Source organism: Pteropus medius, unplaced genomic scaffold, assembly GCF_902729225.1.
Source record: "Pteropus medius unplaced genomic scaffold, Ma_sr-lr_union100, whole genome shotgun sequence".
Taxonomy (NCBI): Eukaryota; Metazoa; Chordata; class Mammalia; order Chiroptera; family Pteropodidae; genus Pteropus; species Pteropus medius.
The window spans coordinates 27029795-27100771 of NW_024352787.1; the positions used below are offsets into that span (position 1 = coordinate 27029795).

At 48.9% G+C, this 70977-nt stretch overlaps 4 protein-coding genes and 1 pseudogene across 4 annotated transcripts; 2 read left to right on the forward strand and 3 right to left on the reverse strand.

The window, feature by feature from the left end:
* Positions 1-12731: 12731 nt before the first annotated feature.
* On the reverse strand, positions 12732-15046 carry TMEM270 (transmembrane protein 270). Its single transcript, XM_039848926.1, has 3 exons — positions 14975-15046; positions 13174-13608; positions 12732-13028 (listed from the first exon to the last, which is right to left on the reverse strand). The coding sequence occupies exons 1-3, from the start codon at positions 15044-15046 to the stop codon at positions 12732-12734; spliced, it is 804 nt and encodes a 267-aa protein (XP_039704860.1).
* A 14193-nt stretch (positions 15047-29239) lies between these two features.
* METTL27 (methyltransferase like 27) lies at positions 29240-33394 on the forward strand. The gene is given in 5 exon segments (XM_039848927.1): positions 29240-29541; positions 30124-30252; positions 30466-30601; positions 30953-31045; positions 33249-33394. Coding segments are annotated over 5 exon segments (621 nt in total). The 5' UTR covers positions 29240-29424.
* Positions 32857-35405, reverse strand: CLDN4 (claudin 4). The gene has a single exon (XM_039849132.1). The coding sequence runs from the start codon at positions 34350-34352 to the stop codon at positions 33723-33725; it is 630 nt and encodes a 209-aa protein (XP_039705066.1). The 5' UTR covers positions 34353-35405; the 3' UTR covers positions 32857-33722.
* Positions 35406-54524: 19119 nt separating this feature from the next.
* Positions 54525-54642, reverse strand: LOC120591942 (uncharacterized; annotated as a pseudogene).
* A 7133-nt stretch (positions 54643-61775) lies between these two features.
* Positions 61776-63197, forward strand: CLDN3 (claudin 3). Its single transcript, XM_039849143.1, has one exon. The coding sequence runs from the start codon at positions 62147-62149 to the stop codon at positions 62807-62809; it is 663 nt and encodes a 220-aa protein (XP_039705077.1). The 5' UTR covers positions 61776-62146; the 3' UTR covers positions 62810-63197.
* The last annotated feature ends 7780 nt before the right edge of the window (positions 63198-70977 follow it).

A 70977-nucleotide genomic window follows, 5' to 3' on the forward strand; every position in this document is an offset into this window, starting at 1 on the left:
TCGGGAGAGTGTCTCATTAAAAGGTCTTGAGACAGAACAGGGACTCTGGAGACCTACAAGGGCTCAGCATAGATATCCCTCTCTCAACCTCCAGGAGACCCCATTTCCAGAGCCACTGTCCCAGAAGCAAGTGTCATCCAGCAAATGCCTTAGAGGAGGGACAAACTTAGCTGAGAGGAGATTGGGTGCCTGCTGCTCATGGAAGAGAGACATGGACAGGCTGGAGTACCCGGCCAGCGAGGGAATGATGGGCATCTCCTGGCATCCCCTGATGCAGCAGGTACAGCCTCATCCTTTGGGCTGAACTTGAACCAAAGACCAATTCATGTCTCTGCCTGACTCCTCAACCCTGCACAGCTGGGCTCCCCATTCTGTCTTCGCCCAGCTCCTCTGTATCCCCCAAGGCCTGAAACGACCTCCCAACCCCCACTTTGAGGCTCCTGTCTTCTTTGGAGTGGAGGAGAGAAAAATCCTGCTACACCTCCCTCCCTCCTGCCTAGACTCTTGGCTGCCTTCTGAAGACAGACAATACAGGGAAATGTTTGCACCCAAACAACTCTGCTGCTTCAGGAACTGCCTGACCCTGCCCAGGAAAGCAAACTCCTGCAGCTCCACCCTGCTGCCCCCTCAGTCTGGGACCAGAGACCAAAGCTGGAGGGGCAATCCAGCAGAGAGGTCACCAGAGCAGAAGGGGTCTTAGGCCTCCCCAATGCGGTGAGAGGGGAAATCAGGGGTCTCTTCTCTCTAGGGTTGGGGGCTTTTCTTTCTACCTAAATCAGAAGGGAGCCCTGTCCCTGCCTGTGGGATATGCAAAAGCCAGATTGTCAATATTTTTCTGGAGAGTGTGGCTCTGATTAATCTGGCCTGAAGATAATGAAAATAGCACTTTGATGTGACTTGAAAAATGTATTAATTCATTCAACAAGCATCTGCTGCTCTTGGGTTCCGGGCCAATCCCCATGTCAGGCACTTGGGACCCAAGGGTAGATCAGCCCCTGCCCCACCCCAAAGAGGCCCCCAGTCTAGGGGGAGAGATGGACACCCAAAATGGAACAGGAGGGCAGGAAGTGGGGACTTGCTCTCCCCCAGCTGAAGTTCCTCCTGAGATACGCCAGCCTGGAGTCAGCTAAAGTGAAGGGTTTCTAGGATCAGTGCAGAAGTGGGTAGGATGGGCTGGGCGGCCCATCACCAAACACACCTGCAGCCAGGCCGCTGGGCTCAGGAAGTCACAGGGTCAGTGCAATTTGTAAAAACAGAGGTTCCCATCCCCACGTTTGATAAAAACTGACATGCCCTCTGGTGGCTCCCCTCCCAGCAGCCCTTCCCATCCGCTCTGATTCCGCCCTCGCTACCCCCGACACAGCCCTGAGGTGAAGAACACCAGGTGCCAGCCAACAAATGCTGCAAAAAGCAACAAAAAGAAAAAACAGACTGGCTTCTCCTTGCTCATTGGAACAGACTTGTCCACACGTGACACTGCCATGGGGTGACCTCCAGGCATTCCTACACAGACCTTCAGGACACATCAGCTTCCTGTTTCCTGCAGTATGGGTGGAAGGGAGAGAGTCAGTGACCCCAGGCCCCTAACTTGACCCCACTTGCTCAACGGCCCTTTCTTTCTACCTTTCAGGAAGCCAAGGCTGAGAGGAAAGGGGCAGGGAAGATGGAGGGGCAGGCTGTCAGGGGCAACTCAGGTCAAGGCAGCCAGCCTGCTTGTCACAGCCCCTCACCCCCACCTCGCCTGCATGCCAGAAACTGTGCGTTTTTGTCTTTCTTGGCGGGGAGGGGATGCGGCTCAGAGCCTTGAGTGATGAGTTAAGTGACAATGAATTTGAACCACATGGAGCCCGGGCTTAAGGGGAAAGTGTTTTGGTGAAATGCAGCTGGGATTTCATCAGTCCCCACCCCCGAGACAGTACAAAAATAGTCCAGGCCAGGCAGGCTCTGACCCACAGTCCTGGCCCAATTTCGACGCCCCCTGTCATGGAGAAGCTCAGAGTGGCCTCTTTCCCTGAATGTGAGTTTCGTAATCGTTCCTTGTTGTTTTGGTCGCCTGTTTGTTGACTGGCCTGGTTTGTCTGGGAGAAATTGCTCCCTAAGAAACTCCCGCTGCTTGGCCCTGAGGAGAGGGTAAGGCAGTAAGACCCTCTCTCACTGTTGGTGACAAGGCCCACAGAGGCCTGGGTGAGAGGCCAGAGCTGGCTAGCTGGGTCCTGCCCAGGAGGGACTGCCACAGTCACAGCCTGGGGGACTGGTCGGGAAGCCTCGTGACCTTGGGAGTGTGGGTGGATGATGGACACTGGACGCTAGAGCAAGAGGTAGGCTTCGCCCAAACAAGATCGGGAAGGTCCTATCAACATTGCAAGTCCAACCCTATTCTTTGAAGGGTGAAACTAAGGCCAGAGGCAGGAAGTGAGTGATCTAAGGCACCTGGTTAACAGCACGACCAGGAGTCACCCCAAGCAAGGCCTTCTGCTTCCCAGCTCAAGCCTGACACCAAGGAGACACCTAGAGTGTTTGTGGATTGAAAGAACAATTAAATCCCTTCACCCCCAATCCTCCACTCAGAGGAAGGAAACAGAAAGGGTAGCTGGGCCCCTGGACAGACCTAGAAGGTGGGTAGGCCCCGCCACCCTGAGTGCCTTTTAGTAATAATCTCCTTCTCCCAGATATGAGTGGTGAAAGCTGCTCCCGAGGGCCCTCCCAGGATTTGGGCAGGGGAGGGGATACAAGTGGACCCTCGTAGGCCCAGCAGCAGGGCCCATGGGACAGCAGCTCCCAGAGGGAACAAGATGTGCCAACAGTGAGGCCAGAGGCTACTGGCATGGAGAGCAAGATGGGGGCATCCCCGGTGAATGGCCCAAGGCACAGCATCCTTCGGACCAGCTGACGGAGCCACTGATCTCACAGTCCAGAGTCATAGCTGGACATCCTGGCTCACCCCAGATGCCTAGACCAGGGCCGGACCCTGCCATCCTGGGAGTTGGGGTAGTGAGTGATGGCCTTGAGTGAGCGCAGCTGCAGGGTCACAGGTGTTCAAAGGCCAGTTTGAGAACCAGTGTGCTATCCCAGGTTCTCAGGCAGGACACATCCTCCCAGGTTATTGGTCAGAGCACTGAGGCCCAGAGGAACCCAGTTCTGGGGACCAGGACGAACACAGAGCCAATGGTCTGGGCACTGGGACATTGCGGCAGCAGAGGCCTCTAGGCTCTCCTTCCAGCTACTCGCTGATCCATAGCTGCCTCATCTAACTCAGGCATTTTATGAAACCTAAATAACATAATGGACATCAAAAGACAGTTTCTGGGGTGTGAGAGGTGGGTGAAGGGCCAGGAAAGACCATAGGAAGTCAACCTGGGGAGATGGTTGGAGCAGCAAAGCCAGTTGGGGGTTAAGCCAGGGCCTCCTCTGCAGCCTGAGGCAGGGGCACTGAGCCCACCTCCCCTCTCCCAATACTCCCAGCCTGCCCAGGGCAGAGGGGGGGCTGTCAGGGCTGCACCAGCAGCCTCCTCCTCTTGCCAAACTCAGCAGTGTAGAGTCAAGTTGGTCTGGGTCTTATAAGAACCATCCTCCTCTGTCTCCTCAGGCTGGGGCCTCTCAGGGAGAACAAGACCCTTAAGACCACAGGACAAGACCTGTGTCAGTCCTTCCTGCTTCAGTCTCCCCATACAAGGCCATGCCAGAGCACCTCAAACTCACACAGGAAGTATAGCCTGGATACCCGCTACCCCCACCACTGCCCTCTGCCCCATGGACTCTGGGACCCAGCCTAATTAGAAACCCCTGCTGGCCTGGCCTCCCTCCCCCTCCCACTTCAGAGAGGGTTTCCGCTCCTTTCACTCCCATTGTTCTCCCCCTTCCTTGGCCTTGGGCCAGCCCCCAAAGGCCAGGCTGAACCCAGTTGAAGCTAATCAGCCAGGGAATGGGGGCGTCAGGCTGGAATTCTGGAAGCCTGGCCCTACCCCAGAAGTTAGGGGATTGGGTGTTTCTTCCCAGCCCTCTTTGTAGGGGTGGGAATTAGGGGCTCAGTGAGTGAGGGTCAGACAGACCTGGATTTGAATCACTTGTCAGCTGTGTGAACAAGTGATTTACCCTCTCTGAGCCTCAGTTTCTTCATAAAGTTAATATATGTCACGGTTGTGGGAATTAAGTGAGATATTGCATCATGGTGAAGTCCTCACTGTGGTGCCGGAATGAAGGAAGGGCCCACTGAGGTGGCTGCCCTGTTCATGCTGAGAGGGCTCTGGGTGGTGGGAAAGTTGTCAGAAGGTACCTGTGAGACAAGGATGAATAGTCCGAAAATGATGCCAGTGACCCCCAAATGCTCTCTCCTCTTTCTGTCCGCTTAGTCCGTCGGGCAGGTCAGATAGTGACAGAAGCAGACAGAGGGAAGCCCCCAACACACATATGCACACCCATGGAGACCCCCAGCCCCAGCCCTGGAATCTCCAAGTGACCCTCCAGACAGTGCCCATACCTCAGGGCCAGATATTCCCCAGGAGACTGAGCACAAAGCCCACGTGCCACACAGCCCCTAGCAGCCCCAGATTTCTGCCTTCTAGAAAAGCCAGGGGAACCAGCTCTGTCTCTGGCCAATGGGACTCAGATAATGCGAAGCCTGTCTCTGTTTGCTTTGGAACACTTGACAAGGCAAAAGACTGCCCTTTGATGCCTAGACACCTCATCTGAAAGCCTGAGATGACAAGACAGGGGTGGCCCCTGTAAATCAGCCAGTTCTGCTGTTCCTCCTGGGTTTAGGACAGCAGCATCACTTGTCTGGGCCTAAGACTCAATCCTTCTCTCTGCCTTGCTCTGTGCATCCGTCTCTCTGTTCTCCGTCTCCCGCACCCACCCTGCTTGCAGAGAGGCAATGAGGACCAGTGGTTAAGGACACAGATTTTGGAGGCAGACTCCCTGGTTTGAATTCCAGTTCTGCCACCCAGCGGCTGAGTGGACCTTAAGCCTCACATTCCACATCTGTAAAATGGGTTCATGATAACAATGGTACCTCCTTCACAGAGAGGCTGGAATGAGTTAATACAAGTAAAGCCCTAAGAAGGTATCTGGCTCATAATGAATACTCAATAAATGCTAGCCCTCGTTACTTTTTATTTGTGTCTCTGACAAGCATGTTTGTTGACTCATATTTTCCATGGGTAAAGAGGTGCAGAAGGAGGCATGAAACTCTGTGGTTTAAATTGTCTGTTGCTCCAGGGCCTGCAGGCTGGAGGCTACATCAATAAATGGTTCCTTTTAATCGGGGCCAGTGATGCTCTGATAAAGCTTGACCACAGGATGTAGAACAACCGGGCTCTGTGCTCATGCCCCAGGCCTTGGAGGCTGGGCCAGCACTAGAGCTGAGGCCATTCTGAGCAGGGAAGCAGTGAGGTCCTCAGTCACGGGCCACAGACTAGTGACACTTTTCTATGTTCCAAGTGCCCTTTTCCCCCTGCACCCTTCACTGTCTCACATGGCAAATATCCGGCCTCCATTCCACAGCTGTTTGTACCTCCTGTCGTAGGAGGCTCAGGGTCTGAGAAGGCAGCATCGCAGAATCCTCGAACCTTGGAATTATAGGGCTTGGGCATAATATGAGGAGGTTGTCTACACAACTTTGGGTTATTTGTGAAAATAGCCTCTGCTGTCTTCCTGGCAGTAAACAGCCCTGCCAGCTTAGGTCCTCCTGCAACGGGGAGCTCACTACCACAAAGACAGTGACTTAAGACTCCCATGTGCTTTCACTTGTTAGGGTCCCATGTCCCCAGGGAGGTCAGAAGGGCAGGATCCACAGCCACACTGAGGAGGAATCAGTCCAGGCCTCCACTGGGCAGTTGCCTCAGCTCAAAAGTTTCCTCCACCCCAGACCTGCCTCCTCCCCCAGCTGCCTCATGCTGTGCCTCTACTCCGATAGCCCCTAGCCCCAAGTGGTCTTTCCCACAGGCTAGCCCCAGTTCCGTTGGGCATCCTGCTTTTCCAGGCTCTCTTCTAGGAGTCTGGGGCCTCAAGGGAGACAGCAAGCCCCAATCATACCAAGCATGAGTACTGACAGAGAAGGGAGGAGAAGAGAAGTCACAGCTGGGCACATCATGCCAAGTGGGCTCCATGACGGGGACACAGAACAATCCCCCCACAGCTGGTAGCATGCCTGCAGCACCCTAGACACCTCAGGAGGGTGTGGGAAGGCAGACGATAATGAGGGCCCCCAGCAGCTCTTTCAAGCAATGCCAAGGGGCTGCCGGGTGAGTTGGTGCAGAGTGGCAGCTGTCACCACTCCTGGCAGGGTACTTGTGTCTACATTATGTCAAAACTAAGCTATTCCCAAGGCAGCCCCCAAGAGAAGCCCTATGAGCTGCATTAGACAGAAAGGAAGAGTGAGCCCTCCGCACCCAGGATCCCCTCCTCAGGATGGGAACCCTGAGCAGCACCAGCTCTGAACTCAGCCGGGCGCGGCGTGAGGCAGGTTGGCCGCAGAGCTCTAGCCATCCAGATGTGCAGCCAGGATTCTGCTGTGGAGACAGTTGGAGCAGCAGCCAGGGGCCCAGATGGGCTGCATTAACCTGGGAGCAGGCTCTTCAGGGCCCAGATGCTCCATGTTTAGTCGGCTAGCCGGCTTTGGGCTCCAGATGTGGGCTAGGGGTGGGGGCGGGACACAGCTCCAGATGTGTGCAGTCTGAGCAGGAGTGGCTGCAGCACTCAGCTGCAGCACCTGGGCGCGCAGAGGGCTTGGGGCTTTGGGGGCTGGTCCAAGGAGCCTCCCCATTCATGTCTTTTCCAGCACCCCAACCCAAGCCATGGGCCCTAGGGCCAAGAGGGATTCAGAGTTCACGAAAACTGACTCAGGAACCACAGCACCCAAGGACTTATGCTTCACTACATGAGCAGGGACAGAGCCCAGGAACCTGCCCAGGGTCACATAGCCAGAGACAGGGAGGACCTCCAACAGGAGCAGAAGGTCTGAGGTCCCTCAAATAACTGACAACTTCAGGGCTTTGGGACACTTTGGGGCAAATGTCTGCCTGTCCCCACCCCCACACGGGCACTCTCAGCCCCACACAATCAGGTGACCTGGACCTCTTTGGCCAAGCAGTAGAGGAGGCAGGACCCAAGGGGTGGGGGACAGCCCCAAGAGGATCTCAGAGGATGCAGCTTTGTCCTAGAGACTCTGCCACTCAGCCTCTCCCTAATACAGACAGTGTTGCTCCACTTGAGAAGTGGAGGGGCAAGAGCCCAGCTGGGCAGAGGACCCAGGCTGGCCACTGATTCCCTGACCCTAGGCACTCAGCTGCCAAGCTGAGGTGGTAAAAGAGGCAATCCTACTCACTGGGTACCCCTCATATGCCAGGCTCCTGTGTGGGGTGTGGTGTCCCCATCTCATAAGTGGACAGCTCCCAGAGGATCCAGCCCATCTAAGGCCATCTGGCCAGGCAGAACCAGGCAGGGCTAGAAGAACACTAGAGACCTTCCCCTGGCCCAGGCTTGGTCTGGGACTCTGCAGGCTGGTGGCTCAACATGGTGTCTGGAGAAAGCCTTCATAAGGGAACCCAGAGGAGGTGCCCTCCCAGGGGACTGGCCCTCCTCTCTCCATAGAGTACATCTGCCCCACATGGTGGGACAGATGAGAGAAGCCCAGAGACCCCTGCATTAGCCCCCAACAGAGTCCTGAAACTACAGCAGCCTCTCTTACTACCCAGGGGCCTCCAGCCCAGAGAACTGGAAATCTCTCAGCAGCCCCCTCCTCAATTTCAAGAGCTACCCCCACTCCCACCCACTTCCAACAGACCCTAGAAATATAGCTGAGAGGTCAGGGACGAGGGCAAAGGGAAAGCTCCTCATCCTCTAAGCTTCAGTTGCCATGTGTGCACAGTGACCCCAGCTCTAGACTCTGAGCCAGGAGGGCATGGTGGTTGCAGTGGGCAGAGGTTGGAGATCAGCCTGACCACAGAGCAGCTGCCAGGAGGCCGAGCCTAGAAGACATCTCTGGGTGGACAGCAGGCCCTGGGCCCCCACCGAGGGGAGGGGTAAACAGACACAGTTACCCCCTGAGGTGATTGGGCCTCCCGCAGCCTCCTTCTAACCCTGTCCTGGCAGAGCAGCCCGGGAGAGGGACAACAGGACTAGCACAGTCTGGCCTGGGTGGGGAGGCTGGCTGGGGGAGCGAGCTGAGGCGAGAAGCACTAATAGGTTATGTCAGGCTAGTGCTCTGGGGAGGGGGCCGCGCCTCTCAGCTCTGGCAGCCCCACCTGGGTCCCGCGCCCAAGAGCTGGGGCCTGGAGAAAGATACTGGCTTGTTTCTGAGCGCAGCATGAGGGCCAGGGAGGAGGCTGCTGGGCCCAGAGCAGAGAAGCCTCATTTAGCCATAATGGCCAGGAAGGTAGAGATGAAGGGACCCCCTGTCAGGTCCCTGTTGGGTGACAAACACAGAGACTTCTCCCCACATGGGCTAGGGGAGTCCTACAGGGAGGAAGCTGCAGGTTCTGTCCAAGCCCACATGTAGCTTGGCTTGGTGGGGAGCACAGCCCCAGGGACCACCCCTGAGCTTTAGGAGGCCCCTCTCACTTCCTCCTCTGCCCAGACCCTCACCCCGGGGCTCTAAGATCCCATCCTCAAGTCAGGAGACTGATTTCTTATCCCTGTGTTCTCACTACTCTGCCCAGGGTGTTTCCAGCATCCCTCCATCCTGCAAGCTGCACAGTGATAGCCCCTAAAACTGCTGTCTCTCCTAGGGTCGGGATAGGGTCAGGAGCTGGGGGACAGGAAGAGACCTGAAAATGAGCCCCTCTCTCAGGGCTGTGGGATGAACGAGAGCTTAAGGAATTAGAGGGGGACTCAGTGCAAAGGGGGTGGGGGGAGTCAGTGAAAGGCCAGGGTCTCAAGCCTGGGACTGAGGAGGGGGCCCCTTGCAGTCATGGCAGGGCGGCCAGGGCCCTGTGTGTCTTGGCCCAGTGGGACCCCTGGGCCGCCAGGTATGTAACAATTCCAGCCATTTCCTGCCCTATTAATGAGAAAGGGGCTGATATAAATATACGCTCAGCATAAATAAATACAGGCCAGGCCCCGGACTGCATAGCAGACAGATTGCGTGGAGCTGCTGGCCAGCCCTTCAGCCAGTTCCCCCCACCCTGCCTGAGGCCCCCACCACCCCCATCTTGTTTTCCCCCAGCAGGCCAAGGCCCCTCCACACACGCAGGCCTGAAACAGACAGACTGCCTTCCTTCACCCTTGACCTCAGAAAAGGGTCCCCGTAGCTCCTAGGGAGGCAGTTGGCCCCAGAGAGGGAGCTGGGGTTCCCAGCACCTCCTGCACCAGGCCCGGAGCAGATAGTGCTCATGCACAGACTCAGCAATAGCCCTATGAGACCCAAGGTACTATGACTGTGCCTGTTTTCAGGTGGGGAGACTGAGGCTCGCAGGGTTAAGGAATCAGCCCAGGGTCACACAGCCAGGAGGTTTCAGGTCCAGGATTCAAACCCTGTGGCTTTCTAACACCAAGGCCTCTGATCTGCCCACTGTGTGTAGGGGTAGCCAAGGGCCAATTCTCACTCCTCTTCCCTTTCTCCCAAGCACCAGCCCCGGGATGCCAGGGCCCTTGGGAGACCTGGGAGGACTTACATTCAGGACCCAGAGAAATAAGTTTTGTGGAGCCAGATCTCAGCTCAAGTAAGGGCCCTGTCCCACAGATCTGCACACACAGGCCTGGCTCCTCACCAGCCTAAGACCACCTCCCAGCTGGGGGGGTCCAGGACATTGTGGTCCCCCGAATGCTAACTGTCTCATCAGGGATCATCTGGTCACCCCACATGGCAACTGAAGCCCAGAGTGGGCAGAGTCTCATCTAAGGTCACAGAGTCAGACCGGGCAGACCTATGGAGCCCAAGCATCTGCCCCCAGCCCGGGCCTTGTCTTTGGGTCTCAGGCTCAGTGTGGGAAGGGCTGTGTTCTCTCACTTGCCTCTCCTACTCAGTGCTGCCCCAGCTCCTCAGCATGCACATTTCCCAGGGCAAACTCAGGTGTCAGCCTGCATCCCAGAACCTAGCCTGGGGCCCTGCCCTGGGCATATATCAGCAGCAGCAGCTAGGGAAACCAGGGCCAAAGAGGGTAGGAGCCTGACAAAGCTCACACAACAAAGGGCAGATCTAGGCAACCAAGGTCTTGCCCTCTTGCTGCAGTATATTCCTCTCTTGCAGGCCCAATTCAAATGCCTCCTCTTTCGAGAAGCCTTCCCAGCCACCCCAGCCCAAAGGAAAGGCTCCCTATCTGCTCCCAGCTCTACTCTGCCTTCAAGCCTGGTGTGTCTGGTAAGTGGGCATTTAGCCCCAGGCACAGCCACACTAGAGAGCTCTCTGCAAGCCCAGGGTGGAAGGTAGGGGCTAGGCCTTTACAAGATGCAGTCTTATTGCCACCAGCAGCCAACAATTTGGGAGCCAACTGTCCCAAAAGGCAAGTTGAACAGGTGGGCATGTGCAGGGCAGCAGGATCCTAAGCCCTGGCTGGTCCCCAGGGCCCGGGTTAAGCCTTCTCCCTCTGGCAGGCTGGGCCTGTGGCCTCTTTGCTTCCAGCCCCTACCCCAGACCCTTCTGCTCAGTTGTGGGAGGTCTCAGCCCCAGGCCTCAGTGGATGTGTGGCAGGAGGGGCGGGAGTATAGCATGTGGAGGGTTAGAGAGGAGCTCCCAGGGTAAAGGCCACCTTCCAAACTATGCCCTTCCATCCCCTCCCCAGGCAGTTCCTCTGAGGCCCAACCCTTCCCGTGCTTCAGAGCAACACTGTGGGAAAAAGCTGAACCGGAAGCTGACCTGAGGGCCTCAATGCAGCCATTACAAAGGATAAGACATACATGTGGATTGACTTGGAAATGGGTGGGTGGTATATTGTCAAATGCGAAAAAGCAATTTGCCTAAAGATATGTGTGATATGATAGGATCTCCATCAGCACAATCTACAGATGTATTATTTGAACAGGCATGCAGATTGGCATATATGCAAAAGATAATATATATCTTCCTTAAGATATACAGCACGCAATTGACTCTGTTTCTCTCAAGTTTAGAACCAGAGAAGAAGAAAACATTTTTACCTTAACATTCCTATTAGGGGCAATTTTTTGTTAATTTCGTGGAAGGAAAAGACACCAGTATCACATATACAGCCTGGCCTCTAACTCCACTGCACAGAGCCTCCCCACTGGTCCTGGCCTCCAGCCCATCCCCCAGCTCCATCCTGTCTCCAGTGCTCTCCATGCACAGGCATTTGCCACCACCCTTCGTCTATCCTCTTGGCCTTTAAGGCCCCTCTCCACCTACCCTCCCTCTCTCCTAGTACCCCAGGCCCCACAGGCCCCACCCTTGTTAAGCACCAGCTTGGTCTCTTGCAGCTCAAGGCCCATCCGGCTCCACATGCTGCTCTGGGCCTCCTTCCCATCCCCCAGGTCCCACCTTCAGCAGTGGGCCAACTTCATACTCCTGCACTTAGCTTTCCCTGCAAGTTGGGTGTGTGTTCTGGAATCCCAGTTGCATCTACCCTTCACTAGGGCCTTGAAGGTCATTCCTAGCAGGTGTTCTGCCTCACTGGCCAGATGGGAGCCTTTCACAAGCCTCCCCCGAGGGACAGGCTTGGCCTGCTCCTCAAACTTGGAGGAAGGGCCTAGAAGTTTACTCCACACCCTCCCTGGGCCATCTCCAGTTCCATATGGGAGGCAGGGCAGGAATCTGGCCCTAAACTCCCTGGGAACCACAATGGAGAAGGGGAAAGCAGGGCAGAGCTCTCTGGAACATCGGCTCACACCATCTTCTGGCTTGGGAATGAGTGGGGGGTGATTGCAAGAAGCCATCCCTCCCCCCCACTCGCAGTATCACTCACCTGAGAGCAGTGTCTGGGGGAATCTGACTCACAGTAGCTACATCAACACTCCTCAGCAGGACTGGGCAGCTAGGGGTGAGTGCTGAGATATTGGGTATTTCCCTCTCTCTGGAGGAGAATGATGGATGGATGGATTTGTGGATGGATTTGTGCATGGGTGGATGGGTAGACATGCTAAGGGATGGGTAGATGGGTGAATGGATGAGTGGATGGATGGATGGATGGATGGATGGATGGATGGATACAATAAGTAGATAAATGGATGAGAAGATGGATGAGCGAGAAAGTGAGTGGCTAAGTATGTAAAGGAAAGAATGATCTAGCCACAGACTGGCTCAGGAGTAACTACTTAAAGAAATTTTCTAAACTTCTGAAATATGAGGGCCTGGCACCCCCCAGAGGCCAGAGTCTCTAACTACCCGTCTTCTCTAAAGTACTGGACACAAACAATCCTGAGAACCAGGAGCCTGGACCTAGAGAAAATTAAGTGTTCTGGAAAACGAAAATCTTGGGTCCAGAGCTAGCTCTTCCCCTAACTTACTCTGGGACCTTGGGATTGTTCAACCTTCTGAGACTCAATTTTCCCAACTAGAAATGGAGCTAATCAAATCTAAGGCCTATGTTGTTATGAGATTTAAACAAAATTGCATGTGTAGCGTGTCTGGGATAGTTATCTGGCAGGTATCAGGTGCTCGCAGAATGTAATTTCCTTCCCAGAGGCAGCTTCTAAGGCACACATTCATGTACACACGTACACACATATACATGCACACATGTATGCATAGACACACACATACACATAACATATCGCTCCAGGACAGTAGAAAAGAGGGATAGTGAGACCTTAGGCCAGACCAGGAGGATGGCAGATGGGGACTTTTATTCTCCAGGAGTTCCATGCTCTGATAAGACTGGCACAGCCTCAGGGGCCAAAGGCTCAAGGAATGAGGACTCGCACAAAGGCCCTGAGGTCTCCTTTGGCTCAGTCTCCTGGGCCTGGGCCAACTGGGCTGTGTGCTCAAAGGCAGCCTGCAGCAGGTAAGAAGCAAGGCAGGTGGTCCAAGTGACAAGATAGACCAGGTGCCAAGAAGTGAGTGCCGTCGTGCTCTCCAGCCACCAGTATAGACGCTTCAGCAGTGCCAGTAGCTCCAGCACCACACGGTTCTCCAGCAGAGCCTAGAGGGAGCTAAAGGCTAGGCAGGTGGCCACTGCGAGCTCAACTAGCTGCACTGTCTGGCTGCTAGCCCCTCAGCCCAGCCTGGGCCATGCCCAGTGCCCCAGGCCTGCCCTCGATAGCCTGTCCTGCACCTTGCCTACCCACCTTGTTGGGCAACCAGCCCAAGCTGCAGCGGTGGGCCTTCCAGCACAGCCTCCAGGTCAGCAGAAGCAGTAGCAAGGCTGCCAGCATCAGGCTGTGCAGACATGACAGAAGCAGGTCCGTCCAGGTAGTCACAGATAGTCCCAGCCGCTCCCAGGTACCTAGTTGCTTCGGGACCAGACCCAAGACCCGGGCACAGCCCAGCATGCCCGCCCACACTAGCCTGGGCACCCTCAGCACCAAGTATACATGGACTTCAATCAGCGCCAGCCCAGCCCGTAGAACCCGGCCCACAGGGCAGGCTGCAAGGCCAGCTGGTGAGTGGTCCTGCTGGCCCCAGGACCCCTGAGCCTCCTGGACCAGCCCTGACAGCCAGTGGTTGAAGAAGATGATCTTAAGGAGCAGAAAATTGTAGAGGTGGACCCGGTTCTGGACAAGCTGCAGGAAGAGGAAGAGAAAATCATCACCCATTGTCACTCTACCTGTCCCAAGTTTTATTGTAGGGGTGGAGCTGCCAGATCACCTTGGGTCCAGCCCTCCTCCTCGAGAGGCCTCAGTTTCCCCACACAAGAATGATCTGTCTACTTCTAAGGACTCCATTCTCAGGAGAGACCTATAGAAGGTATCTCATATTTAGTTTTCTTTCCTTTGGATTTACATGATTATTTTTAATACTCCAGACTGAAGGAGGTTGACATTATTATTATTATTATTATTATTATTATTATTATTACTTAAGGAGTGACCTTCCCCCCCATCCCAGGATTTGAACCCAGGTCAGTTTCTCCTCCCAAGCACCTGGGCTTTCCTGTGCATCACTTGCTTCTTGGTGTCATGAAGGCAGCTGGGAGCAAAGGGCAGTGTCATTAGGGGTAGAGAGATGTGAGGCATGGGAGGCGTTGACAAAATTAATGACTGACCTACTGAGAGGGATGAAGGAGAAGGAGGGGCCCAAGAAGATGTCCAGATTTCTGTCCTGGGTAACAGGATGGATATGATGTCTCCCATTCACTGGGAGGAAGAGTGGGGTTGGGTGGGGAAAGAGTCTGTAAATGAGAAACCTTCATTTGACTCCTGGAGTTGAACAGCCCCTCCTCAGACCCTTAAAGCCCCCAGCTCCTGGAGTAATACCAGCCCACCAATCTGGACCCCATGTGTCCCTGTCCACAGGACCATCTGGAGCCCTAAAGGACCACACTAGAGGCAGCCATCTGGGATTGGCTGTGTGCCCACCACAGGGGGCATCAGTTGGAGCTATTGATGGGAAAGGAAGGGAATTCAGGGATCCAGCTAGGGGAGGAATTAATACGAAGATAGAAAATGGCAGCTGCCCCCCACCCCCAGTTCATAGTGTTGAGACCAAGGAGGAAAACAGCCTATTATGTCAGAGAAATGGAGTAATTTGCCCAAAGTCACATAGCTAAAAAGTGGAACAGCCAAGATATGAATCCAATTGTCTGTCTCTTTCTACTACACCATGTAATCTCCCCTTTCTATGCACAGAAGCAAACCCAGTTCTGATAACTCGGCCCACTGATTCAGAGATGTGGCCCCAAACATCAGCGTTTGCATATTTTAAAAACATGGGTGGGAAGGGGCAATGCTTAACCCACAGGAGTGATCCACTATAGAGAAAATTCCAGCCTGTGGCCTGAGGTGGGGCTTCTAGAAGCTGTCAGATTACGTCAGGAGGCAGGCAGTCAGCTAACTCCACTGGTAAGGACAGGTTTCCAGGTCCAACAACTGTAAGGTAGCTGTGAAGAGCTGGGTTTGTGCCCCAACTCTGCCCTCCACCCCTACTCACCAGCACTGAGAGTTTCATTACCAACAGCAGAATCCCCAAGAGGCTGGACCTGACTGGAGGGACAGCCTCCATATCTGGCCTCCTACCCCTCATCCAGCTGGAAGAGGCAGGGTGACCTCACAGATACCACAGGGTGGGGGCTGAGTTACCACGGGGACCCAGTTGCCACAAGAGACTTCCCTTTACCTGCCCCTCACCCCTTCACTGCACAAAAATTGGGATGTTTGCCTTCCACATCCTGTCCACCTCCTGGTTGGAGACTACCCCTAGGAACATCAACTCCACGAACCCCTGGCCTGCCCGGCAACAGCACCAGAGAAAGTCCTCAGGGCCTGCAACAGGCAGCTGGAGCAGTCAGTGCAAACAAAGTCAGGCTGCACCTCCCCACATCCTTTCAACTCCTCAAGTATCCAAGGCCCAGGAAATAAAAATCTTTATCCCCAGAGCCACAGGTGACAAAATGTTTGGAGGCTGAGGAAAGCCTTAGCGGCCCAAACCTGAAGGCCTGTACCTACGCCTTTTCCCCAAATTCATTCTCACATTTACTAAAGGTTGGTCCCAGTCACAAAGCAGAGGAATAAGGTTCTGATATTTATTCTCAGATATGAGTGACACCTCAGTGGGTTCTGAGACTCGGTTAGAGCAGGGCAAATAAGAAAATGTGCCTCAGCGTGTCCTGGAGAGGTGCAGGTCCTGGGGAAAAGAGGACAATCTGCTGAGCCAGCCCCCTCAGGGATACGAGAGGCAACAGGAGGCCACAAGCTGCCTGGAGCATCTTGGAGAAATTGCCGGAGCCATGAATGATGATCAAAGGCTTAGAATCTGTGAGAATCCAGAACCTTGGTCATCACGTTTCTCACATTGCTTCCCTGTTGGGTCCCGGCAAATGCCTCAGGAGGCTACAGGACAAGGTTCTTATACCTTTTAGAAATTTTTTAAAGCACGCCTCTAGTGCCCAGGCCACTGTGAGTGCAGGGCTCTGTGAGAAGAGGGCTCTTCTGTGCAGATTGGAAGAGTGGGTGCCACCCAGTGCTTGCACACAGTGATTTCAGTCCTTACTTGCTCCCTAGGACCAGGCACCCTTGTGCAGGACACAATTTGGCCAACTGTGCATGGTAGCCTGCCATAATGGGTCCCCAGAATGTCAATGATGACCTTTGCCCAGGCAGTCCTGTTCACCCACTTGTTTCCTCCCCTAGAGGTTGAGGGTGGAGTGTGCAAAGTCCCTCCACTCTGTCCTCTGCCCTTGCCCCTCCCTAACCCACCTCCTGTGTCTCCAACACTACGGCACTGAGAGGTCACTGGAAAGACCTCATTTAGCTAAGTTTTGAAGGATGGGTACGAGTTTTCCAGAGGAGAGAGTACGAAGGATGGTCTAGGCAGAGGGAACAGAATGATTCAAACAATTCATCATTACTAGAGCATAAAGTAGGACGTGGAGAAAAGCACAAAGTACGCAGTAAGGTCAGCAAGGGCCACATGGGTAGCGGTTATTCTATAAAACAATAGGAGTCTTTGAAGAGCTAAGGCAGCAAGGCAACTGGAGATCACTGTGAGCTTTAGAACGGTCCCTCCAACTGCAAGAGGAGGCTAGATTAGGGGTGGCAAAGGGTGGGGGGGATCAGATTGGAATCCACAACAATAAACCCTCCAGGCACAAGATGATGGAAGCCTGGACTAGCGTTGTGGCGCTGGGAATGGAGAGAAGTGAACGGATGCCAGAAATGTGTAGAAGATGAAACTGACAGGGTTGGAAGCTACCAAGAATGGTGAAAGGTCCAAGATTGTACTCTACTTCAGGGGTACCCAATCCCCAGGCCACAGACGGGTACCGGTCAGTGGCCTGTTAGGAACCAGTCTGCAAAGCAGGAGGAGAGTGGCAAGTGAGTGAGCAAATCTTCATCTGTATTTGCGGCCACCCCGCCTGCCCCCCACGCTAGCATAACCGCCTCAGCTCCACCTCAGATCATCAGGCATTAGATTCTCATAGGAGCACCAATTCCTGTTGCCAAAAAGGTTGGGAACCGCTGCCCTACTTGCAAGCTAACCAATCAGCCTGCCAGAGTTTCCGGGATGCTAGTAGAAGGCACAAAACTGGTTCAGAGAAGAGGACAATTACTTGCAGCACTAGCAGTAAACTAGGAGTATAAATATTATTTTGCATTGGTTCTTTGAGTCCCAAATCCCACAGGGTGACACGAACAGGACCAGATGACACCTGAACACCCAGCCAGTATATTACTGAAGGGAAACCCTGAGCTTAGGGAATCCAAGTCTTTTATAATAAGCAGAAAGCAAGCCTGCCCCTTGCTCCTGAGAGAGGTATTATCATGCTCATGCTGAAGAATGCCTGTTCTTCATTCCGGAAGGAGACACCATATAGTCCAAGTTGTTTGCTACACAGACATCCTGGAAAAGATGATAAAGAACAAAGAGCAATCGGTTTCTTGGCAGAAACATGAAAAGCCTACAGAAAAATTGCCTCCCAACAGAGAACTGAATAAGAAGAGAGGTAATTCAAGGCAGGGGTCAGGATCCCCCTCAGAAGCTTTATGAAGGTGGATGGTGGTGCTTCCCACTGAGGTGAGCGGCAAGGAGGGAGTTTGGGGGAGAGCCTGAAAGGTTGCTGGGAGTCAGTGGTGGGGCCTGAAACTATAATTTGCAACTTGTTTCTCCTCTCCTCTTTGGCTTGGCCACACCAGCATCCGGCATCACCATACCCAGAATTTGTCACTAAGGCTTTGAGTTGATGGTACTCAACCTCATATTGACCAAATTTCCTGGACTATGTGACCCTGGCAGGAGCTGGAGTTGAAGAGACCTCGCTCTGCCCCACTGCCCCCAGGGCTGCTCCTCGGGGTACCTCTATCAAGTCCCCTTGGGATGCCAGGGCCAAGTCTCAGTTTCAGCTCCAGCAGGAGCTGCTACGGTGGAGCTCCCGCAACTTGAATCCTTCATCAGGAAGTCCTCCACCCCCTTCTCTTTCCTACTCAATACCCGGGTTCAAGGCCATACCAGTACTGTATAGCTGTGTGGCCTTGGACAATATCTCTCCTCCTGACCCTGTCTTCACCTTGCAGGGTAAGGGAAGACCAGGTGGGATAACAGTTACCAATTGCCGCTGCCTCGCCCGACGCCAGGGGGCGCCATTCCCCCGTCCCTGACCCGCACCGCGGAGATTCCCCTCCCCTGCTCGGGACCGAGGGCGTCAGGAGTGACAGGAAGCCCGCCTCGACTCCTCCCATATCCAGGGCCTATAAACTCTCAGGTGGGCTCCCCTGCAGGTGCAGGACCGCAGCACGGCCGCAAGGGGACAGAAGACGCTGGGGGCACGGGGTCCGGCGCATCTGGAAGCGCTGAGCAAATTGGTGGAAAGTTTTCGGTTTCTAATTTGTCCTTTCTCCGCCTGCAAGGTTGATTTGCCTGTGACAACAACGTGTGTCATCTAGGAAGCTCGCCCTGTGCAGGTCCCATCATGGCTGGATTGCTGAGGACGAAACCATCGAGAAATGATCAGGACCGGTGTTCTCCCTTCTTTCACATTCTGATGTTAAAACATCACTTCATTTCAAAACTTCATTTTTTTCCCCCCAGAAGTACACAAGAATGATAAGAAAACCTTCGTACTTATTGGAACCTGTATTTTTTCTTTCTAAAGACGGCTTTATCAAAGCCAGTTTAAATGCAAGAATGATTAAAAACTGATGAAAGCATGAGAAACTATCCTAGTTAAGGGAACAGAGGAGTTTGAACGGACCTCTGCGGCTTAATTACAAGTCTATGCTCCCGTCCTTAGTTTCCTTATTTGTAAAACTGGGATATACTTCGCAGAACCTACCAGGTGAGGTTGTGGGGAGCAGTCACTGAAATAGGGTCTGAAGTGCTTTGAACAGTGCCCGGCTGCACACCAGTGCTTGGTGGCTAGTGGGTAAGTGAAGTCAGCATCTCTGGCTGAAAAGGAACTCAAGAATTTTTAAAAGCAAAATTAACTACAAAATTACTTTAAATATGTGCAAATTCGTACAAAGGAATAACTTCCAGGGTGTATAAATTTTATTAAATGCGGAAATATTTATTTCAACCAAATTAGTTTCAGGCAATTCACTGGGAGTCTAAAACTAGATTTTGAAATTAAAAAAAAAAATTACCTGCCAAATATAAACAAAAGTCATTGCTATTGTAAAATTAATTCAAAATTTTCAAGTCTTTGCTGAGGGTCACATTGAGCTGTGAGCTGCTTGAGGAGTGTCTTTAGGAGTCAGCAACACAGCAGGAGACATCAAGACCAAAATCAAGAACTACCAGACTGCCCCTTTGGACAGCCACTTTCCCAACCAGGAACTGCTGGCAGAACTACCTGGACTTCCACCACTATAAGAAAGCAATGACCACTAAAGGGGGTGTTGTCTATGTGTGCAAATGGTGCCAGCATGTATACAAGTCCCTCTGCCTGGGTGTCAGCCTGGGTAAATACTTGTAGGAAAAGAAGAAATTTTTTTTAAACACAAAAGTGAATGAAATGCTTTAAAAGTGTTCTTTGAAAGGTTATACAGTTGCCAAACCACTCCGTTGTTCAAAAACACTCACCCCCAAAGTAAAAGTTCTGATAAATGGATGAAACACATAAATGCCAGCAACAGATTGCCAAGTTACACCTGTGAGGTAGAAAAATCAATATATGAAAAAAACAGCAATAACAAATACAATTTTCACCAATTTATTTATTGATCAGTTTGATCAGAACCAATGTGTTTAGCACACTTGTTTTCTGCCAGCTCACCTAGACCTCTCTCTGAGAGCTTCTCTCACCCACAAGCCACCCATCTGCAACCACAACCACCCCCTTTTTCTCTGCTTGCTTTTTTCTTTACAGACCTCTTGAGTCCTAAAGATGGGTGTTCCACCATCCATCGAAGGACATTTAGGTTGTTTTTATGTCTTGGTTATTGTGAATAACGCTACAATGACAGGTGGGTGCAGATATCTCTCTACGATCCTGATTTCAATATCTTTGGATAAATACCCAGAAGTGGGATTACTGGATCATAAGATAATTTGATTTTTATATTTTGAGGAACCGCCATACTGTTTTTTATAATGGCAATACTCATTTACAGTCTTACATTATGTATGTGTATGTGTGTTTCAGCTTTTAAAAGGAAATCTTGCTGTTTGTGGCAACATGCATGGAGCTGGAGGACGTTATGCTAAGTCAGTGAGAAGCACTAGGAGGCAGCTGCAAAGTTCACTTGCCCACCGCTCACCTCCTGCTGAGCAGCCCTGTTCCTAACAGGCCACAGACCCATACCGGTCCACAGCTCGACTGTGCTAAATGAAATCAGCAAGACGCAGAAAGAGAAATACTGATCTCGTATACGTAAAATCCCAAAAAGCTGAACTGCTAAAAACAGAAAGTGGAATGGTGGTTGCCAGAGGCTGGGGTTAAGGGAAATGGGGTGTTGTTGGTCCAAGAGTACAAAGTTTCAGTTATACAAGATGAATAGATCTAGAGATCTAATGAGCAGCATGGTGATGATAGCTAAGAGGATAGATTTTATTAAATCTTCTCGACACGTACTCACAAATGGTAACTATGTAGAGGTGACAGATGTGTTAATTAGCTGGATGGTAATGATCATTTCACAACGTATATGTATATCAAAAGATCAAGTTGTACATCTTAAATATATACGATTTTCATTAAAAGGAAAAAAAGAAAACGTTTCTCAGTGCCCTCTCACCTGACCGTTGAAACCGTGTTGTTGAAAGGAGTCCTGCAGCCACCTTATCACCCCTGGCAGCCACCAACCATCTAGTTTTGGCCCTTCTTACCCCTGCCCCTACACTGGCCTAAGTCATTGATAAATTCTTTGTTGCTGAACCTGATATAGAGACATCATGAGCAAAGTTGAAAGGTAGTGACAGTCTGGGAGAAATGTTGGCAACCCAGGAAACAGTCCCAGAATATCCAGACTAGTATCCAGAATATCCAGAACATCTAAGGAACTCCTGTAAATATAAAGATAAATATAATAAAATCAAGTGACTCAAAAGAACATGGGCAATGGCAATTCACAGAAGAGGAAACCGAAAGAGCCAATAAACTTATGAAAAGATGTTCAACTACATTAGTAATCGCGGGAAATGCAAATTAAAACCACAATGAGATACTATCTCATACTCACTTGCAAAAACAAAAAAGTCTGACAGTATGCTGTACATTGATAAATCCGTGGGGAAACCAGAGCATCTGACAGGCTCATGCCTTGAGCCAGCAGTTCCATGATGGTTTTCTGATCTTGAGAGTCACCCAAGGTAGCAGATCTGTTGTACAAAACCACCCATTACACACACGTGAAACTGAAGCAAGGAGTTAGCAAAACAATAATTACCCTTACTACTTGCAGTGCACTCTTTTATTTTCTATTCATTCTATTTCACAACCAGTTGAATTGTTTTCGCTACTCCCTAATGCATTACAAACCCCAGTCTAAAAAGCGCTCCTTTGAGAAACATCTATTTATGAACAAAGAAACACGTGCAAAGCTATTTATGGCAGCATTTTTTTCCCATCGGTAGAGAAATGGATAAATGAACTAGGTGTAGTTGTCTAAGGGATGACTAAGCAGTGTTTGAAACGAATGAGATCTATGTGCCTCAAAGCGGAAAGATCTCAAAAACATAGTGTTACCTGAAAAAGAAAAGTTACAAAGTAACAGCTATAAAATTATTGCATTTATATAAATTTTTTCAAACCCATTAAGCAGTATTATACATTGTAGTAAAAATATAAAAACAAGTCTATGGCCATGCCCCCGTGAACACGTCTGATCTCATCTGATCTCGGAAGCTAAGCAGGGTCCGGCCAAGTACCCGGGTTGGTACTTGGATGGGAGACCACCTAGGAAGACCAGGTTTTGTAGGCATTATATATACACACACACACACATACATACATCCATGTAAATGAGTCCTAGAAGGTCCCCACCCATTCATGGTGGCTGCTGGTTCCGTGAAGCAACAGACAGAGGAAGTCAGAGGGAAGGTCAACTTCATCTTCTTTTTCTACTTTCGAGTAACCTGAAGAATTAATGACAAAATGCTAACATTTGTTTATTTGGAGTGGTAGATACCTGAAGATTGAGAACCTGAGCCAGTCAAGCAAAGATCTGAAGGAAGTGTGATCCAGGCCCCCGAACAGCTGGGCAAAGGCCCTGAGGTAAGCGTGGCATGTTCCAGGAACAGCAGAGGCCTGATAGCGGAAGAGGAGGAATGAGGTTGGTAAGGAATTGTAGATATTACAAAGGCAAGTAGTATGACAGATTTTGGAAATGGATGGACATGAGCTGGGAGAAGAGGGACAATGAAGGGCTAACGAGGCCCTGAAACCAGCTCAGAACAAGAAAATACACAACCAGTTATCAGGCAGGCTTGCGAAGCCTCCCTCATTCCCCCAAGGTCAGAAGCTGGACAGATAGGCAAACAAACGAACAAAAATCTCCTTGTGCCTGGTACCTTCCTTATCCTCTCCCCGCCGTTCCTCACTTCTCCTGGTCAGTTAACTGCAAATGACCATTATATGACTGTACTCTGGGGGCACTGAACTGGTATAGGCAAAATTAGTTAACTGGGCATGCACCTACCCTCAAAATTTCCAGGGTACAGGCCCCAGCTTGGAGTAGGAGGGTGTAAGGGAGGGGCAGAAAATTCATGCCATTTGAGATTGGAGGAACAGAGGGTAAAAAAAGGAACCCTATGGCCCATATAAACTCTGACCCTCAGCTTCTCAGGGCCCTCGATCCTCTACTGAGGTGCCTGCTTGGACTTCTCCCAAGTGTACTCTGCTTGCTTGCTTTACTTAATGAAATCGCGTCTGCTTCTGCTTGCTACTCTTTGCCTGCTGTCTTTCTTCTCCAAGCATCAGACCTCCACATAAATATTTCGTGGGGGATCCAAGGACTGAGCCCATGACCCCCACAATGCAGACACTTCATTGCTGGTAACAAGTTTATCAAATTTATACTGTAAAACATCATTCCAGTTGGGCACATTTTTATTAACTGTTAGAGCTGGGTGATTAACAGATACATGGGGGGCGGTACTGTATTAATCTCTTCTTTTGTGTGTGTTTGAAATTTTCCAGAAAGACTTTGAAAATAGTTATCAACACTACCTCTGACTTCTGTGAGGAAAATGGACTGTGGGTGGGGGCAAACAGGGAGGCAGGGAGGCCAATGAGAAGGCTGCTGCAGGGTGAGAGGAAACGGTGGGTGGGACCAGAGTGGCAGAGGTGGAGGAAAGAGGCCACAAGTTTTGCTGATAGACAGAATGTGGAAGAGGAAAAACATGGTTTCGGCTGAGCTCCCAGGTGCACAGTGGCTCAGAGGTATTTGCCTAGATGGGAGGCCAAGGGATTTGGGAATGTGGGAAAAGGGAGCTGTGTTTCGGCATGTCGCCAGAGACCTGGGGCCTCCAAGGGAAGATGTCAGGTGCATAAGTCCAGAGTTCACAGGAGAGACAGGGCTAGGAGTCACTTCTTTAGGAATGACTGGTATATAAATAGTATTTAAAACCTCGGGACTAGATGAGATCACCTAGAAAGTGGGTGTTGATAGAGAAGAAAGGGCCCAGGACTGAGCCTGATGGATCTCCTACCTTGAGGTGGAGGAGAGAGGGGAGGGGAGAGGAGAGGAGAGGAGAGACGGAAGGAGCAGCTTCTAGGGTAAGAGGAACCAGAAGAAAAGGAAATTTCTTTCTCTCTTGTCCCCTCTTATCCCCTAAAATCCCACAACTTATCAACCCAGATCAGCCCTTTCATGGCAGCCCTTGACCCTGATCAAGACTCCAGCTCTCGCCTAAATAATTGCAACAGCCTCGGAACCTGCGGTCTGTCCACTCTTCCCACCGCCTTCTGGAGCCATCTTCATAAAATGCAGATCAGATGCCGTAACTCCCCATGGTTCATTCAGTGTTAGAAACCAAGTCCCAGCCTAGTGACCACACTCCTTGTGGCCTGGGTCCTGCACACCTGTGTATAAGACAGGCACACGCATTCACATATACCGAGGAGCAGGAGCTGTGGCTTGCACCAATAGCCATTCCCCTCCCCCCTTCCTTAAGGCAGCCTTCCCTTTCCACACAGGAGCCTGGAAGTACCAGACCACACTTTCCCAGTCTCTGGGGCTTCTGGAAAAATACCACCACCATCCCCCAAATAAAAAGGGAGAGACCAGGAGACAGGGCCCATCCCTAGCCTGCTTTGGGGCTTTATATGTGGAGCACACACGAATGCTTGAGGGGTTGCCACCATCTTGTGACCAGAAGTTACTGACAGAGCAAACACAGCATGGCACACGAGAGAATGGAACTTGGGTCCTTGGTAAAATCAGTGGGCCACTGGGCCAGCCTTGGTACTTCCAGTGGCCAACCATTGGATTTCTTGTAAGAAGAAATGGCAAACCCTTAATATTTAAACCACCCTAGGGTGGGTTTTCCATTCTTGCACTCAGAAGTATCCACCTGACACCACGTCCTCGCATAAGCACACGCCTCTCCTCAGCCACCCGGAGCCCTTGGGCATTGGCTTGGACGTCTGTGAGACTGTAAAAGACAATAGCTTTGAAACATGAACTGATGCTTTTGCTACCACTCCTCACCCCAAAACTATTTTCTGTTACCCAATCTTTCCCCTATTTTGGCAACAGCTTGACGGGGTGGTATCCACTGCTCTCAAGGAGGATCATTTTCAGTAAAAGACATAGAAAAGCTTTTGATTTCCAAAGCTTAGGACTTGAGTGGACTGAGGATTAGAGGAAACAAAAACACTTGATGAGTCAGAGAAAAGCTTCTTGCCCCAAAGCTAGCACCGGTTCCTGGGCTCTGGAGGGAAAGGAATCGAGTGGGCTGTGGAAAGAGAAGTTGGTCGGGTCTGCTCTGTCGGAGCAGAACAGCACAGGAAGCCACCAGCCCCCACTAGTGTTCCCCCAGCAAGTCTCATCCTCCATAAGGCCCAGGAGCCATCACTGTAGGAGCCACGTTGGTGCCCACAAACTGTGTATATAGCCCCTGTTGCTGAGCTGGACATCACTGAGGGGCTATGAGGACAGATACGCAGGCCTCCAAGGACCCCCACCAGGTCCTCTCCTGGTGTAACCCACGCCACTTTCTGATAGTTCAACAGGGCTATCCACCTTATTTGAAGGGTTATTCCTCACTGTGAACATCTCCACAGCACCCACCCAGGCCTACCCCAAACAAAGGAGTGGTCCTGGACACCCAGAGGAAGGATGGTGGCTTAGAACGCAAAGCCTGCACATGGATACTGAAGAGATAGTGAACAGAGCTTAAACAGGAGAACACACCCCTCCTTCACCTCCCCTACTAGCCCAGGTCAGAGTGGGGGCTGTTTCTGACTCATCTCTGTGACTCCAGTGCCCAACCCAGGGCCTGGCAAACAGTAAATGCACAATAAATATTTATTGGCCTAAATGGAATATGACACTGCAGAGATGGGGCCCACACAGTCAGCTGGCGGAGCTAGTCACCATCCCCAGTCTTCCTCTGCCCACTCACCTTCCAGTGATGACTCAGGAGTGGCCATTTGACCCATTCTGGTCAATAGGATGAAAAAGAAGTCATGGGGCGGGGCTTCTAATAAAGCTTTTGTGATGATGAATAGACTCCCTAGCTTTTTGCCCTTTCCCTTTAGTCCTGTCCAGAGGGTACGGTCTATGAAAAGGTGACAGCCATGAGGACAAAGGCCTCCATGCAAAAGGTGGCAGAGAGGGAAGATGACCAGAATCTGGGATCCTTGGTGGCATAACTGAGCCCCAGACCATACTGACCAGTTTCAGCTTCCTTTATTAAACCAGTAAATCTCTCTTAGTCACTGCTATGCAGGTGTTATTTGCAGCTGAATACACATATTCACCATACATCTTTGGACTAAGACAGATTTGGGTTTAGATCTTGGCCGCTGACAGCTGAAATCTAGGTCTCCTCCACTCCCTCAAAACTGCTCTTGCCAAAGTCATTGTATTAAGGGAAATGACAAAGCTATTACAATAGACAAATTCTGAAATCACAGTGGCTTAGCACAATGAAAGTTTCTCTTTTTCATGTTGTTAACCTACAAATAAAAGGCCAAAGCGAGAAGCAACAAGCATTTGAGATCCAAAAGAATAGCTATGCAAGAAGCTGTCACTACATGAAACATCTACAAGAATTTTTTTGAGTGTATTTGATTCAAACTGGTAATATATGCCAGGGAGCAAGATCTCAAATGATTCCCACAATGGCAATTTGCAGGATTTTTTATGCATTTGAGATTCAGGAGGGAACTAAGGCAGATTACATCTAGGTGGGAGAGAGCAAGATGAGTGAGGACTGAATTATAGGTTAGTTAAGATTATGTGCCCTCTTGAGGGTGGTCACACTTTAGAAGGAGGAGTCTGAAAGGGGGCATTTCAAAGGTATGTTAACCTACCAACATGAACAGGACTTGCTTAAGGCAAAGGTAAGCCTTTTACTGAAAAAAATTATATGCCGGGTGTGACTACCTACCATGACCTACCCAGTTAGGAATTTATGCTCAGATCACTCTGTGAGGTTATTTTCCATAGAAACGCCCCCTTTTTTATGTCCACAAAGCTATTATACACTGATTTAGACAGACACTCAGTGTTCCAAATAGGAAGTGAAGGCAAGGTATATTTATGAGAAAGTAAAAGGGAATAATTATACGAACAGAAGGAAGGAACTTCTATAGGTGCAGATAAGCTAACATAACGATGCTAATTCTAAAGAATGTCTTTAATTATCAGCCCAGTAGTTATAATGTCTGCTTTGCTGTTAGCTTCGCAAACAGTTGTTTGGAATGCAATGTTGCTTTAGGCCCAGTACAAAGATTATTTTGCCTAGTTTTAACATTCCAAAAGTTTGAGAACTAAGACATGCAAGGCAATTCCTCTGGGATGGCAGGTCCAACTTCAAAAAGTAGCTCCATTTATGTTAGTTTTCACAATGTTACAGTCCAATGCAGATTGGTGGGTAGGGCACGGCTCCACACAATCATTTAGGGTCCCAGACTCCTTCATCTTATAGCCCCACTGTCCTCTGGGTGCCTGGACCCCAGTTCCACAGAGGTCATACAGGAGATGTTTATGGTCCAGGTCTGGAAATGGAACACTTCACCCCTTTTAAAAAAACGACATTCGACCAAGTAAATTTGAAGATCTAATTGGTTTTTTAAAGTGCTTCATGAATTGGGCAGCATTCTATCTAGCAACTAAAGGAGCACTTTGAGGAGTTGTACAAAAGGGAAAATTTTTGTAGGCGGAAAGAGGATGGAACCAAGAAGTTAAAAGAGTGGATTATTTCAGGCAGGACACCTTTCCTTAGGGGAAGGCAGGGGGTTTTATCAGGCAGATTACTAGTGTCCATCAGGAAATTTCAGACTGATTGGTTTCAAATTCTACTCTTGAAAGAGGCTGAACCTGCAGTTAGGTTAGTTGTTAAGTTTTGGGTTGGTGACGTGAGTTAGCAAAAGCAACTCCATTTTGGCCTGCTGTTTCTTTTTTCAACACCCTCGTACACATTCTATAGGCGAGAATTCAGCCAGATGGCCACATCTACATGCAAAGGAGGCAGGAATACACAGTCTAACTTGGGAAGAAGAGGCAAACTTGGCAACTGGTGTATAGTAGCGGGGTCCATCTAGGCCACCAAAGACCTCCACATCTCTATATCCAATGCTTACTTCTTAAGCTTCATTTTATACCACCTGTCAGCAATATTGGGCAATGTTGGCCATCCTCCATCTTTTAGAAATTTTCTGTTCTTGGCATCCTTACTAACTTTTTCTGGGTTTTCTCCAACACTCTTAGACACTCCTCTTTCACACTGAGCCCTCTCATCTTCTCTCCCTGCACAATCTCACCTTTACAAGCTGCCTCAATCACCACCAGCTATACTCATGACCCTGAATCTGTCTGCAGCCAGACCTCTCCTGAGCTCAAGACTCTGCATCAAACAGCCTCCTGGACATCTTCATGTAGATACCTCAAACTCAACACCCCCAAACTGTTAATATCCTCTTAGCCCCAAACCTGCTCTGCCTCCTGGGTTCCCCTGCTGTGAATGGCACCACCATCAACTCAGTGGCTCAAGCAGAAATCTGGCACCACTCCTAACATCTTGGTTCCCCATGCCACACTACTTCAGACATCACAGCCCTGTCACTTCTACCTCCTAAACATCTCTGAACTTCATCGACTCTTCTCCATGGCCATGACCTCTACCCAAGTTCATGCTGTGAAAAGAATATAGTCATGCACCACTTAATGACAGGGATATGCTCTGAGAAATGTGTCCTTAGCCAATTTTGTCATTGTGTGAACATCATAGAATGTATTATACAAACCTAGATGATATAGCTTACTACACACCTAGTCTATATGGTATACCACAATAGTATATGGGGTCCATTGTTGATGAAAATGTCATTATGTGGCACATGGCTATAAATAGGGCCCCTTCAAAATGGAGTTGAAGCTGCCATCCCAGAGGAACTGCTTTGCACATCTTATGCCTCAAACCTTTGGAATGTTAAAACTGGGCAAAATAACCTTTGTACTGGATCTAAAGCAGCATTGCAAACCAAACAACTGTTTGCAAAGCTAACAAGAAAGCAGACATCATGACTACCAGAATGAAAATTGAAGCTGTTCTTTAGAATTAGCATCACTACATTAGCTTCCTTGTACCTATAGAAATTCCTCCCCTCTGTTCAAGTAATTATTCCCCTTTCCTTTCTCATAAATACCCTGTGTCTTCACCTCCCAATCGGAACACTATTTGAGTTTCTGCCAGACTTTTATACACTTTGATACTATTATGAAAACAGCTCCAAAGAGCCCAGGAAGAGGAGGGCCAAGGATTTTGCGGCTCGGTGGCTGGTGGTGGAGGGGCAGACTGCCAGCGCTTTCCTTTGATTGGGTATCTTTTTTTTTTCTTTTTCTTTTTTTTAAGCCGGTCTTCGAGTGGTGGAGGCGGTGTCATTGCCGTACAGGCCCGCCCGAGTTCCAGCGCCCACCCCCCACCACCACACACCCCCACCCGGCTCGTGGCGGTGAGTCCCTAGCCTCCTCCCCACCACAATAGAGATCTTTCCTATCTGGAAGCCCGATCATCGATCACCGATCACCGCAGCTGGGGATGAGGAAGTCGGGACCGGCCCGCCCCCCGCAGGAACATCCCTTCCCCACGGCTGAACTCCAGGTGTCCAGTCTCTCCCTTTTTGTGCTAAGTGTCTCCGCTGGTGAAATGGGATTGCGCTGGTGGCCTAGAGAGGCCGCATCCTGACAACCTATGCTGGGCATGGCAGGTGGCGGGGAAGGGGGTGGAATGGAGATTAAAATGAGTTTCAGGACAAGGAAGCCTGTTACCGCAGGATGATGGCTCAGGAGGAGGGCCGGAGCCTGTCCGAGGTGCGGGTGAGGGTCGGAGCCTCACATGGCATCACCGACCTGGCCCACTTCTGTGACTGCTGGGCTCCGGACTATGACAAGGTAAACCAGCTGGAGTCCTCACCTCTGCCTTCCTTGCTTGCCCAGCCTCAATTTTCCTATCTATACCATGGAAATAGATAGCCTTGTATCCTAGGGCAGCTTCTGAGAATGAAGTGAATGAAGCCTGGGCACAACCTTCCAGTTCTGACTCCTCTTAGATGAGCTCCTCTTCTGCCTACCCACAGCAGCCTTGCCCTCTGACGAGCCTCATCTCTCCACAGTGGAAGCCCCTAGAGATCAGGCGCCAAGACCTCTCCACTCTGGGACTGCAGTCCACACAGAAGGGCTGCCTGGAGGAGGTGCCATTGAGGGATTACTGTAGACTAAGCAGAGAGCCCTGCCTTGGCCAGCAGAGCATATCCTAGCATCTGGCTGGTGGCTGATTCTCCAGTCCTTGGCCCCTTGGCAGAGGACAGCACCTCACGTCTGGGTCTCGTTTCGCTGCAGTCTCGGCAGGTCCCAGACTGCCAGCTCCCCCCCACACACACATAGCTTCGCCTGACTGACTCCTAAGCCACCCACAGGGAGGTCCCCCAAACACTGGGGCACTGGGTAGCGGTTGGCTTAGCACTCTGTCCCTAGGGTGTGGCCGTCCTGCGGTACCGTGCCCCTCGCCTTGCAGTGGACTGCCTTACACAAGCCCTTTCAGGCCCACCCCACACCGCCCTGATCCTAGACGCGGCCTGTGGCACTGGCCTGGTGGCTGCCGAGGTGAGGCCTCTCTAGATCCCCTGCCCTCTCTTCGGTCCCTCACTGGCTCAAATTTCCTGCCGCTCCTGGCCCTAGAAATCTGCCTCTCCCCTCAGACTCACTAGTTCCAAATACTTGGGGTATATCCACTGCAGGGCCCACTGCCCTCCCTGAGGTGCAAGGACCCAGCTGGGAGGTGGCAGATGTGAACCGTGACTGTGTCCTCCACCCCAGCTGCAGGCTCAGGGCTTCCTCCAGCTACATGGGGTGGATGGGAGCCCAGGGATGCTGGAACAGGCCCAGGCCCATGGCCTCTACCAGCGCCTCAGCCTCTGCACCCTGGGCCAGGAGCCTCTGCCTAGCCCCGAAGGTACTTCCCCTCCCACTCCGACACCCCAAGGCCCACCCTCTAACCAAGTGCACCTTGACAGAACCCCTTTGTCTTGCCAGAGTCTCCATCCCTTGGATCCCTCCACAAGCCCCTCCCACTGAGCCCCATTCCTTCTGGCACCCCAATGCCTCTGTGAGTCCTCTATCCCATGATCTGACTTCAGTCCAGGACTAGGCCAGACCTGCCGCATCCCCCACGGGATCTGGGTGCTGCAGACACTAGCGGCTGGCCCGGTCCCTCCCCAGGGCCCACCATGGGCGCTGTCCTCCAGGGTGGTCTGAGGCCACGCTGGAGACAAACTACCACACCACATCCACACACCCCACGCAGGGACCTTTGATGCGGTGCTAACGGTGGGTGCCCTCAGTGATGGCCAAGTGCCCTGCAGTGCGATACCTGAGCTCCTCTGAGTTACCAAGTCAGGTGAGAAGCAGCCCGCCCAACCCCACACACATCTTCCCTTCTCCACACCCACAGACACAAGCCTCAGAACCCCTGAGGCCAAGCAAGGGACAGGGTCCTGCCCAGGGTCACATAGCCTAGCCTAGGATCCCAGGCACCAGCTGCTGACCCAGGCAAACAGGCAGGGAAGACAGGTGGCCCCTTGCCTGTTATCTGTTAAGCAATCTGAAGCAACTCCACTCTCTGTCCTCTGTTCCACACCTGTAAGCAGAATGACATAGTCCCTTCTGAATAGGATTGCAGTGAGAATTGGGTGAAATGATGTCTCTAAGTTCTCTAATGTCTATTAGTCCTGGCACATAGTAGGGGCTCAGTTCAGTTGCCCTATCCTCTATCTTCCTCACAAATTCATGGATGGCTATTAGGTGAGTCTTTCTTTTTCCTGGTCTTGGTTTTCTCATCTGTGAAATGGGATTGATTATTGAACTCCTACTGTGTGCCTTGCCTGTCCCTGCCTCTGCTCTGGGGAGAAAGTACACACTCTGCTTGCTGGGCTCTCGATTACCAGCCCACCACATCCCAGGAAAGGACCAGATGAAAAAGACTGGCCCGAGATGGGCCCACAAGGGCTGCGAGTGCTCAATGCTCCAATATTTCAGAGAAGAGAGTCATTTCCCAGGGCTGGGATGGGCAGTGAGGGCAGTGCACACAGGGTCACAGCCTAAGTGAAGTCACAGGCAGAAAGGAGAGTGGTGGAGCCTGAGGATCATGAGGCACTGACCTAGCTAGAGGATAGGATCAGGAAGCCCGAAGTTGCCCCTATCCCAGCAAGATCATATCTTCTCCCTTTCCCCCTCACCCCCACTGGGCCCAGCAGGGGCCTTCTACTCTTCATCTGTAAAATGGGGCTACTGTGCCAACCCTGCCCCTCAGGAGAGCTCTGCCTATTAAATGAGTCCCAGAAGAGGTGACACGACTTTGGCTCTGCAGTTCTCTCACCTCAGGAAAGAGTGACATTGTCCCTGTGGAGGACAGAAATAAGAAGAAACAGGACAGAAAGGGCCCCGGGGCACTCTGAGTTGTCCCTGAGCCAGGCATAATAGGGCTATAGATGTGACTTTATGACTCCTCCCAGGGTGGTGGCCCTCTCACCTCTAACTCACCTATCAGAAGACTCACATTCCCAAATCTGGGCCTTAGCCAAATACTGACATGTCCAGGACTCAATGTCCTCATCTCTAAAGGGATTGAAACACAGAGCTCAGGGCGTGGGCTGGAGGCTGCCCATGAACAGAGGTGGCGATAATTCCTCCAGATGGGGCCGTGGGAAGAAATCTTCATGGAAGAGGAGGTTCGGAGCTGGGCCTTCAGGATAAACAGGATTCGGAGGGGTGGAGAATGGAAAAAGGACATTCCAGGCCAAGGGCAGGGATAGCCTGAGCAAAGGACAGGAGGTGGGACCCGAAAGGTGAGCAAACCAACCTGGCTGCCCAGACAAAGCTGGGACAGAGATGGGGAGATGGCAGGTGGCCCATTCCCCAAGGCTGGGTGTTCTCATCTGTCCTCCCTCCTAGAATCCCCAACACTTCACCAGGGTTCTGGGCACATACTGTTTCCTGTGTGCGGGCTTCAGCCTCTAACAAATGAAAGGCTTGAACAAGGTGTTTCCAAAGGTTAGGCCAGTTCTAATTTTTTCATAATTTCCTGAAACCAGTTTTTAAAGTGTTCCTGTTCCTGCCACAACACAGTGGTCCTGCCCCTCAACGACGCACTGCCCAGGCCTCTAGCCCTGCCCTGCCCACCTCCGCAGCGGAAATCAGAAACGTACAGTCTTCCTGTGCACAAGTCCCATTTATTGTAGAAAATAACAGTAATTACTGTGACAAATAGATCTTAATTACAAAACAGAAACCGCAAAGTTCGCAGGAAAAAGCCTCAAGGCTTTCTGGGATGAAGGCCAGAGAAAGACCGTCCCAGTCCCCGACCCCCCTGTTTGCCTCAGGCTGACCAATGACCTTCACAGGGACAGCAGATCCAGAAGTGGCCATGAGAGGCCCAGGGTACTTCTGCTGAGGCTTCTGTCTCAGAGCCCTGGGAAGGGGTACAGGTAGCCAAGGCCACCTCTATAGCTGCCTCCCCCACAACTACCCAAACCAGTTTGTAGCAGCTTCACCCTCCCTTCTAAACCTGTCTGTCAACTCTGTGTCAACTCTGTGCTCCACAGGCAGGTGGATGAGAGAGGCCCCAGCCTTTCTCATGGTCACAGGTTTCCACAGGATCCAGGCAAAGGGGGTGGGGAAGATCAAAGAAGGGAACAGTGGCCAACGAGGGTATGGGCTGGGCATCCACTCAGAGGCAGAGCCCAAGTAGAGTCAGGGCTGAGCTGTCCTGGCCAGCAAGAGCCAGCTCCCCACTCCACTGCCACACCCTACTGCTGCCACAGGCCTGTATCCGCCGGCCATTCAGAGGAGGGTGCCTCGGAAGTCTCTTTCAGTTCATCCTTGCTGGTGTAGAGAAGGCCTTGGGAAGGTGTCCGAGAGGGCCAGTAAGGGCTAAGGGCTGCCGGCCAACTGCCTGGCTCAGTTCCTGCTTGCCCAGCCCCCAGCAGCCTGTGGCAGGGCCATCCTGGGGTCACAGGCCGAGCTGAGCTCAGTCCCAGGAAAAACAAAGCCGACAGGGAGAGCTGAAGGGCGGTACCTTACACGTAGTTGCTGGTGGGGGCCGAGCGAGCGGCAGAGTACTTGGCCGAGTAGGGCTTGTCAGTGCGGGGTGGGCAATTGCAGCAAAGCAAGGCGCCACCGAGCATCATCAGGCCCGCGGCTGCCCAGCCCACGTAGAGCGAGGCGCCCATCTCCCTCTTCTGGCCAGAGGCCACCAGCGGGTTGTAGAAGTCGCGGATTATGGTGTTGGCCGTCCAGGACACGGGCACCATCACCAGCAAGCCAGCCAGCAGGAACACCACGCCCGCCACGATCATGGTCTTGGCTTTGGCGCTCTCGTCCTCCACGCAGTTGGTGCACTTGCCGCCCACCACAGACAGCAGCACACCCAGCACAGCCAAGATGATGCAGACAACCATGAGGGCCCGGGCCGCCTGCAGGTCCTGCGGCAGCGCCAGCAACGAATCGTATACCTTGCACTGCATCTGGCCAGTGCTCTGCACCACGCAGTTCATCCACAGGCCCTCCCAGATGGTCTGGGATGTGACGATGTTGCTGCCGATGAAGGCTGTCACCCGCCACATGGGCAGCGCACAGCTCAGTATGGCTCCCAGCCAGCCCAGCACGGCCAGAGCAATGCCCATCACCTGTAGCCCCATGGAGGCCATGGCTCAGCGTCTGCTGGGGTCTAGAACCTGGAAGTCTGTGGAGATCCGACCCTGGGGGCTATAGAAATCCGAGTGCTGAGGATGGACACTCAGTGTCCGCAGGGAGGCCTTTCACTACAAGTCCGGAGGCAAAGCCAGTTGGAACAGCCACTGAGTGTCTCTCCCAACGATCAGAAGCACAAGCCCAGTGAGTGTGACTGGACCTGTTCCTTCCTGATGACAGCTACCACTTGCTCTCAAGCTAGAGCTTGGGGCGGTTATAAGTCTCTTCAGAGGGGCGGGAGCAGAGGGAGGTGTTTCAGTCCCTGAGGCCTGCCCCTGACCAGTTTCTCTGGATTCCTGAGCCCAGGCCAACAAAGACACTTTAAGGCCCCAGCCCTGGGCCCCTTAGTCACAATCTCAAAGGAAACTGCCCTCTCTCCCTGCCCCCAGGCCCATGCTGAGGTCAGCCGGGAGACAGACACTGAGTCACAGCCCATGGACATGCACGGGGCAGGGGGACAGCCAGGCCCGGCCAGGTTCAGGGCCTGAAAACCAGGGTCCCTACGCCCTAGGGCTCCCTCATTCCAGGCTTGGGTGGGTGGACAGGGGTGGGGATTCTCAGAAAGACCATCTCAGGATGAAGTCCTAGGAAGGTCAAAGAGTAGCCCCACCTTGATTACTGTTGTTGTGTCTTTATCAACCTCATCACTGGCCCAATCACTACTATTAAGATTTTCATCATCCATACATTTGCCTTACCAGCAGTGGTGGCATTAGCCTGATGAAGTCCAGTTTGAGGGAACAAGGAGCAGGGAGCTGGGAGTCCTGGGTCCCTCATCTGCCCTTCCCATCTCTCACCACCACCAGTTTCCAGACCTGCCAGAGGAGGGGAACCTGGAGGTGATGCCCGTCTGGCCAAACAAAGAAGGAAGCCTGTCCTCCATCACGGGAGTTTCAGCCAATGAGCCCCGTTCCTGCCCCGTTCCTGCCGGGACTGAGCCTGCTTGGCCAGAACTGGGTGGGGAAGGTCACCAAGAGCAAGCCATGGGCCAGTCCCTGGGGACATCAGCCCAGCAAACAGATGTTTACTCTGTGAAGACACACAGAGAGGGAGTCAATAAAGCCAGGATGGGTGCAAAGTCTCATGAGACTTCGAAGGGGCAAGAGAACTCAGCCTGGGGGGAGGAGGAGTGCTGGATAGGGGGCTTGACCGGGAAGAGACACTGCCTTCTTGGGTTATACTGCAGAGAGCACGGATGACAGAAATCTCCGCGAATGGGTCCTCCTGAAGTTGTGCAAGGTGGCAGGACTGGGTGAAGGAAGATATCCGAGGAGAGAACATTGAGGGCAAAGGTACCTCGAGATGGGGAAACGCAGCTCTCTGGGAACCAGAGGAATCCAGTCTGATGAGAGACTGTGGTAATGGGGGAGGGGCTGGAGTGACAGAGCCAGAAATTTCTGTACCAGTTGTCACAGAACCCAAGCCTGGGGTTGTGCTCAGAGGCACTGGGATGAGCAAGGGTACTGGATGCGAGGCTGAGAGGTGTCCACACACCATTTAGAAAGGTGCCACTGGAAACAGGGTAGAAGTGAAAGCAGGGCTGAGGTGCCAGAATCTAGAAGGACCTGGTTCAGGGCAGGGAGCGAAGGGGACCTAGAGGGAAGGGGCATTACAGGGGTGAGAGAAAGTGGCTGGAGCTCATCCCAGCTGGATCAAGGGAACTCCTCTCCTTCCATATGGCCACTAAGTGTCTCTCTCCCTGCCACCGTGGAGAGAGGGGGTACTCAGGGGCCAGGACTCCAAAAAGTTCCTGAGCCCCCAGCATTTTTCAGCACTGCCCTTAGCACCATGGGGTGGCTGTGTGTCTGATTCCAACCAAGACGTGATCTTCCTGCAAGAGAACCATCAAGCATTTGCGATTTAGGTTGAAGCCATCTGTGAGCCCTCGGCACATGAGAGGTGTTTGAGACAGGTGTGTTGACTGCCTAATGAAGCGCGGGCTGGCTGGGACACTCTAGCATACTGGAGAAGTCGAGTAAACACATATCTGTCTCCTCTGCTAGGCTGGGGCTCCTGGAAGACAGAAACAATGTCTTATTCGACCTCAGAACTCCATGCAGGGGTTGACACATAGTAGGTGCTCAATTAATGCTCAAGGGGCCCAATAACACAGGAGGCATTCTCCAGGTTTCCTGTGCCTTCCTGTATTCCTTCATGCCTTGCCCTGCCACAGGTACTCACACCAATGCAAACAGGGATGGTTTCTGCCTGGACCACACCTCCTTGGGGTTTACCTTACAAGGCTATGAGGAACAGCACACAGGGAGGCCTGTGGGCTGAATAGCAGAGATAACTACCCTTTGAGATTGACAGTAAGTGCTTTCCTTCAATGACTTCATCACAGTCTGTCAGTATCAGAGCAGGAACTCTTACTGCCTTTGCACAAATGGGTAAACTGAAGCCCAGGGAGGATGAGGGCTTGCCCAGGACTGGGTGGGCACTCCACCACTGGAGCCTCCTTACCCAGGTGCCCTTTACCCATGTCCCAGCCCTTCGGCAAGCTTTCTGAATATAGAAGTGAGTTAGCTAAGTGGCCAGCTCCCTACTCCCAATCTGCCCCCAACCCCCAACCCTGCCAACTTCCTGTCCTTGTTCTCCTGGGACACAGCCAACTGGCACTTGGAGAAGCAGAAGTGGGGGGAAAGAGAGTACACAGGCCCTAGAACTTTCCAACAGTGACCTAACAGAAGTGACTAAGAAGCTGTCCTTCCCAGCCCGGCCAAGTACAGCAGAGGTGGGTGAGGGCAGGTGCAGGAGGGGCCCAGACAAAGGGCAGGCTCAGGACAGGGGAAGTCTTCAAGGGAGCTCAGGTGTGAAGGAGGAGCAGGAGAGGGATCTTGGGGGACCTGTGAGCAGCTCTGCACTTGAGTGGAGCTGGAGAGATATTTGTTGATGCTGGATTTATCCCAGAAGCCACTGGCTGAGTCACACCCACCTGCTGTAGGAAAAACACCAGTGAAGCCAAGGCCCTTTTCCTGTACCCACTCTGGCTCCCTGAGCCCAGCCCTCCCAACAGCTCAGACAGCCTTTTACTGCGACACTTTATAATGTGTCTGCCATTCATCGACTTTTGGGGGGGAGCAGAGAGGGCAGGGTTAGCATTTATTTCTTTTTCTTTATCCCAATATACACTGTATAATCTGATGTATATAAAATTATATTATACATGCTGGGTTTTATGAAGAACAGCCCTCTCCCCAACCAGACCAGTGTGCCCATCCCTTCCTACCTCATAACCTACCTCATGACCTTGGGGAGTCTGGTTCCATCTCAGCCTCAACTTCCCTCTATAAAATGAGGATGTGACTGTCCCTCCCCTATCTAAGACAGATATGAAATGAGGCTGAGATGTGAAAAGGCTTTGAGCTGAAAAAGTCAGCACTATGAGGAGTGAGGAGTTCATGGCACAAAGAAGCTACCCTTTGGCTCTGGTCCTGCTCATATCAAGTACACCAGGAGGGAACTAGGACTTCTCAGACTCCTGTCCTCAGCCAAGTCCTTAATCACAACACACATATCTCACACACACACACACACACACACACACACACACACACTCAAAGTGCCCTCCACCCAGCTCCCTGCACATCCCTAGGAAAGGAGCAAATAAAGTCTCAAATCTAATCCTGAGCTGTTCTGCTGTGTTCTGAGCACAGGGCCCGTACCTGGCCTGCCAGAGCCCTGCCAGGGCAGCCAGAAGAATCTCAAGTAGGCCAAGCAGATGTGGGTCCCTGGACCTTCACTCCTTATCATCTGCGAATGAGAAGACTAAACCCAGGGGAGCTGGTGCCAACTTAAAGTTACTTCTCTCCACTAAATATAATATTTTGATCCTTACAAAATCAGAATAAAATATTATAAATATATTTAAGAGTATAATAAATATCCTTATAAAACTGAAGAAAAAAAGGAAGCAGCCTCACTCTCAGCTCAAAAAATAGTCTCGCTGGATATTGGCTGAAAACTATTTTTGCAGGAGTTCACTAACTTCTCGGCCCACAGACAAGTTAAGATCCTGTTCATTTTTAACCAGAGACGATGTCATTACATTATACAACTTTTAAATTTTAGAAACTAATCTGCAACGGGATATCATAATCTTCTGTAAGTATAAAGATTGTGTCACCATTTCACTTCAGAGCCATGTCCCTGGGTTGTTCCAGAAGGAGGATCTCCTGGAATCCTAACAGGAAACAAGCGGACGGTCCCAGACCTGGGCCGGCGTGAACTGGCTACCTCCTACATGGCTCTGGCAGCCATGGGGATTTCCCCAGTGTGGACCCAGCACCAGCTGGGAGGGCTGGGCCCTGGAATGGGACTTTCAGAATCTATGGAAAGATGTGGTAGCCCCTTTGTAGCTCTCATCTGAAATGACCCCAGCGCTTAGCGGGTCTAGTCTCAGCTCTGCCACTACCAGTTCTGTGACATTGGGCAATAGAATTAAAGTCTCTCAATTACTTTACTCATCTGAGTAAGGAGGAGGACAACACCTACTGCCCAGGCACTGGGAGGCTCAGTGACGACGTGAAGTAAAAGCCCCGAAGCTGGCCCGCTCGGCCCCCTGAGATTCTTCTGGTCACCCTGACAGGGGGTCCAGCGGCCCCAACACAAGCCCTAGAAAACCACAAGCCTTGGGCTCAGAAGTGGGGGCCCAGCCCCAGGCTGAGCTGGTAGCTCCCAGGCCTCAGCCCGACAGCTAGCACCAATGGCCATTTTCTCATTTGTCTGGGGACAGGGTAATGACAGACCTGATTGCACAGAAGGCCTGGCTGCCCAGCTGGCCAGACTGGCTGAGCAGGTGCTGCCCCCAGGCTGGGCCCTGTGTGGGCTGAGGGAGAAGGTGGCAGTGGGGGAGAGCTTGTCTGGGGAGTCTCCAAGGAAGAGAAGCAAGGCCACACTGCTGGAGTCCCACAGTCCAGGCACAGAGGGCAAGTCTGGGGACAGGATGGAAGGATGGGAGCTGGGTTCAGAGAGAGGGGCTGAGTGAAGGGATGAGGCTCAGTGAATGGGCTTAGAAGGATGGAATCGAATAGGGGGAAGGAGAGAAGGCTTAACGAGAGGATGGGGCTGAGTTTTTTAATTACTTTCCAATAAATCAGCACATCCGATTCCAGCTTGTTTGATCGTTTCAAAAGCCCCATATTCATGCGTGACCTTGGCCTTCCTCACCATCCCACTCGGCTGTCCAGTCTTTCCCAGGCTACTTCCCTACTTCTCAGAGAGGTCCATCCCAAACCCCAGACATGAGATCTCCTTCCTACCCACTCCGCCCCTCCCTCCTGCTCCCCCTACCTCACTTCAGGGCAGCCCTCTTCTCTGCTGTGTCTTCAACTTTCCAGAAGCGGTGGAAGGAGAGCCTCTGAAGGCCAGGGGATCCCTGAGACCCCTCTAATCTGATGGAGTAGTCAATCCTGCCCAGCCCCCCCACCTCCCCAGTTAGGTAAGCCTCCTTCCAATCTCTCTCAGTCAGTTGATTAGCAAACATTTTTTGAGCACCTGCTATGGGCCAGACCCTTGGCCAGGTGCCTTAACATTAAGAGAATTCGTTTTATCTTACTACAAAACAATGCAGGGTATTATCATTCCCATTTTACAGATGAAAACACTAAGGCTCTGATTGCTAATGTGACATTCCAGGGCCACCAGAATAAAGACAAGCCCAGGATTCTCACCCAACCTTGTCTGACTCTGGGGCTTATCCTCTACACCCACCCTCTCATTTATTACTCTTCAATTGTTCCTTCATTTATCCTTTCATGAAATATATACTGAGTACTTACACTGGGCCAGAGTTGAGCATGAATCTCAGCAGGGAATCTGGCCAGTGCTTGTCTTCAAGCACATCCCACCCCATCTAAACAGATAGCTCCTGGCACCCAAGAAGCCAGCTCTGCGTGAACTCTGGAGAGGAAATGGTCAGCTTCGCCTGAGGCCCAGAGCAGGCTCCCTGGAGGAGGTGGCATGTGGGGAGGAGACCTGAAGGGTAAGTAAAAGCTTAAAAGTTTATGAAGAGAGAGTTCTCCAAAAAGGGGAGTGGCAAGGAGAAGAGACAGGGGTCTTGGGGTCGGGGTGGGGGCGGACTTGCAGAGTCTGGAGCAGGGCACGTGATGGAGCCAAACTGGAAAGCAAATTGGGCACATCAGGAAGGTCTCGAGTGCCCAGGCCAGCTTGGGAGCACAGTGGAGCCATGGACAGGCTTTGAACAAGGACAGGCCTGGCCAGCTGTGACTTGTGGGGGGGGCGGGGTTACCTGGACCAGTGTGGCAGGTCGATTGGAGGGGAAGAGACAGGAGGGCTACCCTGCTTTTGGATGGAAGATGGAGCCTCAGGACAGAAGAGGTGGGGCTTCGTTGAGGGGACATCATGACCCAGGACCATCCCAGAGCCCAAGAGCAGCCACTGGCCCCAGAGCCAGAACAGGCCTTGTCTCTAGTGGGTAGAACCAGGGGATAGGGGGTGTTTCCCAAACTGCTTCCTCTCTACCCCACAGGAGATAGCCTCAGAGGATCCTGGAACCCCGCACCTTTTTCTGTGAAGAAGCCTGGGCAGGGCATACACCTGATGACGACAGCTTACAAGGAAGCCATCTCTGCTTCCATAACACACCGAGAAGGCAAGAGAAACCAGCAGGCCGACTAGGTAGCCAGTGAGTCAGTGGTGACAGGCCAGGGACAAAACCCAGAAGTCTAGGGATCATCAGTGCCCCAGCCCCGGGTGACTCAGAGGTTATACTACTCCTCCTTCCCAGTGCAGAGGCCCCCAGGCCTGGCCTTCTGGGCCTCCTCCAGACAGTCACCTGCTCCACGCTTCCCACTCATTCCTGACACACACAGACCCTGACCCCTTGCCTTCTCAGGGCCCAGAAGTCAGGTCTTTGCCTTACTGCCAGATGCACCCAATGACCCAGCCTGGTCAGCAGCCCTCCTTCCCTGCTGGCACCCAGCTCCAGGTCAGGCTAACCCCAAGGAAGGGCACGCCCACTCCACTGGCTGGGAGCAGGAGGTGGGGCCAAGCCAGGAGCAGCCACGCTTGTGGTTAGGTTTGAACTTTTTTATTTTTAATGTTCTTTTTATAACAGGACTTAACCTACACGTTCGAACTTTTGACGTATGCCTGAGTACTCATCCCCAGCACTCAATCGTGCCCTCATTCCCTCCCTCCTTCCCTCCGCACACTCCCTGCTTCTCTCCAACTGGGCTGGGGGTGCTGCAGATGCCCAGGGGGCTGACCAGCTGACACTGGCTACCCCTCAGCATCACTTCATAGCTGTTCACCCCCACAGTTCACCCAGGCCAGGCCTCCCTACCCACAGGCCCTATAAAGCTCCTACCATACACCTGAGTGTGAAACAAGGGTCCTGCGTTTCTTTTATTCTAATCAAAGTATAGTTGACATACAATATTATATTAGTTTCATGTGTACAACATAGTAATTTGACATTTGTATATCTTACCATGTGATCACCACGATAAGTCTAATAAACCACCTGTCACCATACATAGTTATTATGATATTATTGAAATTGTCCCTGTACTGTACACTACATCTCTGTGACTTATTTATTTCATAACTGGAAGTTTTACCTCTTATTCCCCTTTATCTATTCTACCCAACCCCCACCCATCTCCCCTCTGGCAACCAACCATCAATTTGCTCCCTGTATCTCTAGGTCTATTTCTATTTCTTTTGTTTGTTTCTTTTGGTTTTTAAATTCCACATATAACCAAAATCATATGGCATTTGTCTTTCTCTGTCTGATTTATTTCACTTAATATAATACCCTCTAGGTCTGTCCATGTTGCTGCAAATGGCAAGATTTCGTTCTTTTTTATTGCTGAGTAGTATTCCATTGTATACATGTACTACATCTTCTTTATCCAGTCATCCACAAGATGGGCACCCATGTTTTATTATTTTTATTATAATCAACTCCAGTTTGTTATTTTCATTATAATCGACTCCTTTCCAGTTCTTTGCCATCTCAGCAGGCTGGCAGGACTCTCAACCTCAGTCTTTCCTGAAGCTCCTTCTCTGATGAGGGATATTCCAGGTCCCAGGACATCAGAAGTCCTCTTTGTTCAGCAATTGCCAAGCCCTGGCTGCCATGAGAAGCTCCAGGCTCCAATCTACGTGACCCCTTCCCCCTTCGGGGCCTAGGGCTTAGTGGCCAATCGGAATTCATTGGCCAGAAGCCATAAAGCCATCAACTAAAAGGTCTTACCTTTTCTTCCTGTAAATAGTGCCTGCCCATTAGCGGGAGCTTTCCCCATATGGCACACTCTACAGTGACTCACAGCCCCCAAGTCATTGTCTGCTAATGAAGGAAATTCTCCCCCATCCTACCTCTCTGTCCGCACTCCAGAAACACTACACTTGGCCTCTGGGTCAGGCTCAGGGAGAGCTTCTGCCTCAGCCCTGCCTCTGTTTCCACTCCGCCCCTGTCCAAAGCCTGGCCAATTGTTGCTGGCAATGGGGAAGGGAAGAGAATAAATACAAACTGCTGTGGCAATAACTGCCCCCACACCTGCCATTGTTTCCTCAGCCTCCAGCCTCACTCTCCACACAGAGGCCACAGCGACCTTTCAACACACACTCGCCCTCCCCACTCACCCACAGAAGTCTTCCTGGTGCTCCCTGAGTGAACAAGATGAAGTCTGACCCCCAGGTGTGGATACTAAAGTTTGCCATAGTCTGGCCCAGCCTTCCTCTCCTGTTTCATATCCTAACATCCTGATATCCTGCCTGACCGCCACGCCCACCAGCCACTTGTGCCTCACCAAGCTCTGAGCACAGTGTCCCTCTCAGGCCCACTAGCCTTTGCACACACTGAGGCCTTTGCACACAGAGGCCTCTGCCTTAGGTGCCCATTCATCACTTTGCCACATGGCAAACCCCATCTCATTCTTCAGACCCCAGCTCCCAAGCTGTTCAGGGAATGCCTCTGGGCTCCCCCAAATGAGTGTGGTAGGCCCCATCGGAGTACTTGCCACACTGTGTGTGCATATGGCAGAGGCCTCAGGCCTCCCCCGCCTCCAGCTGGGCTGGGAGTTCCTCGAGGTCAGGGACTGTGACTTCTTCTTCTCTGTTCCCGGAAACAGCTGTGTGTGTCAGAATACGCATCAGTGATAAGCTACTGAATTATTATTATTACTGAACAAAAGTAAGAAAAGAAACCAGATATTGATATAAATAAATGATTGAATAAATAAATATGTGAAGAAGAGGCAAATCTCCCATGCCGAAAAGTTCCAAAAAATGCATGTAGATACTCCTCCCTCATGGAGGAGTACCATAACCCCTCCTCCTTAAGTGTGGGCTGCATAGTGACTTCCCTTCAAAGAGGACAGTATGGAGAGAAGGAAAGAAGAGTAACTTTACATTGGAGAAAACTAACAATTTCAGCCCGGTGATCAAGGTCAACTTCAACAGTCATGAATCATGTTGACAGCATGCACCTTTGATATAATGTGAAGAAAATGGCACTTTACCTCTGTGTTCTCCCTCCCCAAAACTCACAAACCCAGTCTAATCATAAGAAGAACATCAGATAAACTCCAATAGAGGGGCATCCTACAGTATATCCTACCAAGACTTTTCAAAATCATCAAGGTCATTAAAGACAAGGAAAGTCTGAGGGACTGTCACAACCAAGAGGAGCCTAAGGAGACTTAATGACTAAACGTACCATAGTATTTTGGATGGGGCTCAGGAACAGAAAAAGGTCATTAGGTAAAACCTGAAAATTAATATAAAGTATGGACTTTAGTTAATAATATATCAGTATTGGCTCATTAATTGAAGTAAATGTGCCATACTAATATGTTACCGATAGGAAAACTGGGTGTGAGGGTTATGTTGATGCAGGACAGAAAGAATCCCCTCGAGTGGGGATTCAAGTCCTGCACTGAGAGGTCCTTGACTGTGCTCAGGAAAGAATTCAAGCGCACCCCAGAGTTAGAGTCAAAAAGAAAGTCTATTAGAGAAAGAATAACGCCCCATAGACAGAGCATGGTCTCCTCTCAGACAGAATGAGAGGTGAGAAAAGCTGAGAAGGACTGAGAGGAACCAGGAGTGTTGGGGGAATTCAATTTACATATCATTCTTGGTTTCTATAAATAAAGTTTAGAGACTTTGTTTACTTTTTTTCCTTTGATGGTATGGGTATGCAGCATGCAAGGCATAGAAATGTAGTGTGAAAGGCGTATTAGCAATCCTAGCCTTTGTTCTGTAGGTTTCCTATGGTCTGTCCGAAGGGAATGGATGGTTGGGTTTATTTTGTGTAGGGTATGACTTAAAGACTCTGTTTTCCCTTCATAGTATAGGTAAATGGTTTGTTAGTAACCCCAGCGGGAATATTCCTTTGTTCCGAAGGTATCTGGCAGCACATTGCAGGCTCTGAAAACAACTTGATTTAACATTTAGTTCTCATGCCTCTTTCCTACATCAATATGAGAACTCTCTGTACTATCTTCTCGATTCTTCTATAAATCTAAAACTGTTCTGAAAAATAAAGTGCATTTTTAAAAGGAAGGAAAGAAAAAAGAAAGAAAGCTAACTGAGCCTAACCCTCCCCTCCCCCATGGAGCCTTCCTGGTTCATGCTTATGCAGTGAAGGGGCCTTGAGGTTGCCAGTGGGCAGGACACAGTACTCAGCCCTGCTCATGTTCCAGAACTTCTTTTGAGGAATGTCCTGTTCTTAAGAGATGCATGCTGAAGTACCCAACAGTCAATTGTAATGGTATATTCATGTAACTTTCAAATGGTTCAGAAAAAAGTGTATGGGGGGGGAGAGAAAGTATACAAATGTGGCAACATGTTAACCATTGGCTAACGTGGGTGAAAGGTATATAAATGTTCATTGCACTTTTTTGGTCACTTTTTTCTGTAGGTTTTAAATTTTTTCAAAAAAAAAAAGTTGAAATGTTCATTGCACTTTTTTGGTCACTTTTTTCTGTAGGTTTTAAATTTTTTCAAAAAAAAAAGTTGAGAGAAAAATTAAAAAGGGACCAATCAGTCAGATGAGTGGGTAGGGGGAACCCATCTTCTAGGTGGAGAAATGACATGAGTAAAGTGGGTGAGGCATGGGAGAGGTGGTGCGGGACTGGAGGCCTGGAAGAGCAGAGAGAGGGGAGGGTGGGTAAGGTGAGAGGTGGAGGGTGGGTGAAGCCTGAATCGTCAGGGCCTGGCAGGCCAGAGCGAGACACTGAGATACAGCTGAGCCTGTGTGAGGACAGCAGCTGCCCACAAGCAGTCAGTGGGGCAGGGAGGGAGCTCCTCAGGCCTGGCTTCCTCGTCTAGCCCATTCCACCACCCTGCAAGCCAGCCAGTCCCCGCCGGGGCCCCAGAACCAGCTGGATTACATGAGTACTGGTCACCCCCTCCCCACAAACACACATAGAAGGGCTCTCCTGGCTCCTGTGTCCCCAAACCCATGAACACTGATGCCCTGGTCTCTCCCCAGCTCCTGACCCAGCACCGTGTATCCTTAGCTTCCCTGTTGGTGTAGAAGTAGCTCCCCTGTCCCACCTAACTCTGCCACCCCAGGCCTCCCTTTAGGTTGAGTCTGGTACCAAAGAACCCTCTAAGCTCTGTCCCCTCTCTGTGCTCTAGCCAGGCCAGGGAGCTCAGGCCTTGTTATCTTGGAGGATAAGGCCAGTAACACTAATAATAGTAACTACCTGAATGTTCATAGTAGCACTATTAGAATAGCCAAAACATGGAAGCAACCCAAGTGGCAATCAGTGGATGAATGGATCAACAAAATGTGCTCTATCCATACACTAGAATGAAAAGAAATGAAGACGGATACAGGTTACAATATGGATGAATCTTGAAAACATTGTGCTAAATAGACAAAGCCAGACATGAAAGGCCATATATTGTATGATTCTGTTTACATGCAATGTCTAGAACAGGCAAATTCATAGAGACAGAAAATAGATTCGTGGCTTAGGGATGGAGGGAAACATGAAAATGTTCTAATGTGGTGATGTTTGCATAACTCTGTGAATGCACTAAAGACCATTGAATTACACACTTTAAATGGGCGAATCGCATGGCATGTGAATTATATCTCAATAAAGCTGCTTTAAAAATAATAATAATTAGCACTTCCCAAATGTCCATCAGGTGCCAGGCAGGCCCGACACAGCCTCTGTTCACCCTCAGGACACTGTGATCGATGATATCAGCCCATTCTACCAATGAAGAAACTGAAGCTTGGAGCATTTAAGTGATTTCCCCAGGGTCGCACAGCTTGTGGAAGCAGGATTTGAATCTAAAACTGCCCGAAACCAAAGCCAGTGTGTGTAACCATCATAATAAGCCTCAGGTCTCCTCAAGTTTGTTTCCAAGATGTTACTGAGCCCCAAACTCGCTGGAGCTAGGGATAAACTCAGAACCCCGCCCGGCCCTGTGCTTAGGGGCTGCTGTGGACACTCAGAAGCAGGTCAGACCTGCCTGAGACGGGGTGGGGTTGCAGTGAAGGATGGATGCCAGGACGTATCAGGGTAGTGGAAATTCAGGGTTCCCCCACTCCCACCCCAACCATAACCCCTTGTCCATAATGAGCTAGGATGCACAGCAAGGAGACAGAGCCTCTGGCAGGGGCGCCGCACCCCAGCCGACAAATGCTGGGTGTCCATCTACCCCTCCAGACTCCTGGCCCACGGCGACTCTTGCCGGAATCGCCTCCTCGTGTTTGCTGCTGGGAACTGCAGCCCTTGAGGTGTAACCCGCCCGCTCACCGGAATTTTGAAAATCGCTCTTGCGCTGTGGCGGTGGGTGGAGGAGTGAGGAGTTTTGACAGAAATGCGATGGGGCAACCAAAAGTACCCGTCACCTGGATTTCGGTGAAGGGATGGAGGTTCAGTGTAAATCGTGACCCATAGATGGGGTTCACAGATGTTTCATCGTGATGAAAAATAAAAGCTGACGAGCGTCATGTGCATAGTAGAGGTCCACCCTCCCCAGCAAGCGTTCAGCTGGGCAGGCTTGTGGTGGGGTCCCTTGGGGGCCTGCGAAGGGCTCAGCAAGTGTGGCTGAGGCCCTGAGGCAGAGGCCGAGGAGGTGGCTATCCAAGGCAGGACTGTGCAAGGTAGCCCACGTGCAATAGGGTGGCCCAGGAGCAGGAAAGTGCTCCCAGGCCAATTCGCCTGGAGGAAAGCCCTGGCACCCAGTCTTGGGTCTGTTGGGAGGCGTGGGGTAGAGGCTCTAGACCAAGGGCTGGGACCTGAGGGCTGAATGCCTGGGAACGAGCGACAGGACTTCTCCTGGGCCCTCCACGGGGGGCGCGGGAAGGACTGGCAGGTGAGGGTGTGTGGAGAGAAGGAAGGGGAGGTGAGGCAGGAGCTGTCCAGGAGCCCCTGGGATAGTGGCAATTCCAGAGTTGCAGCCTCCTACTCTTCCCCCCACTCCAGTATCCCTCTCAGTCACAGCCAGGTCCACCTGGGCCTGGGAAGATGGTGAAACCCTGGCCTACGCGTTCATAATGGAATAGAGAGCCAGCTAGGCTGAAAACAAGCTATCTCCCAGACCCAGCCCTGAGCCCCTTCCGCTCTCAGAACCAGCCCTCTCACCAAGCCCCTCCTTCTGATCCCACCCACGTCCTCCTATTTCCTTCCCATCCCGGAAAAAGAGAGCTTAGTGAAGAGACAAGGCACAGAGAGTGGAAGGGAACTCGGTGAAGGGGGACTCTGGGGGCGGAGAGACTCTCAGAGAGGGAGGTGCTCAGCCAGGGCAGAGGGCTCAGAACTCAGACCAGTCTAAACCAGGGAAAACCCTGGGGGGGTGGTCTCAGGCAGCACCCTTGGCGCAGCTTTGAGGTAGCCCCCAAGGCTCAGTTTCAGCCTCCTGGCTGAAAATGAAAGGAGCTTAGGCAGGGCTTCTTTATGACTCCTGGTGAAACCTGGCCCTGGGGACAGGGAAGAAGTTTCTGTAAGCTGATAGGGAGGGAGGATGATTCATTCCTCTCTTCCAGGCTCTGTGATACCTCAGAGCCTGGGAATTACCCAAAAGCAGCCAACCAGGCCAGTCAGAGAGAAAACAGCTCCACCCTGCCCTGGCCACTCTCACCTCACACCTCCCACCATCGCCCACAGGGAGGAACAGACCACACCTGAAACTGTGGACACCCTCTATGAGAAATACACACCCTCTCACACAAGCACAAACCCACATAGACACACATCCATATGCTAAATGCAAACACAAGCACCTCCACACACAGAAATAAACACCCACCACCCACAGACACTTGCAGGCACTTGCACACAGTCTCCCCAGTTCAGATCACAGAGGACAGTCCCCCAAGAAGCCCACCACAAAGAATTCCAGTGAACACAAAGACCTGTTCACAGGCACAGTAAGACTCAGGTGTGGGCCCACCCACCCCACCCCGCCCCAGCTGGCTCCAGAACCAGCTTTGCTTCTTAGTTGGTCAGTTTAAGAGGCTCCTTAGGGAAAGAGAGGGAAGAAGACCAAGCAGCAGAGGTAGAGGGGTTGCCAAATTGGAGTGGGGCATACCCCAGTGGCCTCACTGTGAGGAAGGAAAGCACAGATTGGGTTTTAACCTAGGGTCAGGCACTTTATCACCACAAGAACCTAAAGTGCTCTTGATGTCCCAGCAGAGATGTCTATTTAATAAAAGCTGGCAGCAAAATTGCCTCTTGAAGCAATCCCTGGAACTAACAGCACCCGACCACATTGGCCATTTCTGTCAGTGTCATGCAGCACTGGTGTACAGGGCCAGAGCTCCCAGGATGTGGCATCTGCTGATTTGTTTGGCAGCTTTTGGTATATGTGATTCTTCCACTCTTTTCTGCCCCAGACTAAGGCTTCCCAAAGTGCCTTTGTCCCCTCAGAAAGGTCTACCCAAAGGCAAGGCCATGTCTCTCCAATCAGATCATGGCCTTCGTGTTTAATAGAGCAGGTGTACTAGATGTGATTATTTTTATTGAAAGCAACAAAAACTGACAATGTTTAACTTAAGTCAAAAAAAAAAGGTATGGGAATTGGGGGGCGGGTAGAATGCATATTAAGGTTTCTCATTGAACAAAATAAGAGTTAATTAATCACCAAATTCCAGAAAAGGTACAAACAGGTACAGCTTGGGGCCCAGCATAGTGTATTTACATATATATGAAATATACATAAAGTCTAATATAAATACTAGAAAAAACTAAACATCTAGATGAAAAGAACTATAAAACTTTTCAAAGAAAATAGAGGAGAATATCCCTATTTCTTGGGGCTAGGGAGACATTTCTTAAATAAGATATAAAAGATATATGAAAAGGAGAAAATAATTGATAAATTTGGATACATTCAAAAATGGCTTGATAAAAACAATTAAAAAGTTTAAAAGTAAACTATATGCAACTCATATAGCCAACAAATGGTTAGTAATCAGACTATATAAAGAATTTCTATAAATCTATATGAAGAAGACGACCTAATAGAAAGATAGACAAAAGCTATGAATTGGCTCCTGTAGAAGAAGAAACTGGAATGACCAATAAATATATGAAAGGTGTTCAGCTTCACTAGTGATCAGAGAAATGCAAATTACAACAATGAGTTGCCATTTCACATCCACAAAAGAACAAAAGTAAAAAGTTTGACACTGCCAAGTGTTGGCAGAGATGTATAGTAACAGAAATTCTCTGACATGCTGGAGAGAGTGTCAGTTGGTACAATAATTTTAGAAAATCTTTGGCAATACCTAGTAAGGTGGGTACTATGTATACCCTATGACCCAGCATTCCCACTTCTAGAGAAACTCTCGGGCATATGTACCTGGAGCACAAGGATGTGTATCGCATCTTATTTGTAATAGTAAAACAATTGGAAACAATCCAAATGTCCATCAAGAGAAGAATGAATAGGAATTATGACTTAGTCACATAATGGAATACTATGCAGCAAAGAAAAAAGAATAAACTGCTGACACACACAACATAAATGGACCTCATACACATTATATTGAGTTTAAGAAGCCAGATACAGATAAATACGCACTGTGATTCCATTTGCATAAATGTCAAAAACAAGCAAAAGCAATCAAAAGCATTAGACAGTGGTCACTTCTGGTGACAGAAATGGGGAAGGGACACCAGGAAACCTTCTGGGGTTATGAAAATGCTCTAAATCTAGATTCGGGTCACATGGAGGGTACAAATGTAAAAATTTCATCATACTGTATCTTTAAGATTTGTGCATTTTTTTTATTTTATTAAATTTATTGGGGCAATATTGGTTAATAAAATTATATAGGTTTCAAGTGTACAATTCAATAATAATGTCATATGTATACTGAGATTTGTGCATTTTAAGGACCTCACTGAATGTATTTTATACTTCAAAAAAAGAAACTGTATAGCAAAAGACATCATAAAAATGGTAAAAGATAAGCCATAGTCTGGCAGAAGATATTTGCAATTCATATAATCAACAAACGATTGGTATTCAGAACATATAAAGGAATTCTATAAATCAGTAAGAAAAGGACAAACGTCCCAATAGAAAGCTAGGCAAACACCATCAAGAAATAGCTCATGAAGAGAACGTTGAAATAAATAATAAACAGATGGAAAGATGTTCAATATCATTAATAATCAGAGAAATGCAAATAAAAACAATAATGAGATGCCACTTGACACCCACAGAATGACAAAAACAATAAAAAGTCTGGTGCTACCAAGTGTTGGCAGAGATGTGTAGCAACAGGAACTCTCCAACATGCTAGAGGGGGATGTCAATCAGTAGGACAATTTTGGAGTCATTTGGCAATATCTGGTAAGGTGGAAGATGTGTATACCCTATGATCCAGCAATTCCACTTTTAGAGAAACTCTCAGGCCTATGTACCTAGAGGCATTCACAAGGACACATTTTAATAGCAGAACCACTGGAAATAATCTAAATGCTCATCAAGAGAATGGATATGAACTACATCCTACTTGCTTAAGGGAATACTACACGGTAGTTACAATGAATGATCTAGAGATTCTGGTATAAAAATGAGTAAATTTTGGCAATATAAGGTCGATAAAAAAAGCAAATTGCAGAATGATATATACAATATAAGACTATGTAAAAATATTTAATGCACAAGTAATTCTATGTATTGTGAATGGATGTATACATAAGCAGCAAAACCATAAAAATGAACAGGAAGATGACACATCAACTTTAGGATAGTGTTACCTGGAGGAAGAGAGTGGTAGGAAAGGGAAGGAGTACACAGGGCCTTTGGTAACATAAGACTTGCTAAATATGAGTGGTAGAATCACATGGGTGTTTCTTATATTATTCTTTGTGCTTTCCTGTGTGTTCGAAATATCTCATAATTTTTAAAATATGTTCAAACAGAAGAGGGATATTTTACAGTCTAGCAGCAACCAAGATGGTGGGCTGCCATCTTGGTTTTTACAGCTGGTCCCAGTTTGTGCCTTCCTTCCTTCACTGTACAGTTCATTGTTGGCAGTCCCTCAGTTGGGCCAGTGCTCTTTTCCCACACAGATGACTGCGCCTCCCAGCCATTGGTGGTCCTGACCAGGGTGTTGGTTGTCTTCTGCAAACGTTTATCGGTTTCTGGATCCACAAATAACACTGAGATCCTGGAGACATCAGCCCAGGCTTGGTGTCACATTCACTAAATATGACCTAGAAGTGCATAGGAATCTCCACTCCTCCCTTGTCTTTAGAAAGATGTCAAAGATATCAAAATATGTGGTCTACTGCAACACAGATGAGAATCTCCTCTCCTCTCCTCTAGTCTCACTTCACACCCCGCAACTGGCGGGCACTAAGCAGATCTTCTAGAAACTGACCCCCAAACCTCTCTTCCACCCTAAGTCTAAAGAGCTCTGTTCTGCCCATCTCAACACTTATTATGTAAGCTGCATAGCCTTTCCCCTAGCAAGCAATTCTTCCACCTTCTGATCAGTGAGATGGGGTTGGAGGGAAATCCAGTACAAATATTGAATTCTCTTTAGCAGACCAAGGGAGGAGAAAGTCTGTGAATGCACATGTGTTCCGCCTACAGGAGGAACAGCACAAGGTATAAGCGCATCTGCAAGATGACAGTCCTACTCTCCTCACTATTTTCTCCCAGGTGGAGCCGGGGCTATCTTCAAAAGGCCATCCTGCAAGGCCAGATGTTTCTAAATGGTGAGGATCATGATAAGAGCAGGACTCCTAGGACATTACCCCATACTACTCTTTCTGTAAGGCAGCTTCTAGATCAGACGCAAAACTGCAAGATTCACCAGAACAGCATATGAAGCATTAGTAAGTTCATGAATAATGGTACTGGCAGAAGCATGATACATAAGTAAAGTAAATTCAAATCCCAAATAAGCATCAATCGTGGTATGGACAAATTGCTTATGATCTCACAACAGGAGGAGTCTGGAGTGGTGGGGTCACAGTAGCCTGGCTGGTCATTAAGGAAGAAAGTTGCCATATCAGATTCAGGATTGGTGCTATTTTGCTGACCCAAGTGGGCACTTGGGTCAGCTGTGGTGAATGAAAGATTTGCATGGCCTCCTTTCCTGCCATAGTGGCTGCTGTGGTCATGAGTCCATCAAGCAGACACAAGGCTGGCTGGGGAAGAAGGCACCCACAGGGCTGTTTATCAGTTCACCAAACTATCTGAGCTCCTCCAGCAGCAAGACTCTGCTTTGAGTTGGAGCTCGGAGTCAAAGCACATAGTGCCACGGGATTGTCCTGACAAAGGAACGTGGCCTCTGTCAGCGATAAGGCAGGAGGAGGCACCAAGGGCTGAGTAACCTCTGATAGAGCCTTATCTTAAATCAACTTCTTTTTCCTTGGACCTCAAAAGCTGCTTTGTTTAACTTTGTGCTGTTTGGATGAAGATATGATAAGGTCCTCAGGGTTTAAATAAACTTAGAAGTCAGCAGAGTCTGTTACCTTCCATTCCCTGGAAGGATGGCTTAATGAGGTGAGGACACAGGATTCCACAGGAGGTCTCACATTCCCCTCCCTCCTGCAGTACCCCCAGCCCCAGCCAATCTCAACTGAGGTTCCTTTGGGTTTCTTTCTTTTCTTTTTCCTATGTCTCATATTGGTTACCAGTAGGGGAACCAGAACCAAAACATTGAACTACAAAGGTTAAGCCAGGGGTTTCAAACTCAAGTGGTTACAGGGACCAAATGGGAACAAAAATGTATATACAGAGCCAAGTGAAAGAGAGCAGGTGGGGGACTTTCACCTCCAAGAAAATGGAGTAGACATATATTTTCCTATTTTTTCTGCCAGGTACAACAAAAATTCCTGGGCATTATAGATAAAACAAACAAGAGAATTTGAAAGGTGGAGAGAAGGCTGGCCAGCCAAGGGACCTCTGGACCCAAGGATGTGTGGCACCCTCATCGTTGTCACCATCCTGCTGGCTGACCTCAGACTCCTCATGGCACATGGTGAATGCCCTGGGTCTTCTTTTTCCCCTCATATATCCCAGACATAAAACTGAAGAAGCAGGCAATTGAGAGACACCAATGGGCACAGACAAAAGAAAGATCCAACAAAACCCTGCTTTCTCTAGTCAAAGAACCAAGAAAGAGGCAGTCTAGAAAGAGAGAAAGCTTTTAGACAACCACTTTAGCCAAATACCAGAGAAAAAACTGTGGTTCTACCCCACCCACACCACAAAGGCCAGGTAGAGAGCCTAGACTTCCACCCTCAAGAATCTGTAATGAAGCACCTCAACATCCCCATCAAGGTGGTGTCACAACCCCTGCCCCCTGCAGTGTCAGTAGAGACCACATGGGGAGTCTAGCCTTTATACCCACCAGGTAGAAAAAGGCACCACACCCACTACCCTCTGGTTTGGTGTCAGAGAAAGCTACCCCTACTGCGCCATCAGCAGAAACCATTTGGCAGTTGGCACTCCCACACCTGTTCAGCAGTAACAAGGAGCCACCTTCTTCCCCTGCCCTAGGTGCTGATCAAGGCCAAATGGAGAACCTGGACTTCCACTTCTACCTGATAATATGAGGAAGGCCTTCCTCATCCTTCTCCTGCAATGTCAAAACAGAGGGTTTATTTATTATTATTATCATTTATTATTATTATTATTATCATTTTGATTATTATTATTATTATTTATGCCTACAGCACCTGGTCTTCCTAAATGGTTTCCCATCCAAGCACTAACCAGGCCCACCCTGCTTAGCTTCTGAGATCAGAAGAGATTGGGTGTGTTCAGGGTGGCATGGCCATAGACAAAACAGAGGGTTTCAATAAGATCTTGGAACGTAATACAAAACATAATACAAAAATGCCCCAGATTCAACTAAAAATCATTCATCATACTAAGAACCAGGAAGATCTCAAACTGAATTAAAAAAGACAATCAATAGATGCAAACACAGAGATGATATAGTTGTTAGAATTCCCTGACAAAGATCATTTAAAACCAGCCATGATAAAAACAATTACAGGAGTAATTATAAATTCACTTAAAATAAATGAAAAATAGAAAACATCTGCAAAGAAATAGAAGATATACAGAGCCATATGGCAAGTTTAGAACTGAAAAGTACAATAATTGCAATTTAAAAACTCAATGGATGGGCTCAAGAATGGAAGAGAAGGGACAGAGGAAAGAATCAGTGAGCTCAAGATAAAATAATAGAAATTACCCAATCTGAACAAAAAAAGAGAAAATAAACAGGAAAAAAATGAACAGAGCCTCAGGCATGTGTCAGATCATAACACAAGATCTAACATTTGTGTCTTTAGAGCCTCAGATGGAGAGGAAAAAGAAGGCAGAGCTAGAAAATTACTTCAAGAAATAATGGCTGAAAACTCCCTATACCTGGCAAGAGACATAAACCTACAGATTTAAGAAGCTAAGCAAATCTCAAACATGATAAGCCCAAAGAACTGAACACCAAGGAATATCATACTTAAACTTCAGAAAACAAAAGACTGAGGGGAAAAAAAATCTTAAAAACAGCCAGAAAAAAAATAACATCTTACCTGTAAGGGTAAACAATTAGAAGGACAGCAAGTTTCTTATCAGAAACCATGGAGATCAGAAGGTGGTGGCACAATATTTTTCAAGTACTGAAAGAAAAGAACCTATAATCCCATTTTCAGTGAAGATATCCTTCAGGAATGAAGAAAACAATGAAGGCATTTGCAGATGAAGGAAAATTAAGCGAATTTGTCACAAGCAGAGCAACTCCAAAAGAATAACTAAAGGAAGTTTTCTAAACAGAAGGGAAATGATAGAAAAACGATCCACAGAACATAAGAAAAGAAAAAGAAAAATGGTAAGCAAAAATATGGGTTATACACAAATAGGCAATACAATCTTGAAAAAGAACAAAGTTGGAGGATTCACGTTTCCTGATTTCAAAACTTACTACAAACTTACAGTAATCAAAACACTATGGTACTGGCATAAGACAGACAAATAGACCAATGGAACAAAACCGAGCCTAGAAATAGATTCTCGCATATATGTTAAAATGATTTTCAACAAGGGAGCCAAGAACACTCAATAGGAAAAGGAAGTCTTTTCAACAAATGGTGTTGAGAAACCTGGATATCCATATGCAAGAGAATGAAGTTGGACCCTTACCTAATGTCATATACAAAAATTAATTGAAAGCAGGGTCTCAAAGAGATATTGTACACCCATGTTCATAGCAGCATTATGCACAGTAGCTAAACTGTGGAAGCAATCCAAGTGTCCATCAACAGATGATTAGATAAGCAAAATGTGATATATACATATATACAAAATGTGATATATACATATAAAAATGAAGGAAATTCTGACATATGCTACAACATAGATGAAACTTGAAGACGTTATGCTAAGTGAAGTAAGCCAGCTACAAAAAAACAAATACTGTACGATCCCATTATATGAGCCATCTAGAATAGTCACATTCATAAAAACAGAAGGAGGAGAGAGGGAGTTAGGAATTAGTGTTAACGAGTATAGAGTTTCAGATTTGCAAGATGAAAAGGGTTTTGGAGATGGATGGTGGTGATGGTTGCACAACAATTTGAACGTGTTTAATACTACTGAACGAGACACTTAAAAATGGTTAAGACGGTAAATTTTATGTTATGTGCATTTTGCCACAAAAAAAGTAAAACTTTTTAAATTAAAAAAATTAATTACAATATGTTATAAGACAGTAGTACAATGGAACCTCATTCATTTATTCATTCAACAAGTACTTGAGTGCTTACTCTCTGCTAGGCACTACAGTATTCTAGTACTAAAAATAAAGTGGTAGAGCAGTCGGACAAGGTCCCTAGGGTATTCAAGTTTACATTCTAGGGGATCACGCTTTTGAATAGAAATAACTAGAAAAGTGTCTTGGGACTTATACAACCAGATGTCAAAAGTGGTATTTTTAAGTGGATAGGATTATAATTTTTCTAATGTTCTTTTCCATTTTGATTTTCCCAGATAAATAGGCATTGTTTGTATACATAAATAATAGCCAAACTCAACCAATTAAAATATATAAATGATATATTTATATATAAATAAACATATATAAATATATGTTACACAATAGGTTTTCCTTCTCTAGAGTTTTCTAAATTATGTTTGACAGTTGAAGCAAAAATTATAATTTTAAAAAATTACTGTCTGATGTGATTCTAAATATACAGAGAGGAAATATTTAAGATAGATTATAAGTGGGAGAGGGTAAAAAACATAAAGGGAGGTAAGGTTTCTATACTTCACTGGAACTGGTGAAAGATGACACCAATAGACTGTGATAAGTTATATACATATAATGTAATATCCAGAACAACTTAAATTGCTATACAAAGTTATGCACTCAAAAATAGAGTTATCCAGAGAAACAGAACTAATAGGATATATAGCTAGCTAGCTAGCTAGCTAGTTATATATCTAGCTAGCTAGATAGATAGATAGATAGATAGATAGATAGAGATATAAATAGATATAGACATAGATAAAGGCAGTTTGGTTTATTATAGGAATTGGCTCACATGGTTATGGAGGCAGGGAAGTCCCACAGTCTGTTATCTGTAAGTTGGAGAACCAGGAAAGCTGGTGGTATAGTTCGGTTTGAATCTAAAGGCCTGAGAACCAGGAGCGTGAATGTCTCAGGGCAGGAAAAGATGGATGTCAGCTCAAGAAGGGAGAGGGGCAATTTGCCCTTCCATTGTCCTTTAGTTCCATTCAGGTCCCCACTAAATTGGATGATGCCCACTGGTGAATAATTTTTTTACTCAATCTACCAATTCAAATACTAATCTCTTCCAGAAACACCCTCACAGACATTCCCAGAAATAATATTTACTTGTTATCTGGGCTGAGTTAAGTTGACGCATAAAATTAACTATCACATCTACTAAATTTTAAACAAGCATTAATACCATTTTTATACAATCTCTTCCAAAAAATAGAAGAGGAAGGAACATTTTTCAATTTATTTGGTTTAATATTACCCTAGTACTGAAACCAGACAAAAACAATATAAAAATAGAAAATTTTAGACCAATATCTCTCATGAATATAAACTCAGAAATTCTTAACAAAATATTAGCAAATAGAATTCAACAATATATAAATAAGAATTATACACCATGACGAGGTGGGGTTTATTCCAGGCAAGACTGGCTCAATATTCAAAAACCAACTAAAGTAATCTACCTCATGAACAAGCTAAAGAAGAAAAATCGCATAATTATTTCAGTTGTGACATTATACTCAACCGATAACGTTATACACAATGGTGAAATGTGCTCTAAGATCAGGAACAAAGAGAGATGGCTGCTCTCATCACTCTTATTCAACGAGTGCTAGAATTTCTAGCCAGTGCAATAAGGCAAAAAAAAAAAGGAAATAGAAGGTATACAGATCCAAAAGAAAGTAATAAATCTATCCCTATCTGCAGATAACATGATTGCCTATGTAGAAAATCCTGAGGAATCTACAAAATCTCCCCAAATAACTGAGATTTTCCTACTATGTATAGTTTTTATAAATGGAATCATACAATGTGTCATCCTTTGCAACTGGTCTCTCTCCCTAACCATAATATTTTTGGGGGGAGGGAGTTGCATAGACTTGGAGGTTTATTTTTCAAAGTATGACTAAGAAATCCATTTAGTGCAATTTCCCAAAGCTCAACTTACAAAGGAATAAATTTAATAAGTAGTTGAAGATACCCTGATTGAACCCCCAGTTTCTGTGAGCAGACATGGAATTATAAAGAGGTGGTTGCTTAGTAACCAAAATAAACAACTATAGAACCTAAGAAACTAAGGAAGGTTTAAGATGCAGAACTTTGCTTCCCCCTTTGAAGATTGTGTTGTGGGAGGCCATTTTGAAGGTATTTCAAACATTGCTGTTTTTAAAGTGTCTGAATAATGGAAGGCAGTCCGGAGTAGTTGAAAAGATCTTGGATTACGTGTCAAAAGGGTCAGTATTGCTTCAGAGGCTAACTAGTCCTGTGACCTCAGTCACATCTCTTCTCTCTGGGCTTCAGTATTGAAATCTTCTCTCGGGAGGTGGTGTGGCAGCGAGGGCTGCCCAAAACCGTAATATTTTTGAGGTTCATCAATGTCATTATATGTATCAGAAGTTTATTCCTTTCTATGGCTAAATAATATTCCAAGTACTAACCAGGCCTGACCCTGCTTAGCTTCAGAGATCAGACAAGATCGGGCACATTCAGGGTGGCATGGCCGTAGACCAGACTGTTTTCAAAAGCAGCTGCAACATTTTACATTCCTACCACCATCATAAGAGGATTCCAATTTCTCCATATTCTCTTTTCGATTCTTATCCTCATGGGTGAGAAATGGTATCTCTGCATGGTTTTGCTTTGCATTTCCCTAATGACTAATGGTGTAGAACACTTTTTCATGTGCTTTTTGGCTATTCGTATATCTCTTTTGCCTATTCTGAACATCTATTCAGATCCTCTCACGGTTTTCTAATTAGATTATTTGTCTTTTTATTATAGGGTTGTAAGAACCATGGGAGATATAAGCAAAAAGCTGATAGGAGCTGTTTTGCCCAGAGCCAAAGTTCTATTTGCAGAGTCCCTGAAGTTTGGCCCCTGGTCATGAAGCTTTCTATTCTCATCTCCTCACAGCCCTACCCAGCAGGCCCACCTCACTCAGACTCAGGAGCAAGGCACCTCTTCCTGCCCACTCCCCTGACCTGAGCAAATCAAAACAAAGCCTTCTGCACAGGTGAGAAAACTGAGGCTCAGGGTAGAAAAGGACTTGCTCAAAGTCACATGACTGGTGAGAATAGAGACAGGCTCAAATTCAGGTCCGTCTAACTAAACCTCACACTTTCTCCACACAGTTTCTCTGCACATTTTCATGACCCGCCCTGGTTGTTTTCTGGTTTACAATACACTTACATTACCTACATTCTTATCACAACCCTGTGAGATGGGTCATGTAGACATCAGTTTCCTCATTTTACAGTGGAAACTGAGACTAAGAGAGGAGATGTGACTTTCCCCAGCCTCACAGCTAGCAAGAGATAGAGCTCACAGCAACCCACCCGGGCACAACTAGCAGGGGGCCCACTCTCTGGCCAATAGGACCTGACCTCAGTCCTTACTAAGCCCAACCACACTGCCTGGAGGTTCTGTCTACCTTCTAGCCCAAAGCCACTAACCAGGAAACTAGCAGCCAGCAGTCCACTGAAATGGACCTGGGCTCCACAAACTTCCTTCAAGCAGCCCCCACCCAGCACCAGCTGGGCCCTCTGGCCAGGCACTCCCAGCCCTGCCCAGCCTAGCCCCAATAAGCCCCACCCAAGACCTTTGCCCCTGCAAGAAGTAGGACCCTGGTTTCCATGGGCCTCTGGGCTTGTTTACCTTACTCTTCTATCACCCCAGGGCTTGGACACTTCTGGAAAAGGACACAGGCTACATGCCCGTGATCTGAGACGTGGCAAAAACCAGTAAAACCCCCAGGTCCTGCTCTATGAAGTCTCTTATCTAGCTTGGAAGCACCCTTGGTTCCCACTAGATTACAAAGCCCTCTGATTCAAGTAACAAAGTATTGTCCCATTAACAGTCATTTATGCTGGGAGGGGGGGCCCAGATAGGCAGGGTTGCAAGAACACAAGAAAGTGATGCCCTTCCTTCATTCAAGTCGTGAAACAACTTTCTCCTGAGTACTCAGCACTGTTCTAGGCACTGTAGATGCCAGTGAATAAAAACCATTAGAAATCCTTGTCCATTTGGAGATATTCTGGCTGTCCCAGTGGAGATGACATACTGGAGCAGAGAGAGAGAGAATTAAAAATAAGTAAGAGAAATATAGAGTATGGCAGGTGGTGTTAAATGCTAAGGAGAATGTAAAGTAAGAAAAGAGGACAGGGCACTGTAGGGTGAGTAGTTGTAATTTTAAGGTGTGGTCAGAGAAGGCCTTGCTGAGAGCAAAAACCTAAAAGGTAGAAGTGAGCCACGTGGATATCTGCAAATGTCCCATTATGCAAACATAGGGGACATGAAGTGAGAGCACGTGCATACTGGAGGAATAGCCAGGAGATCCAAGCTCTAGAGTGAGACAAAGAGAGGAGATGGGGCAGGGGGGCTCGGGACAGACCAGGCAGAACCTCCAAGGCCAACCCTTAAGGTCTCTAAGCAGGGTAAGGGATAGCCCAGGTGTGGGAGCAGGTGAGGTCTCTGACTTTTGCCTGGGTCATATCTCTTTCACCACCATTTCATTAAGGTGGATCCCATCACTGACTCGGGGCCCAGAGGGAGGGAAGACAGGGCTCTGAGAGGAAGGTCCTCAATCAGGAGGAGGGAGACTTCTGGGATGGGAAAGCAGCTCAGCTAAAAGGACACAGAGTCACTGCGAGGGATAATTACTGAGGAAGCTGCAGAGGGCCTGGAGGAGAATTTGAGCTCAGCACCGGGTCAGGGGCATCTTCTTGGTGCCTTTGCAGGCAGTCCTGGCTGCTGAGGCCAGACCTCCCAGCCTGGCAACCCCATGGGCCTGAATCAGGCCAAGATCCGGCGCGGCAAGTTTTGCCTCAGAAGCCGAGGGACCGAGGAGCAGGTGCGCAGGTCCTGGGGCAGTCGCCCAGCAGAGAAAACAACCACGGCCACGCCCACCCTGATCCTTCCAGTTACCCCCGATACCCGGCAGCTGGTAGTGTCCCTTCCCCCACGCCGACGGTGCCAAAAGTGCCGGAAATGCAGAGGTTGGGAGGACCGTCAAACAGATTGCGACTGGCACCCCATCCCCCACCGGCCCCGGGGAATTAGTTTCAGAGCCGTGGAGGACAAGTAGCGAGGGGAGGTGACTTGACCCGGGCTCCGCCCTCTCTTAGCATCCCCACCCCACCACTGCGCTGTGCGCCACGCCTGGCGGACTTCTTCCTTCCAGGGCGCTCAGTAAAGGTGGGAAGAGGGGCCACGTCACTGTCCCCAGGCCAGGGAGAACGCGGCTCCGCCCCTCCCGCCCCTGCGGGAGCGCTGAGCACTGATCTAAGGCCAACCCGCCCCAACCCAGGGCCAGCTCAGTCCCCGCCGCCCGCCCACAAAGCCGCAGGCAGGTGCAGACGCAGCCGCCGCGCGAGCTGACAGAGCGGAGCCGTTAGCAAGCACGGTGCGTCCATCTTTCGGTCCGCGCGTCCATCCGTCCGCTCGCCGCAGCTCCCGCCCAGGCCCAGCGGCCGCGGCCCCTCATCCTCCCCGCACCCAGAGCTGCCCGGCAGAGCCGGCTTTGGCGCAGCAGCCATGTCCATGGGTCTGGAGATCGCTGGCACAACGCTGGCCGTGCTGGGCTGGCTGGGCACTATCCTGTGCTGCGCGCTGCCCATGTGGCGTGTGACGGCCTTCATTGGCAGCAGTATCATCACGGCACAGGTCACCTGGGAAGGTCTGTGGATGAACTGTGTGGTGCAGAGCACTGGCCAGATGCAGTGCAAGGTATACGATTCGTTGCTGGCGCTGCCGCAGGACCTGCAGGCGGCCCGTGCCCTCATCATCGTCGCCATCCTGCTGGCTGCCTTTGGGCTCCTCGTGGCGCTCGTGGGCGCCCAGTGCACCAACTGCGTGCAGGACGACACTGCTAAGGCCAAGATCACCATCGTGGCGGGCGTGCTCTTCCTGCTGGCTGCCCTGCTCACCCTCGTGCCGGTGTCCTGGTCGGCCAACACCATCGTCCAGGATTTCTACAACCCCCTGGTGCCAGATGCCCAGAAGCGCGAGATAGGCGCCGGCCTGTACGTAGGCTGGGCGGCCGCGGCGCTGCAGCTGCTAGGGGGTGCGCTGCTCTGCTGCTCGTGCCCGCCTCGGGAGAAGAAATATGCGCCCGCCAAGATCCTTTACTCCGCACCGCGCTCTGCCGGGCCCGGCACGGGCACCAGCACAGCCTACGACCGCAAGGACTATGTCTGAGCGGCAACAGCACGCAGACCCCACCACCCCTACGCGCTGAAGTGCCCACCAGTCCTGCGTGCCGCCTTGCATCGGAGACCAGCCCGCCCCAGATGTCAGGCAGCCCTCGCACTGGACTAGGAGGGGCCAGCCTGGTAACCCCTTCCCCAGCTGCCACCCCCTTCCCCAGCTGCCACCCCTTCGTGGGCAAGGAGAGGAACAGCGGACCCCAGCCGGGAACCAGCCCGCATAGACAATAAAACCTCCCCCTCTGAAACTTGGAGTAGAGTGGCCACCTACTTGCCCTCCCCGTCGGGCCGCGGCCCCAAAGCCGGCCTTGGGCAAGGGACCTGCAGCCTTGAAAAAGGCCACTTGATATTCTTCAATAAAAGCCTTTCGTTTTGCAGTTTCCGTGCCTCCTTGTCCTGAGTGCCGCCAAGTCTCCACCTCCCTGAAAGTGTCGGCCTTGGCTGGATTATGCTAGGGATGAAGCATAGAGGGACAGAAGTTCGGTAGCCGAGAAAGTGGAGCTGTAAACTCAGCTAGGTGTTCTCTAGGTGGTCATTTGGTATATTCATTGGGGATACAGAAGATTAAGGCCCAATCTAGAGAGTCAGTAGTGGGCACTTCCAGCATGTTGTGGCCAAGAGAGTCATGGAGTGAGAGTGGAGCAGAGTGTGTGTGTGTGTGTGTGTGTGTGTGTGTGCGTGTGTAAGGGGGGGGGGACTCTCTTCTCCAGGCTATGCCCTTTGGGTTTGTGCTTGGAGCATCGGATTTCTACAGTGCAGCTGCACACCCGAATCTTCCCTGTGCCAGTGAAAGAGCACATTCAATGCTATGATTTCATATTTGGAAAAGAACAAAGAGGACTATTGTTTTTTACCAAAAGTAAAGTTGGGCAGAATCTTCTCACCTGGAGGAGAGATGAGAAAGAGGCCTCATTTTTTTCCTAGGACTCTCAAGGGAGGGAAAGAGGGAGGACTCAGAACCCTTTGGTGACACTCTAATGCTGGAGGTAAACAAGGTTTGGAAGCACTGGTGTCTTGGAAAAGGTGCAGGAGGTTCAGGCAGTGGGAAAGGGGGCCTGTGCCCAGGGCCAGGAAAGAGATTCAACATTACTGGATGGATAGCAAGGAGAGAGAGAAGTGGCGATAAGGCCCAGGGGCCCAGTCATGGAGAGTCTTGTGGGTGGAATGACAGACTTTGAACCTTTCTCTAGTGTTATAGGGATCATAGAAGGGATCGCCCGGTCAGAGTTATGTTATAAAATAACCTCTCCAGCAGCCCCTTCGCAGCTGGGATTCAAGGAGGCTGATGAAGGTGCAAGACCATCTAAGAGGTTATATAATCATCCGAGTGTGAGATGATGCAAGCCAGAAATAAGGCAGGAACAGGACAGCAGGGCTGGAAGCAGGGCCTGATGGGGGCTGTTAAGCAAGATGAGCAGGACTTGAGAACCATTTGGATACGTGGGGTGAAGGAGAGGAAAGAACTAGGAGAACACCAATTTTTCGCCCTAGGCCACTGATTGGATAGTGGTGCCATTTACCAAAATAGGAGACCAGGTTGCTGGGGGAAGATGATGGGTTCAGTTTTGAGTGTACAGAGCTTGGCAAGCCTATGGGACCTCCGGGCAGAGATGTCCGCGAAGTGGTCGGGTGTGTACAGAAATCTGGAAGTCAGGAGTGGTAAACCGAAACCGGGGAAGTAGATGAGGTCGGTCTAGAAACAAAAGAGAAAAAAAGTTTCAGGAAAGCAGGCACTGGCCATGGTGTCCAAGGCTGCAGAAGTGGTCAGGCAAGATGAGGCCTGAGGGGTAGCAGTGGGATTAAAAGCAGTGAAGTAGTCACTGGTGGCCTTAGCAAGAGGTGTGGGGGCAGACACAGCGGACAGAAAAGTGAGTGGGAGATGAGAAGCAAAAATAGAACATGTAGACCCTGCGTCCAAGAGGTTTGCTTAGCAACTTGACAGGGAGTGAGGGTCATGGGACAGGTGTTTGGGATGGGGGAGACTTGAAATTATTTCAAAGTTATTGTATCTCAAACTTCTTGGCCTGCAGCAAAGCTAAAGCAAAAGGTTCCAGTGGCAACCAGATTTTTTAGTAGAATGCTCCACTTAGCTCCCCCAAAATTCTCTTCCAGTTAAGGAACCCTGCATGTCACCCTGTATGACCATCCAAAGAGGAAGTAGATTACTATGAGTAGTAAGAATACCCTAGCTTTAGGTCATTCTCTGTGAGATTTAGGAAAGGGTTTGGGATTGCCATTACACTCTCTCCAACTCTTCTAGCCTGGGGGGAAGGAAACAGAGAGAGTGACTGCATATGAAGGTGAGGGGAATGATTGATGAAGATGGGTCCCAGGAAAAGCTAGAGAGGGAATGTAGGCTCAGAGAGGGATATAGGCTCAGAAAAGGCAGAGGGGCTCAGTGGGGAGGGGCCTCAGTCTGGTGAAGGGAGCACAGTGGAGAAGGTCAGTGAGGGGAGGAGACCAAGTGAAAAGGAGGGGACTCAGTGAAGGGAGTCAGTGAAGGGAAGGAGGCTCAGTGAGAGGAAGGGTCAGAGAAGGAGGAGGCTTAGCAGTAGGTGAGGGGGAGGGAATTGAGAGGAGAAATGTTTTCTGGAACTGCCTGGGATGGTATTTGTGGGGTGGACGGAGGGCCAAGGGGGTGCATATGGCTTTACTTTCATAGTTTCTGGCCAGAGAAGCCAGGGTGCCAGACTGGGCCAAGCCAGAACTGAGGGGTACCAGGTGGCTTCTTTGTCCCAGAGAGCCCTGTAGGCAGGAGGAAGATTACTCATTTACCACCAACTTCAAGAGAGCAGGCTGGACAACCTGAGGCCCAGAGCCAGCTAGCCTACCCCAGCACCTCCAAGCCGGACCCAGTCCTCTGGTGAGGTGGGAAGGGCTCTGGGGCCTTGAACCATCCCCTAGCTCTCTGGTCTCTTCCAAGCCCAGGCTCCCCTGGGGCCTCTTGAGGGGGGTGGGGGAGTGGGTAGTGATATCTCCTACTCTATCCTACAACCCTCCAACAGGCACACATACCCTTACTTGGCTTCAGGGTCTGCCCTAACAACTTCTTCTTATCCTTTCTGGAGTTTAGGGTCTAAACAGGGGTGGTAGGATTTTCAACATATAGACCATAAGCCAAGGAGGGTTCCACATGAGGGGGTCCCAGGAAATTTTCAGACAGCTGGAGAAAAGAAAGGTATTTGGTATCAAGGAAAACCCTGGACTGGGAGTCAACTGGTTTCTAGATCTGTTCTTTTTCCTGTGCAACTCTGAGCAATTGCGTCCCCTTCTAGGTCTCAGTTTCCCCATCATTTCAACAAGGGGGTTGAACCAGATGATCCTTATCACCCCCTGCAGAAGAAAATTAGTCAGAACCAAACTGACCAGGAAAACAGGGCAGTTCACTCCTCTGATCCTCAGTTTCCTCATCTACAAAATGGGTATGATAATAGCACTGGGCTGTGTTGAGGATTATCTGAGTCATCCTCTGGGTTCCCATACAGCCTATTCTCACTCCATCACAGCACGTACTACACTATGTTGTTTTGTTTCTTTTCAGATTTCCCCACCAGAAGGACATCTCCCAAGGTATGGGGAACTGTGCTGAGTTTCTCTGTCTACAGCACCAACTGCAGGCCAGCGCTAGCTTGTGGAATGAAGACATGCCTGTGTATATGAAAAGCACCTAGCCCAATGCTAGACACATGGTAGGACCTTAATTAACATAAATATTGTTGATATTTTGGTGTATTCAGCCAGGCAGGAGACTGGGAACATGAGAGAGATGACTAGGTCGGGAGAAGGTCCCAGGATTTCTTCAAAATCCACAGCCCTGAAGCCCCCTGCCAGGCTGTGGGACTCTGTCCCACCCCACCTACCACTGTAGTGCCGCAGCCCTCCCCTGTCTTGCCACACCTGTTCTAGCTCTTCCTGCTATGGAAACCAAAAGCCAAGCGCTTTATCAAACAAACACAGCATTTATTGTGGCTTCCTCAAGGTCTGCGGTAGGTTTGGAAGAACAGACAGTACCTTCCTTCTTCCTCTCCTTCCAGGGCTCCATTAAAGGCCATGTGGGCCAAGACACGTATGCTGTGCAGAGCAGGTAGAGAGTGAGAGCACGGGCTCTGGTGCTGGCTGAGGGAACTTGGATAAGTCACTGGCCACCTCTCACTCTCATTCGTAAGAGATGTGATACTGTCTCTGTACTGTTTGATCCCCGTAAGAATCCTGCAAGACAGGCATTATGCGGTGAAGCCACCAAGATTCACAAGCTGATGAGACTGGGCTTCAGGCCCTGCTACCTCCGATTAATTATCAGCCCCTCACCTGTCAACCTTGTTGGTACTTCTGTGTCTACCTCTCTTCTTCCCCACTTGCACTGCCATGATTCCAACCAGGCCACCACCATCTCTGCAACAGCCTTGAGAAGATCTCCTGGCTTCAGGCTCCCCCTCTACAGCCCCAATCCATCTATGCTCCTTTCCAAGCCATTCACCTCAGAATAGCCTAGTGACTATTGGAGTGACATAGGCCTGAATCTGACCATGTCACTCCCCTATTTAAAATCCTTCCAGTCCCCTACTCCCAAATGTCTCTTAGAATCCCACCTAGACTCCATGGCATGCCTTAAGAGGTCCTGCAAGAGCAGAGACATGCTTGTTTCTCAGTTTCTGCTTGCTTTCTCCATATTGTCCCACTGCCACCAAAGCCCAACCCCACTAGACATCCTTCATTTCATCAATAACCTTGCACTCTCTGGACCCTCAGCACAAGTCGTTCTCTCTCCTTGGAGCGGTTTCCTTACCTTCACCACACCCTCTTGGCAAACTTAGAAGTCATTTCATGTCTCAGCTAAAGGAAGCTTCCTTAACACCCAGCCTGTTCCCATAGAGTCTTGTATATCCAGGACTACACCATGGCATTCATCAGTCTGTGCCAGAATTACCTCTTAACTTGTCTTTTTCCTGCCCTTAGACCATTAGCTCTTTGGGGGAGGGGCCCTATGTAACCTGTTCACCTTTGGATGCCCCCCGTCTAGCAAAATTTCCAGCACAGAGCTGATGTTCAGTAAAGGAGAGACAAGGCCCATGCCCATGGTGCAATTTGGAGAATAAAATGACTGTGTCTTCCATGCAATCAAGGAATATCATGTTTTTCTAGAAGCATTCAGAGGTCACGAATATCTGTAACAGTCTGAGAAAACTTTGTAGTGGAATCCCTGAACCAGATCTTGAATAAGTAGGTTTTAGATGGCCAGAGATGAGTAGGAGGCTTTCCAGGCAGGAGTCACTGACTGGGCAAAGGCAAGCAGGCAGACACAAAAATAATACACATGGGTGTGACCAGAAGGCCAACCTAGTTGAAGTAGAAAATTTGTACACAGAACAGTAAAAGAAAAGATTGAAAAAATTGAGTAGGGACATGGGTTACAGTTCAATCCAAATTTCTCTGCCTAGTATTCCAGGCCCTTCATTGCCTCTTTCCAGACCCAACGCTGGAGCTGGAGCTGTTCCCCTAAGCATAACCTGTGTTCCAGCCTCTGCACCTTTTACTATCCTTATCCTTCTACCTTCCCTTCTATCCAAGTTGCAGTCATCACTAGGGAATTGGCAATTCATTGGGAATCTAGATAGATTAAAAGTCTAACAACAAAAAAGAAAAAAGAAAAAAACATGACTATAAAAGAACTAGAAGACAATACAGAAAAATATTTTATAAGTTTGAAATGATGAAAACCTCCCTAAACAAGACACAAACTCAAGAGAGTCAAAGCAAAGATGATCAGATTTGACTGCATAAAAAATATAAAATAATGAACAATTTAAAAAGAACTTAAGTCTAAGGCCATGCTACCCTGAACAAGCCCTATCCTTTCTGGTCTCGGAAGCTAAGCAGGTGGGCCTGGTTAGTACTTAGATGGGAGACCACCTAGGAAGACCAGGAGCTGTAAGCGTAAATAAAAAAATAAGGGATTATAAGCTGACAAGATCCTTGCAATATGTGAGGTCAATTGAGGGTTGCATAAAAAATAAAATAAAATAATTAATTAAAATTAAAGAATAAAATAAAAAAGAACTTAAGAAAACAATTCCATTTACAAGAGCATTGAAATGAATAAAATACTTGGGAAGAAACCTAAACAAGGAGGTGAAAGATCTGTACCCTGAAAACTACAAAACATTACTGAGAGAAATTAAAGAAAACAGAAATAAATGGATTGGAAGACTTAAAAGTGTTAAGATAGTCATACTACCTAAGTAATCTACAGATTCAATGAAACCCCTATCAAAACCTAATGTAATTTTTTGTAGAAATAGAAAAATTCATCCTGAAATTCATATGGAATCTCAAAAGACCCAAATAATCAAAAAGAACGACAAAGTTGGAGGACCCACACTTCTGGATTTCAAAACATACTACAAAGCTATGCTATTCAAAACAGCATGGTATTAGCGTAAAGACAGACACATAGACCAAAGAAATAGAATAGAGAACCCAGAATTAAACTCTCACATATGGTCACATACAGTCAAATGATTTTCAGCAAAGATGCCAAGAACACACAATGAGGAAAGGGCAGTCATTTCAACAAATAATGTTGAGGAAACTGGATCTCCACATGCAAAACAATGAAGTTGGGTTCTTGCCTAACACCATATACAAAAATTAACTCAAAATAGATCAAAGACCTAAACATAAGAGCTAAAACGATAAAACTCTTAGAAGAAAACAAAGCAAAAACTTCATGACATTGGACTTGGCAACAATTTCTTGGATATGACACTAAAAGCACAAGAAACAAAAGAAAAATCAGACAAATTAGACTTCACAAAAATTTTAAACTTTGTGCATCAAAGGACACTATGGGAGAATGAAAAGGCAACCCACAAAATGGTTTTAGAATATATTTGTAAATCATATATCTGATAAAAGTTTAATATCAAGAATAGAGGGGGAATTCCTAAAACTCAACACACACACACACACACACACACACACGCACAGTGATGCAAAAATGGGCAAAGGACTCAAATAGATGTTTCTCTAAAGAAGATATACAAATGTCCTGAAAAGATGCTCAACATTACTAATCATGATGGAAATGAAAATCAAAACCGCAATGAGATTCCACTTCATACCCATTAGAATGGCTACTGTCAAAAAAAAAAAAAGAAAGAAAGAAAAAAGAAAATAACAACTGTTGGCAAGGATGTGGAGAAATTGGAAACCTGGTGGACTATCGGTGGGGATATAAAATGGTACAGCCACTGTACTCTGGTACAAAAACCTGATAAAGACAACACAAAAAAAGAAAATTACAAGCCAATATTTCTGACGAATATAGATGCAAAAATTCTAAACAAAATACTAGCAAATTGAATACAACAATACATTTAAAAGTTAATATATCACGATCGAGTGGAGTTCTATCCAGAGACACAAGGATGGTTCAACATATGCAAATCAATCAATGTGATACACCACATTAACAAAATGAAGGATATAAATCATATGATCATATCGATTGATGCAGCAAAAGCAACTGACAAGATATAGCATCTATTTATGATTAAAACATTTTAATAAAATGAGTATAGAAAGAAAATACCTTAACATAGTAAAGGCCATATATGAAAAACCTTCAGTTAATATCATATTCAATGGTGAAAAACTGAAAGCTTTTCCTCTAAGATTAGGAACAAGACAATTATGTCCACTCTCATCATTGTTATTCAACATAGTACTAGAAGTCTGAGCCAGAGCAAGCAAGAGAAAGAAATAAGGGGCATCTAAATTGGGAATAGAGAAGCAAAATTGTCACTTTTTGCAGATGACAGGATTCTATATGCAGAAAACCCCAAAGAGTCCACCAAAAGACTATTAGAAACAAACAAATTCAGTAAAGTTGCAGGGTATAAAATCAATGTACAAAACTCCATTGTGTTCTCATATATTTACAATAAAATATCAGAAAAAGAAATGAAGAAAACAATTCTATTTGCAATTGCAACCAAAAAAGACAAAATACCTAGGAATAAATTCAACAAAGGAAGTGATGGACTCATACACTGAAAACTATAACACATTTTTGAAAGAAACTGAAGAAGACACAAAGAAATGGAAAGAAATTTGATGCTCGTGGATTGGAAGATTCAACATAGTTAAAATGGTCCTATC

Excerpts from the sequence above, each read along its gene's own strand:
- TMEM270 (XM_039848926.1), bottom strand. The coding sequence starts at position 15,046 with ATGGAGGCTGTCCCTCCAGTCAGGTCCAGCCTCTTGGGGATTCTGCTG. Across the intron at positions 13,609-14,974 it reads TAATGAAACTCTCAGTGCTG|CTTGTCCAGAACCGGGTCCA; the intron begins GTGAGTAGGGGT and ends CTCTTCCTGCAG. Across the intron at positions 13,029-13,173 it reads TGGGCTGGTTGCCCAACAAG|GCTCTGCTGGAGAACCGTGT; the intron begins GTGGGTAGGCAA and ends AGCTCCCTCTAG.
- CLDN4 (XM_039849132.1), bottom strand. The coding sequence starts at position 34,352 with ATGGCCTCCATGGGGCTACAGGTGATGGGCATTGCTCTGGCCGTGCTG.
- CLDN3 (XM_039849143.1), top strand. The coding sequence starts at position 62,147 with ATGTCCATGGGTCTGGAGATCGCTGGCACAACGCTGGCCGTGCTGGGC.